The following is a 70,510-nucleotide window of genomic DNA, read 5'->3' on the forward strand; positions in this document are numbered from 1 at the left end:
GCAAGGAGAGCTCCTCGCTGGACGATCTCCGCGTCAACCACACCCTCAACAACCTGGTGGAGCTGATCCTGCGGGACGAGGGGCAGCGCCGGAGCCGCGGAGCCGCGCTGTGCCCGGCGCACCTGGAGGAGCCCAAGTTTTTCTGCCTGGAGGACAAGGAGCTGGCGTGCTTCGCCTGCCAGAACTCCAAGCAGCACGAGGGGCACAAGATGAGGCCGGTGCGGGAAGCGGCGGCGGATTTCAGGGTGAGGGGGATGCGGGAGGGATGGGAGAGGCGTCCCTGGGAAATTTGGGATGAGGCGCTTCCCTGCGGGGCTGTCTGCAGCCTTTTAATTAAATTGATTATTCCCGGCGGTTTGGGGCCCGGCATTCCCTCGGCTCCTTGATCCCGGCTCGGAGCCGGTCGTGCCGGTTGTTCCACGGTTTTTGGGAATTTTTGGGTGTTGCACAATTCCAGCAGAAAGGAGGGATGGGAATTAGGGAGGCAGCTGTGGCTGCGGGGGGAGGAGGAGGAGGAGATGGGATGCGGCCAGGAGCTGGGAATGCTGCCAGGACGCGCTGGAAAACAGCCGGAGCCGCCCTGACTCATCCCGCTGGATTTCAAACGCGGCGGGAAAAGCCGGGGACAGGAATAATGGGAGTGGAATGGGGGATGGGAATAATGGGGATGGGAATGGGAATAATGGGAATGGGAATAATGGGAATGGAATGGGGGGTGGGAATAATGGGAATGGGGATGGGAATAGGGATGGGAATAATGGGAATGGGAATAATGGGAATGGGAATAATGGGAATGGGAATAATGGGAATGGAATGGGGAATGGGAATAATGGGAAAGGGGATGGGAATAGGAATGGGAATGGGATTGGGATTGGGAAGGGGAATGGGAAGGGGAATGGGAACAGGAATGGGAACATGAAATGGAATGGGAATAGGAACAGGAATGGGAACAGGAATGGGAATAATGGGATTGGGAATGGGAATAATGGGATTTGGAATAATGGGAATCAGAATAGTGGGAATGGGAACTGGATTTGGAATAGAAATGGGAATAATGGGAATGGGAATAATGGGGATGGGGACGAGGATTGGGATGGGAACGGGAAGGGAGATGGGAATGGGAATGGGATTGAGAATAATGGGAATGGGATTGGGAATAATGGGATTGGGAATAATGAGATTGGGAATGGGAACAGGAATGGGAATGGGAATGGGGATAGGAACAGGAATGGGAATGGGAATGGGGCTGCCCATGGCACCGGGACAGGCAGAGATGGGATATCCCTATAAAAACAGGGAGGAGCATTCCCTGTGGAGCAAAGCTCCTCTTCCTCCCAGCTCAGAGGCGGCACAACTCCACCCATCCCGCTCTGGGGGTGGTTTATCCACATGGGAAAATCCCGGGAATTGGGGGATGCAGAGGGTGTCTCCTCCCCGCAGGCCAAACTGGCGAACATGGAGTCTTCCCTGCGGGAAAAGGCCAAGGATTTCGGGACCGTGCGGCGCTCCTACGAATCCATCTCCCGGCACAACGAGGTGTGTGCCCCCTCCCGGAGCTGGGATTGATCCTGATCCCGATCCTGATCCCAATCCTAGTCCTGATCTTGATCCCGATCCTGGTCCCAATCTTGATCCCGATACTGATCCCAACCCCGATCTCAATCCCGATCCCAATCCTGATCCTGATCCCGATCCCGATCACAGTCCTGATCCCAATCTTGATCCTGATCTTGGTCCCGATCCTGATCCCGATACTGATCCTGATCCAAACCCTGATCTCAATCCTGATCCCAATCCTGATCCCGATCCTAGTCCCGATCTTGATCCCAATCCTGATCCAAACCCTGATCTCAATCCTGATTCCAATCCTGATCCTGATCCTGATCCCAACCCTGATCTCAATCCCAATCTCAATCCTGAGCTCAATCCCAATCCCAATCCTGATCCTGATCCCGATCCCAATCACAGTCCTGATCCCAATCTTGATCCTGATCCTGGTCCCAATCTTGATCCTGATCCCAATCCTGATCCCAGTCCTGATCCCGACCCCAATCCCGATCCCAATCCTGATCCCAATTCCAATTCCAATCCTGATCCTGGTCCTGATCCTGGTCCTGATCCCAATCCTGATCCTGATCCCAATCCTGATCCCAATCCTGATCCTGATCCTGATCCTGGTCCTGATCCTGGTCCCAATCCCAATCCCGATCCTGATCCCAATCTTGATCCTGATCCTGGTTCCAATCCTGATCCCGATCCTGGTCCCGATCCTGTGCAATCCTGCCCCCAGTCCTGGGGTGGAGCCCTGATCCCATCCCGGGAGAGGAGAGCAGTGGGGATTTGGGAAGTGGGAATAGGAATTTGGGAAGAGCAGCATGATCCCAGTGATCCTAGGGAATCCCTGGATGCTGGAGCTGCTTGGAGAGCTGCAGGAAAGGAAAGTCCAGGGAATCTGGGCGTTCCAGAGGTGTGGGATTGATCCCGATCCAAATTCTGCACATGCACTGGAGTGAAGCCCTGATCTCATCCTGGGAAAAAAGAGCGGTGGGGATTTGGGAATCAGGAACAGGAATCTGGGAAGGGCAATGTGATCCCAGGGAATTTCTGAGCATTGGAGCTGCTTTGGGAGCTCCAGCAAAGGCAAATCCAGGGAATTTGGGTGCTCCAGAGGTGGGATTGATCCTGACCCAGATTGGGAATGCAGAATGAAGCCCTGATCCCACACCTGGAAAGAAGAGTGATGGGGATTTGGGAAGCAGGGACAGGAATTTGGGAAGGACAGCACGATCCCAAGGAATTCCTGAGTGCTGGAGCTGCTTGGAGAGCTCCAGGGAAGCCAAATCCAGGGAATTTGGGTGCTCCAGGTGTGGGATTGATCCCGACCCATATTGGGCATGCAGAGCGAAGCCCTGATCCCATCCCTGGAAAAGGAGAGCGATGGAGATATGGGAAGCAGGGACAGGAATTTTGGGAGGCCAGTGGGAAATCCCTGGGATTTCTGACTGCTGGAGCTGCTTGGAGAGCTCCAGGAAAGGAAAGTCCAGGGAATTCAGGTGCTCCAGAGGTGTGGGATTGATCCCGACCCAGATTGGGAATGCAGCTGGAGTGAAGCCCTGATCCCATCCTGGGAAAAAAGAGCGGTGGGGGTTTGAGAAGTGGGAATGGGAATTTGGGAAAGACAACGTGATCCCAGTGATCCTAGGGAATCCCTGGATGCTGAAGCTGTTAGGAGAGCTTCAGGAAAAGAAAGTCCAGGGAATCTGGGCTCTCCAGAGGTGTGGGATTGATCCCGATCCAAATTCTGCACATGCACTGGGAATGCTCAGGGAATTCCTGAGCATTGGAGCTGCTTGGGGAGCTCCAGGAAAGACAAATCCAGGGAATTTGGGCGCTCCAGATGTGGGATTGATCCCGACCCAGATTGGGAATGCAGCTGGAGTGAAGCCCTGATCCCATCCTGGGAAAAAAGAGCGGTGGGGATTTGAGAAGTGGGATTGGGAATTTGGGAAACACAGCATGATCCCACTGAATCCCTGGGCTCTGGAGCTGCCTGGAATCAGACCCCAGGGAACTGGGGCGCTCTGGAGGGAGGCGTGGGCATTCCCAGCTGGAGCCGGGTGCTGCCATTCCCAGGCGGAATCGGCGCGGCTGGAGCGGCAGGTGAAGTGGGAATTCGAGAAGCTGCACAAATTCCTGCGGGACGAGGAGCAGGCGGTGCTGGAGCAGCTCTGGGAGGAGGCGCGGCGGAAGCGGGATCTGATCCAGGGCAAGATGGAGCAGCTGGCCGAGGAGAGCCAGGCCCTGCTCAACGAGGCCGGGCAGCTCCAGGCCGATCTCAAGGAGGACGACTACACGTTCCTGATGGTAATTCCCGCCGGGATTCCCGGATCCCGCCGGGATTCCCGCATCCCGCCCCCGCTGCGTGGTCAGCTGGATGCTAGGATTCCCGTGGCAGCTGGGATCTGATTCCTGGTTTTCTCCTCTCTTTTCTTTTCCAGACCCACAAGAACCGCAAGAGGAGGTAAGTCCTGATCCCATTGTATCCGTGGGAATCTGGGAACGAGGTCCCTGCTCCAAGGAAATTCCAGTTCCGAGTCCAGGAGGTTCTGGATGTCACCTGGGTGCTACAAGCAGGATGGGGTGGGGACACAAATGGGAATTTCAGTTTTTGTGGGAATCATTAAATCCCAGATTTTGTGGGAATTGTGGGAGAACAAGCCTGGGGGATGTCGGGTGGTGTCGGGAAGTTCCTGCTGAACCACGGGATGTCGGGAGCTTCATCCCAATCCTTTCTCCGGGGTCAATCCCTGCGTTAGGATCGCCTGCACGGCCGAGGAGCCGGAAGCTGTTCCCTCGGGAATGCTCCTGGATGTGGCCAAGTACCTGGGATCGCTCCAGTACAACGTGTGGAAGAAAATGCTGGACACCATCACGGCAGGTGAGGAACTGGGAATGTCCGGATCGGGGTTTTCCAGGGGGTGGGAAGATGGGAAATGTGGAGATGGGATTGGGGATTGGAGAGCTCCCAGGGAGGTGGCCCAAAAGGGAAACTTGGGAATGTCATCCAGGGGTGATGTGGGTTAGGGATAAATCCATGGATTGGGGTGGATGGAGAGATGGAATGATAGGGATGGATGGATAGATGGATGGATGACAGATGGATGATGGATGGATGGATGATGATGGATGATGGATGGATGGATAGAAGGATTCATGGATGGATCCATAGAGGTATGGATCCACGGATAGGGGTGGACAGATGGATGGATCCGTGGATGGATGGAGGGATGCATGAATCCATGGATGGATCGAATGATGGATCCACGGATGGAGGGATAGATGGATCCATGTATGGATGGATTCATGGATAGGGGTGGATGGATGGATGAATGGATCCATGGAGGGAGGGGCAGATGGATGGATCCATTGAATGATCCATGAAGGGACGGACAGATGGATCCATGGATGGATGGATGGAGGGATGAATTCATGGAATGAGGGACAGATGGATGGATCCATGAATGGATGGAGGAATGGATCCATGATGCATGAATCCATGGATGGACAGACGGATGGATCCGTGGATAGAGGAGCGGATGGATGGATGGATGGATGGATGGATGGATGGATGGATGGAGGGACAGACGAATGGATCCATGGGTGAATTCATGGGTGGATCCATGGAGGGGTGCACAGATGGATGGATGGATGGATTGATGGATCCATGGATAGGGATGGATGGATGGATGGATGGATGGATGGGTCCTTGGAAGGATCCATGGAGGGGTAGATCCATGGATAAGGGTGGATGCATGGATGGATGGATGGATGGATGGATAGATGAATGGAACCACGAATGGATGGAGGGATAGATGGATCCATGGATGGATGGATGGATGGGTGGATCCATGGATGAATGAATGGATTGATCCATGGATGGAGGGAGGGATAGATGGACAAATCCATGGAAGAATCCATGGATGAATCCATGGCTGGATCCATGGAAAGCTTCCCGGAGGGATGGACGGATCCCTGCCGAGCTGCCAACACCCCACAAACCATTCCCTGTTCCCCACCAGTCCCTTTCAGCCTGGACCCCAACTCGGCCGCCGGCTGGCTCTCGGTGTCCGAGGACCTTTCCAGCGTCTCCAACCACGGCTACAAACTCTCCGTGGAAAACCCGGAGCGCTTCACCTCCGCCCCCTGCATCCTGGGATCCCGCGGCTTCTCCGAAGGCTTCCACACCTGGGAGGTGGATCTGGGCGGGCTCACCAACTGGAGGGTGGGCGTCTCCCGGCCCCACAGAGGCTCCGACTGGACTTTCCACCACGATTCCCGCTCCGGATTCTGGTACATCTACCACCTTTCGGGCAAGGACGAGTGCCGGGCGTCCAACACCGTGCGCTCGGAAGCGGCGCCGGGAAACCTCCGGCGGGTCCGGGTGGAGCTGGACTGCACCGAGGGGGAATTGTCCTTCTACGACGCCGACCACCGCAGCCACATCTACACATTCCACGAGAAGTTCGGAGGAGTCGTCTTCCCCTATTTCTACGTGGGAGGGCCCCAGGGAGGAGCCAAGGCCAAGACGCTCCGGATTTGCCCGCTCCGTGTCCGTATCCACGAGGATATCCCGTCCTAGGGGGTCTCCTGCCTCCTGGTGAGGGTTTTCCCAGGAAAAATTAAAAAAAAAAAAAAGCAGGGTTAAAAATAATGTTTGTTCGTAATGCCTCAGGTTTTTATCGTTAATAAATATTAATAAAGTCTCGCTGTGCGGTTCTGTTCCCAAATCCCGAATTTTCCTCTCTGTCGCGGATCCTTTGGGAAGAAGGGATTTATTTCACTGCCGGATAAGGAATTCAACCGTTTTGGGGATTTTCCTGCAGTTTTTTCAGGGATCCAGGAATCCCTGCTGTGAACAGCGATATCCTTATCCCGGCTCTTGGAATGCAAAAATCCCGTGGGATTTGGCCTCCACATGGAAAACCATCAATGGGAACATCCCTGGGGATGTCCCACCTCTTCCACCCTTTTTTTCCTCATGGCTTTATCCCTCTGAGGGACTTTTCTCAGAGTTCCCAGCTCTGGGAATCTGGTGAAGATGTGTTGGGAAATGGAGGAAGTTTGGAGTTTTTATCCAGAGTTGATCCCGCAAAGTATTTTTCCCAAATCCAGGTGAGTCCTTGGGGTTTCAGGTGATTCCATGGGGAAAGGGAAGGGGCCTGGGCGGCTCATCCTGCCCTTCTCCTGCCCTTTTCCTGCTCTTTTCCTGCCCTTTCCTTGCCTTTTTCCTGTCATTTCCCTGTCCTTTCCCTGCCTTTTTACTGCTCTTTTCCTGCTTTTTTCCTGTATTTTTCCTGCCTTTATCTGCCCTTTTCCTGCCTTTCCCTGTCCTTTCCCTGTTCTTTTCCCAGCCCTTTCCCTGCCCCTTTCCCTGCGTTTCCCCTGCCCTTTTTCTGTCCCTTTCCTACCTTTTTCCTGCTCTTTTCCTGCTTTTTTACTGTATTTTTCCTGCCCTTTTCCCGCTTTTCCCTGTCCTTTCCCTGCCTTTCCCCTGCCCTTCTCATGTCTTTTTCCCAGCCCTTTTCCTGCCCTTTTCCTGCCTTTTTCTTGCCTTTTCCTGTCCATTTCCTGCCATTTTCCCATCCTTTCCCCATCCTTTTCCCGTCTTTTTCCTGCCCTTTTCCTGCCTTTTTCTTGCCTTTTCCCGCCCTTTTCCCATCATTTCCCCATCCATTTCCCATCCTTTTCCCGCCTTTTTCCCATCCTTTCCCCGTCCTTTTTCCTGCCATTTTCCTGCCCCTTTTCCTGCTTTTTTCCTGCCCAGATTCCGACGGGAGCGGGTGGTTTCCATGATTTCCCACCATTTGCTGGGGAAACTCCTTGGGAACAGGAGCCGGAGGAGGGAGAACAAAAGGGAGACCCCGGAGCTGGGGGGGGAGAGGGGCCCACCCTGGATCCTCCCACAGTGTATCCTGGATATGGGAGAGGAGGAAAAGCAGCGGGAGCATCCCAGATCCCTGCATCCCATCCCTGTATCCCAGATCCCTGCATCCCATCCCATCCCATCCCATCCCATCCCATCCCATCCCATCCCATCCCATCCCATCCCATCCCTGTATCCCATCCCATCCCATCCCATCCCATCCCATCCCTGTATCCCATCCCATCCCATCCCATGTTCTCCCATCCCATATTCCACCCCAATCCTGCTCCATCCCACCCCAATCCGAATCCCGCTCCAGTCCACTCTAATTCCAATCCTAACCCTGCATTCCCATCCAAACCACAATCCCAATCCAGTCTCACCCCAGTCCTGTATTCCCACCCCACTCCAATCCCGCTCCATCCCATCCCAACCCCAATCCCAATCCCAGTCCTGCATTCCCATCCTATTATCCCGTCTCATCCCACCCCATCCCAATCCCAATCCCAATGCCAATCCCAATCCAAATCCCAATCCTGCATTCCCATCCTTTTATCCCATCTCATCCCACCACATCCCAATCCCAATCCTGCATTCCTAATCCCAACTTCAAACCCATCCCATACCATCCCAATCCTACATTCCCATTATCCCATCCCATCCCTGTATCCCATCCCTGTATCCCATCCCATATCCCAACAATTCCCATTCCCACATAATCCTGTCTCTTCCCAGAATTTTGGCCATCCCAGTTCCACCTCAGGCACATTTGGGATGCATTTGGGAATTCCAGGCCTGGAGCTTTTCCCGTTTCTCCCGGGAATGTTGGGGGATAAAAATGGGGGAACCTCTGGTGGGGGTCGAGGGGATCCTCTGCATCCCTTCCATCCCAAAACCTGGAATTCCTCCTGGAAAAAATCATATTGTTGCTTGGAAAGGTCTTGATGATTTTTTTCATTATTTTTGTTTTTACATTTGTTTTTATTTTGATTTATTTTACTTTTAGATATTAATTTCTGCTTTTTAGTTATTTTTATTTCTTTGTGAATCAAAAATTTTTAATTAATTTTTGTTTTTCTTCAGTAGAAATTTATTTCAACTTTAATTGTAATCTAATTTTATTTCTAAAATTGTCAAATTAATTTTTACTTATATTGACTATAATTTTCACTTTTATTTGAAAACTTTTTTTCCACTTCTTTATTTTTGTTTTTAAGATTTTGATTTTAGCTTTTATTTTTAATTTTTGTTTATTCATATTTTTGCACTTTTAAAATGTTTTTCTTAATTTTAAAATGGTATTAATTTATGTTTAAATAAATTATTTCTCTTTTTATATTTCATTTATATGTTATTTCATATTTTATATCGATTCAGTCATAACTATTTATTTACCATAATTTTAAAAAATTTATTTCGAATTTATTTTGTATTTTTGGGGATGTTGTACCGATTTTTATAATTGTTTTATGAAATTTTTGGGGGGGTTCTGTTTATATTTATTTTGCATTTCTTCTCTATTTTTAAATTTTATTTTATATTTATTTTGACATTTATTTTAAATTTATTATATATTTATTTTTGCATTTCTTAAAAAAATTTATTTTAAATTTATTTTATATTTATTTTTGCATTTATTTTAAATCTATTTATAGATTTATTTATAAATTTACTTATAAATTTATTTATAAATGTATTTATTTTGAATCTATAAATATATATATAAATATATCAATTAATTTCAAATATAGAAATAAATTTATTTAAATTCATAAATATTGATTTATTTCAGCATTCATTTCAAATTAATATCACATTTATTTTTCTTTATTTTTCTTTATTTTTCTTTATTTTTCTTTATTTTTTCCACATTTCTCCCACCCTATTTTTCCCATTCTCATCACGATTTCCAACAAAAATCCCACCGCTCATTCCCCATTTTTCCCACAATTCCCGCCCCATTCCCGGGACCCCCCTGGACCCTCCCAGGATTTGGGGCGGGGCCTCCATCGACAGCGGCTTCCCATTGGCTGCCTCTCCTCCATGATGTCATTTCTGACCAATCAGCGCTCGACACCGCGCCCATGCCCCGCCCCTCCCCTCCCTCCTGGTACCCGGAGCATCCCAAGGATTTGGGGGATGCGGGAGACGCCCAGGAAGCTTCTCCGGGATTCCCGGGAGCCGCCGGCACTCCCAGGGATGGGAATCATGGAGAGGGAATGGCTTTGATGGGAAGGAGCGTCAATCCCATCCCATCCCATTCCAACCGCGATGCTTCCCGCTGTCCCAGGCTGCCCTTGCCTTTCCTTGGACGCTCCCAGGGATTCTCTGGGAATTGCAGCCCAGCCAGGAATTCCTTCCCAAGATCCCAGCCCAAGCTCCCCTTTCCCAGTGGGAGCCATTCCCTGGCTCCTGCCCCTCCAGCCCTTTCCCAAATCCCAGCTCTCCTTTCCCTCTGCAAAAGGCTCCGAGGATTCCCTGGATCCTTCCCTGATCCAGCTGCACATTCCCGGCTCTCCCAGCCTGGCATTGGATCCATCTGGGAAGGAATTTTGGGATCCAGGGGCTTTGCTGGGAATTTGGGACTCCAGGAAGAGTCTCCCTTCCCTTTTCCATCCCTGAATTCCTTAAAAGTCCCTCAGGATGGATCCTGAGTGTCCTGGATCCCAGAATCCAGGAATGGTTGGGTGGGATCCATGGACTTTCAATCCCATCCCATTCCAATCCCACAATTCCAGGTTGCTCCAGGATTTCCTTGGGCACTGCCAGGGATCCAGGGATTCTCTGGGAATTGCAGCCCAGCCAGGAATTCCTTCCCAAGATCCCAGCCCAAGCTCCCCTTTCCCAGTGGGAGCCATTCCCTGGCTCCTGCCCCTCCAGCCCTTTCCCAAATCCCAGCTCTCCTTTCCCTCTGCAAAAGGCTCCGACACGGAGCCACCTCCAGGTGTGACCCTCCCTGAGCCATTCCCAGCTCCGGGATTTGATCCAGGGGGACAGGGAGGGGGTGGGATCCCGGGAAGGGCCTGGATTCCGGGAATCTCAAAGGAGCCGCCGGTGCCAGGCACGGCCGGGACGCCCCCGAGCCACTGAAGGGCTCTTTGTCCCCAGCACGGCCACTGGGATTTGACCCTTTCCAGGCCTTTGTCCCTCTGGAATGTGCTCCAATCCCTGCTGTGGGAATCCCAAATCCTGCCCTTCCCAGCAGGGAAAGGATCCTGGGAAAATCCCTTGGGGATTTCAGCAGGATGAGCTCCAGGTGTCCGTCCCTGGAATCAGTGGACTGTGGAATGGTTTGGCTGGGAATGGTCCCTAAATCCCATCCCATTATCCCATCCCTTTGTCCTGTCCCATCCCTGTACCCCATCCCTGTATCCCATCCCTGTATCCCATCCCTGTATCCCATCCCTGTATCCCATCCCATTATCCCATCCCATCCCTGTATCCCATCCCATCCCATCCCATTATCCCATCCCATCCCATCCCATCCCATCCCATCCCATCCCATCCCATCCCATCCCATCCCATCCCATCCCATCCCATCCCATCCCATCCCCGATTCCCCCAAACCCCATCCAACCTGGAATCCAACATTCCAGATCCAGAATATTCACTTCACCCCCAATTCCCTCCCGTCCTTCCCGATGTCCTGCCCCCCAAACCCGCCCTAAATCCCTTTCCCAGAGGGATCCACGTTCCCAAAACCCTCCGGCGCTCCGTGCCTAACGGAGAAATCCGGATCCTAAAAATACCGGGATGATTCCCAGAGGTGCCGGTCACGTGACCGGCGGAAAATAGGCCGGGATGAGGCCGGATTTGGGGAAGGAGAGCCGGAATTTGGGAAGGACTCGGCATTCCGGAGCTGCCCTTTCCCGCCCGGATTCCCTGGAGTTCTCTGCTCGTCCCCAAAATAGTTCCGGGATCTGGGGCTCGGCCTCTCCGTGCTCCCGTGGCCCGGATTTGGGACGGAGGAGGGAGAATTTGGGAATGGGAATGGGTCAGGACGGGACTGGGACGGGTCCCAGTGGCGTTGGGGGGTGGAGGGGACACCCCGATGTCCTCTAGGGTGGAGGGGACACCCCATTGTCCCCAAATCTTGGAGATGTCACCCCAAATCTTGGATACGTCACCCCATTGTCCCCAAATCTTGGAGATGTCACCCCATTGTCCCCACAGGATGGAGGGGACACCCCATTGTCCCCAAATCTTGGATACATCATCCCATTGTCCCCAAATCTGGAAGATGTCACCCCTTTTCCCCTAAGGATGGAAGGGAAACCCCATTGTGACCCCATATTTGGGAAGACACCCCGTTATCTTGGAAATGTCACCCCATTGTCCCTCAGGATGGAGGGGACACCCCATTGTCCCCAAATCTTGGAGATATCACCCCATTGTCCCTCGGGATGAAGGGGACACCCCATTGTGACCCCATATTTAGGAGGACACCCCATTATCTTGGAGATGTCACCCCATTGTCCCCAAATCTTGGAGGTGTCACCCCTTTTCCCCTAAGGATGGAAGGGACACCCCATTGTGACCCCATATTTGGGAGGACACCCCGTTATCTTGGAGGTGTCACCGCATTGTCCTCAAATCTTGGATACATCACCCCATTGTCCCCCTGGATGGAGGGGACATCCCACTGCCCCCAAATTTTGGGACACCCCGATATCCCCCCATACTGGTGTCACCACATTGTCCCCCCAAACAGATGTCACCCCACTGCCCCCAAATTTATGGGACACCCCATTGTCCCCCGAATCGATGTCACCCCATTGTCCCCCGCGATGGAAGGGACATCCCACTGCCCCCAAATCTGGGGGACACCCTGATGTCCCCTTATATCGATGTCACCTCATTGTCCCCCCAGACAATTGTCACCCCACTGCCCCCAAATTTAGGGAACACCCCATTGTCCCCCGTATCGATGTCACCCCACCGCACCCCAAATTTAAGGGACACCCCATTGTCCCCCCTATTGATGTCACCCCATTGTCCCCCACCCCGGAGATGTCACCCTACTGCTCCCCAAATTTATGGGACACCCCATTGTCCCCCGTATCGATGTCACCCCACGGCCCCCCGGATTTTGGGGGACACCCCGATGTCCCCGCCATGTGACAAGAAGGGCCCAGAGACACTCCGCCCCCCTTGCGACACCCCAAACCCCTCCGTGTCCCTTTGTCACTCCGTCCCGCTCTGGATCCATCCTTCCATTCCCAAAATCCCCCTTTTTTCCCCCAAATCCCCCTTTTTTTTTAAATTTAATCCCTTGATTTTTCCACCCATCTTTTTTTTTATTTTTTTTTCGCCATTCCTTTTTTTTTTTCCCCATTTTTTTTTTCCTTTCCCTGCTCCAACCCCAAAATAGCTGCGGGCTGTGACGTCACCGGGCGGGGCCCTCATTCGCACGGGCTCTCCACCAATCAGCGAGCCGGGCGATGATGTCATGGGGGGCGCTGGGGACCCCCCGCCCGGGATATTCCAAAGCCGCGTTAAAGGAGCCGGGAGAGCGCCAGGAGCAGCGCGACCACCGCCGAGGGGTGAGTCTGGGAGGCTCCGCTGGAATTTCGGGAATTTTCTGGGAATTTTGGGGGGTCCCGATCACGGCCGGGAAGGTTTGGGTGGATTTGGGGCGGGGGGTTGACGTATCACAATGGGGTTTTTAGGGGGGGAAAGGTTTTGGGGATTTTTGGGGTGGGGTCCCCCCCCCCTGGTTTTGTTGCCCCCCCAGGTTTTTGGGGTGCTCGTTCCGCTCTTCCCGAGGCGTTTTCCAGCCGCCGGGAATTCGCCTTTATTTGCTGCTGGAGATCCCCCCCATCCTCATCCTCATCCTCATCCTCATCCTCATCCTCATCCTCATCCTCATCCTCGGCCGCCGCCCCCAATTTGGGTTGGGGGGACGGGGGTGGAATCAGCGTTCTAGGGGTCTCCGCACCCCCAGAATTCCTGAGGGATCCTCACCCCCAGCATTCCCAGAATTCCCAGAATTTTCTGCAAAACCCCCCCCCCAAAAATCCTTGGGGGAAACAACCCCCGTTTTTTCTGTATTTTTCGGGACCCCCATTCCTGGAGGTGGGGACCCCAATTCCAGCATCCCTGGGGGACCTGAGATCCCAAAATCCCGGGATTCTGCACCCTCAAAATCCTCGGGGCGGACCCGAACCCCCCCAAAATCCAGGATTCTGCATCCTGGGGCAGACCCCATCCCCTCAAAATCCTGGAATTCTGCACCCCCAGCATTCCTGAGGGATCCGCACCCTCCGAAATCCCGGGATTCTACACCCTAAAAACCCTCGGAGGACCCGAACCCCCAAAAAATTCCAGGGATTCTGCACCCTGAAAATCCTCTGGGCAGACCCCATCCCCTAAAAAACCTGGAATTCTGCACCCCCAGCATTCCTGAGGGATTCTCACCCCCCGAAATTCCGGGATTCTGCACCCTAAAAACCCGAACCCCCCAAAATCCCGGGATTTCGCCCCCCCCCCCCAGCATCCTCGGAATCCCACATTCCCGGGGCGGACCCGCTCCCTCCGCATTCCTGGGATCCTCCCGAATTTTTGGGAGACCCTCACCCTGTCCTCCTGGGAGGATCCTCAGCATTCCCGGGATTTTGCATCCCCCCCGCGCCTCTCTGGGGACCTCTCGGCCCCACCCAGAGCCCCCCAAAATGTGGGAGCAGCACCCGAATTCCTGCCGGTGGCAGCAGCCGCTGGAATTTTTATTCCAGGGAGAGGGAAGAGCGAGGGGGAGGGAGGGAGGGAGAAGGCGCTGCCATCCCGCTTTTCCCCCCCCCTCTGGAGCCTCCCAAGATTCCCGGGAATGGGGAGCCCCCCCCAAACCCTTTCCCATTCCCCCACCCATCGCTGGGGGCTTTTTCCAGGGAAAAAAACAAAAAAAAAGATGGGAGGGTCTTTGCCTTGGAATTCCGTGCGGGAAAAGGGGTCGCAGCCCCCTTTGGCGGGGGGGTGGATTGGGATCCTCTCCCTGCCACGTGGGGCCGGATGGGAATGGGATTGTGTGGCTGGGAATGGTGGAGTGGTCAGGAATGGGATTGTGTGTTCAGGAATGGGATTGTGTGTTCAGGAATGGGATTTCCAGCCTGGGAATGGGATCGTATGGTCAGGAATAGGATCATTTGGTCAGGAGTGGGATTGTGTGGCTGGGAATGGTGGAGTGGTCAGGAATGGGATTGTGTGGTCAGGAATGGGATTTCCAGCCTGGGAATGGGATCATTTGGTCAGGAGTGGGATTGTGTGCCTGGGAATGGGATCCGTGGCTGGGAATGGGATTGTGTGGCTGGGAATGGGGCGGAGTGGTCGGGAATGGGATTTCCAGCCTGGGAATGGGATCACTTGGAATGGGATTGTTTGGCTGGAAATGGGGCGGAGTGTTTAGGAATGGGATCACCTGGCTGAGAATGGGATCGTGTAGTCAGGAATGGAATCGTGTGGCCAGGAATGGGATTTTGTCACTGGGAATGGGATTGTCTGGCTGGGAATGGGATCATATAGTCGGGAATGGGATGGCATGGTCAGGAATGGGATCGTCTGTCTGGGAATGGGATCACGTGGTCAGGAATGGGACTGGGTGGTCGGGAATGGGATCACCTGGCTGGGAATGGGATCATATAGTCGGGAATGGGATTGTGTGGTTAGGAATGGGATTGTCTGTCTGGGAACGGGATCATTCCACCCACGCTGGAATTTTGGGGTGACAGCAGCAGGTCCCCGGCCACGGCCAGCTCCCATTGGGAACGGGGCAGGGAGGGAATTCCCTCCTCCAAACACCTGGAAAAGTGAATCCATCCAGGCAGGAACGGGGCTGGACCACTCCCCTCCCACCCAGCCGTATACATAGGGATGGATCCCATTTTCCAGCCGTATCCACAGGGATGGATCCCATTTTCCACGTGTATTCACATGGATGGATCCCATTTTCCAGCCGTATCCATAGGGATGGATCCCATTTTCCACATGTATTCACATGGATGGATCCCATTTTCCAGTCATATCCGTAGGGATGGATCCCATTTTCCACCCATAGGGATGGATCCCATTTTCCACCCGTAGGGATGGATCCCATTTTCCAGCCTTAGGGATTGATCCCATTTTCCAGCTGTAGGGATTGATCCCATTTTCCAGCCGTATCATAGGGATGGATCCCATTTTCCCATTTTCCAGCCGTATCCATAGGGACTGATCCCATTTTCCCATTTTCCAGCCGTATCCATAGGGATGGATCCCATTTTCCCATTTTCCATCCGTTCCCGCTCTGGTGGGCGATTCCCACGTTTTATCCTGCGGGAACGCCACGTGAGCTCCGGGGAATGGAATTCCGGCAGATTTTCCCAGGGAAAAGCAGGAATTCGGGGTGGGAATGCCGGCGGCAGGAGCCAGGGAATCGCTTCCAGCCGGGTTATCCGTGCTCCAAGAATCCCTCGGAGCAGCCCCGCCACGGCAGCACCTGGAAAACCGTGATCCCAGCTGGAAATTCCCACATTTTTCTCCCCGTTCCCACCGCCAGCAGCCCCTGGAAGCTGCGGCCGGGGGATTTTTGGGATTCCCGGGGCAGATCCCAGCAGGACTGGGGGATGAGGGCTGGGATTTCCCGGGATGGGTGGGGCGTGGCGCAGCCCTGGAATGCTCGTTCCATAGGGAGCTGCAGGGGTTTAAGGGGGGGTTTAAAGGAGGATTTGGGATTATTCCTGGATTTTCATCCCAAAATCCTGCCTCGTTCCAGCTTTGGGAAGGGCGTTTCCACAGGGAATGCCACTCAAAACCGCCGGGAATGGGGAGCAGTTGGGATTATCCCGGTTTTCATGATTCCCAATTCCCGTTCCGAGCCCTGGGGGTGGGTAGGGTGCTCCCATTTCCATGGAAACCCTGGGAAAGATCCCAGTGGGATGCGGGAGAGGATCCTGGGGCATCAGGAATGGGGGAGCTGAGGACTGGGAATCTCGGGGCACGAGTGGGGGGGATTGGAGAGGGAATTTGGGAGGGTCCAGGTGTGTCCAGGTGTGGCTCTCGTCACGTGTCCTCACACGTGTGGGCTGGGAATACCGAGCTGGGAAGGGCTGTGTGCGCCAGGAACATCCCACGGGATGTGTCCGTCATCCCAATATCCCATTATCCCAGCGCATTCCCATCCCATTCCATGGATCCCATCCCGTTCCATCCCAGTTTCCCATCCCGTTATCCCATTGTGTTATCCCATCTCGTTATCCCATCCCAACCCATCCCATTCCATGGATCGCAATATCCCATCCCATTTCCCCATTTTCCCATTTTCTCATTTTCCCATTTTCCCATCCCATTATCCCGTTCCAAACCATCCCATTCCATGGATCCCATCCCGTTCCATCCCAATATCCCATCCCATTTTCCCATTATCCCGTTTTCCCATTATCCTGTTTTCCCGTTATCCCATCCTGTTATCCCATCCCAATATCCCATCCCATTTTCCCATTATCCCCTTTTCCCATTATCCCATCCCATGCCATCCCATGCCATGCCATCCCATCCCATCCCATCCCATCCCATTTCCCAATAGATCCCATCCCATCCCATCCCATCCCATCCCATCCCATCCCATCCCATCCCATTATCCCATCCCATGCATCCCATCCCTTCCCATTTTCCCATTTTCCCATTTTCCCATTCCCAGGACCCCTCCACTGACCCGATCCCTTCCTTCCCTCCGCAGGCCCCAGGATCGCTCTTCCTGCAGAATTCCAAGGATTTCCTCGCCATGACTCTGGCCGGTACGGCGCCCCCACCCCATCCCAAACTGGGGCGGGTCCCATCCCGGGGTGTCCCTGGAATTATCCCGGTGGAGACAAACTGGGATCGACATCCCGGCACAATCCCGAGTCCGTCCCGTTTTCCCTTTGCACATCTGGATCCCAGCTCATCCAACATCTGGGACTGGCCACCATCCCGATCCCAAACCTTCCCTGGAATGTGGGAATCCCCCTATCCCTGTGATCCTAATCCCAAACCTTCCCTGGAATGTGGGAATCCCCCTATCCCTGTGATCCTGATCCTAAACCTTTCCCTGGAATGTGGAAATCCCCCCCTATCCATATGATCCCAATCCTGAATTTTCCCTGAAATGGGGAAATCCCTCCATCTCTGTAATCCCAATCCCAAACCTTTCCCTGAAATGGGGAAATCCCTCCATCTCTGTGATCCCAATCCCAAACCTTCCCTGGAATGTGGAATTCCACCCATCTCTGTGATCCCGATCCCGAACTTTCCCAGGAATGTGGAAATCCCCCAATCCCTGTGATCCAAATCCCGAATGTTCCCAGGAATGTGGAAATCCACCTGTCCCTGTGATCCTGATCCCAAACCTTCCCTGGCACATGGAACAGCTGTCCCATTGCTTTTTCCCAATCCCATTGTTTCCCTGGCACATGGAGCCTTGAATCCCTCTGAACCCAATCCCAAACTTTCCCTTACATGTGGAGCCCCTCCACCCTTCTGATCCCAATCCCACATTTCTCCTGGCACATGGAAATCCCTCTGTCCCTCTAATCCTGATCCCAAACTTCCCTGGTACATGGAACAATCTCCTCATCCCTCTGACCCCAATCCCAAATTTTCCTGGCTCCTGGATCCTCCCCATTCCTCTGATCCCAATTCTGCCCTTTCTCCTGGCACATGGAAATCCCTCATCCCTCTGACCCCAATCCCAAGCTTTTCCTGGAACATGGAGCCCCTCATCCCTCTGATCCCGATCCCACCCTTTCCTTGGAACTTGGGACCCCCTCCATCCCTTTTCCTCGATCCAAATCCTTTTCCCAGCACTTGGGACCCCCTCCATCCCTTTTCCTTGATCCCACCCCTTCCCTGGCACTTGGGACCCCCTCCATCCCTTTTCCTTGATCCAAATCCTTTTCCTGGCACTTGGGACCCCCTCCATCCCTTTTGCTGGATCCCAACCCTTTTCCCAGCACATGGGACCCCCTCCATCCCTTTTCCTTGATCCCACCCTTTCCCTGGCACTTGGGACCCCCTCCATCCCTTTTCTTCAATCCCAACCCTTTTCCCAGCACTTGGGACCCCCTCCATCCCTTTTCTTCAATCCCAACCCTTTTCCCAGCATTTGGGACCCCCTCCATCCCTTTTCCTCAATCCCAACCCTTTTCCCAGCACTTGGGACCCCCTCCATCCCTTTTCCTCAATCCCAACCCTTTTCCCAGCACTTGGGACCCCCTCCATCCCTTTTCCTTGATCCAAATCCTTTTCCCAGCACTCGGGACCCCCTCCATCCCTTTTCCTCGATCCCACCCTTTTCCCGGCACGCGGAGCCCCCTCTGATCCCGATCCCGGCGTCTCTTCCCAGCCTACAAGGAGAAGATGAAGGAGCTGCCCCTCGTCTCCCTGTTCTGCTCCTGTTTCCTGTCGGATCCCCTCAACAAGCCGACCTACGCCTACGAAGGTGGGACCCCCTTCCCGATCCCGCCAAAGCTCCCGGAATTCCGGGATTCCTTGGGGGGAGCTCCAAATCCCCCCTTGGTATGAGTGGGGTCACCCTTGAACTGAGCTCTGGAATTTTCTAGGAATTCAGCAGGAAGTGGGGTTGGGAACTGGTTGGGCAAACCCGGCTCCCTCAGCTCTCCCAAATATTCCCAGCTCGGCTCCATGGATGGGTTGGGATCCAGAGGAGCTCTGGGATCCCTTCATTCCCTCATCCCAGAGCGTGGGTTCCGTGTTTTCCAGCGGAGGCCATGGAAAAGGATGTCCAGCCCAAGGGGGATCTACACTGGAAAAGGGATCGTGTTCCCATTCCCAATTCCCAAAACAGGAAGAGAGGGAGATTCCCATCCCTCAGTTCTCCCAGATATTCCCAGCTCATCCCTATGGATGGGTTGGGATCCAGTAGGGCTTCATTCCTTCATCCCAGAATTCAAGCTCTGTGTTTTTCACAGCTTCATTCCCTCATACCAGTATTTAAGTTCCATGATTTTTAGCTCCAGGTGATTCATCCCAATCCATGTCCAGTGACCATGGAAGAGCCTTGGAGGCTCCTCCAAGTTATTCCTGGGGTCTACACCAGAAAAGGCATTGTGTTCCCATTCCCAGTTCCCAAAGCAGGGACACATGGAGAAATGGGGACATTCCCAACCCTTCAGCTTTCCCAAATATTCCCAGCTCAGCCCCACGGATGGGTTGGGATCCAGACTTCATTCCTTCATCCCGGAATTCAAACTCCATGTTCTTTATGACTTCGTTTCTTCCAAGAGTCTTGGGATGCTCCTCCAGGTTATTCCAGGGGAATGTGCACTGGAAAAGGGATCGTGTTCCCATTCCCAATTCCCAACCCTTCCCATGGAGAGATGGGGACACTCCCAACCCTTCAGCTCAGCCCCACGGATGGAAATCCTGGAATTTCTACCCCACCCCCCCCCCAATCCCTGAACCCCAGGGATGCATTTGGACAAAACTCAGGGACGCCGGGAAAGGCAGAACGCCACGGCGGGGGTGTGGAATCCCGGAGGCGGGAATTCCCAGCCGCTCATTCCGCTTTTCCCGGCGCAGACACGGTGGATCTGACCTGGTGCGTGATCTCCGACATGGAGGTGATCGAGCTCAACAAGCGCACCTCGGGCCAGTCCTTCGAGGTCATCCTGAAGCCTCCGTCCTTCGACGGGATCCCGGAATTCAACGCGTCCCTGCCGCGGCGCCGCGACCCTTCCCTGGAGGAGATCCAGAAGAAGCTGGAAGCGGCGGAGGAGAGGAGGAAGGTGGGTGAATTCCCACCTTTCCCCCCCCTCTGAATTCCCACCCCCACCCCGGTTTTTTGGGTTTTTTTTGGGGTTGGGAAGAGGTGGCTTTATCCCGGGAATTTCCCTCCCGCGGTGTTCCCAGTACCAGGAGGCGGAGCTGCTGAAGCACCTGGCGGAAAAGCGGGAGCACGAGCGGGAAGTGATCCAGAAGGCCATCGAGGAGAACAACAACTTCATCAAGATGGCCAAGGAGAAGCTGGCGCAGAAGATGGAGTCCAACAAGGAGAACCGCGAGGCGCACCTGGCGGCCATGCTGGAGCGCCTCCAGGAGAAGGTGGGCGCCTGGGAAAAGGGGTTGGGATGAGTTTGGGATTTTCGGGATGCTGGCGGCTCTTGGGGTGGCACCCACGTCCCATCCAAGTGCAGCGTCCCACTGGGATGGGGGGGATCCTTCCCCGGGCGGATCCGGAGGTTTGGGAAAGGTCACAGGGTCGGGATCCGGGTCTTGTCCATGGATCCCGTGTCCTTTTTCCCCGCGTCCCACCAGGATGGGACACAGAATCCCAGGAATCGCAGAATCCTGGGATGGTTGGGTTGGAAGGGACCTGTAGGATCATCCAGCTCCACCCCCTGCACCTCCCACTATCCCAGATTCCTCCAGGCCCCATCCAACCTTTTCCTTGAACTATCCCAGATTTCTCCAGGCCCAATCCAACCTTTTCCTTGAACTATCCCAGATTTCTCCAAGCTCCATCCAACCTTTCCTTGGGCTATCCCAGATTTCTCCAGGCCCAATCCAACCTTTCCTTGGGCTATCCCAGATTTCTCCAGGCTCCATCCAACCTTTCCTTGGGCTATCCCAGATTTCTCCAGGCCCAATCCAACCTTTCCTTGGGCTATTCCAGATTTCTCCAGGCCCCATCCAACCTTTCCTTGGGCTATCCCAGATTTCTCCAGGCCCCATCCAACCTTTCCTTGGGCTATCCCAGATTTCTCCAAGCCCCATCCAACCTTTCCTTGGACACTCCCAGAGGCCACAGCTTCTCTGGGAATTCCATCCCATCCCCCCGTGCTTTTCCCACCTCCGGGCTGGCGGATCTCCCCCTGGTCCCTCCGCACGGATCCGGCAGCTCCCCAGCTCCGCGCTGGGAGCCGTTCCCACCCTTCCAGCCCTCTTCTTTCTCCCGAATCAGGTCTGTTCCCAACCTCCGCACGGAAAATCCCACCCTCACCACCTCCAGCTCCCTCCAAAACATCCGGAGCCCGCCCAGTGCCCTTCTCCGAGCGCCTCCGTTGGGGCAGAGGCGGAGAGCGCCAGATAATGCCGGAAAATCCCAGCTAATCCCAGCTCCATGGGGCTTCCCGGGACGGTTGACGTCTCCCTCGTAGCCAGAGGGCGAGGACAAAGTGTCCCCAAGTGCCACCAGCAGCCCTTAAGTGACCCCAGGGGAGGAGAGAGGACGCTGGTGACCCATCCGTGGCGTCCCCCCGGGATGAACCTCGTGCCTTCAGCCCCTCCGGCGCCGCTGTCCGTGGGGATCCCCGGAATCCTGGAACCCGGCTAACGCCTCTTCCCCTCCTCCTTCCCCCCCTTCCTCCTCCTCTTCCTCCTCCTCCTCCCCGATCCCGCAGGACAAACACGCGGAAGAAGTGAGGAAAAACAAGGAGCTCAAGGAAGAAGCCTCCAGGTAAAGAGGCGCTGCTGGGACTGACAGCTCCGGGGAGGTGCCGGAGGCTTCCGCAGCTCCAGGTCGGAATGGTGTGGGAATGGCGGACGTTCCTCTGCTTTCTTTGTTCGTGGATGTGGCGAGTCGAGGGGTGACGCCGTCGGAGTCGTCGTCGTCGTGCCGGGGGAGGGTGGGGAGGGAAGGGATGGAGGGCGGGATTTGGGATTCCCATCCCACCACCCCGGGTGGGTCCCGCCCGTCAGCCAGGTCCGGAGGGGTGAGGAGGTGGTGCCCGGGAGGAAATCCCGGGAACACGGAGCGGGCGGGGAGGGAATTGTGGGGAATGTGCGTCGTGTGTGACTTTAATTTGGTGCTGGGCAGGCGGGGCGGGCGGGAATCCCTCCGGAATCTTCTCCATCCAATCCCATCCCATCCCATCCCACCCGTGGGCATCTCTTGGTGTCCCTCCCTCCCTTGTTCCCGCCCGGATTTGGGATCTCTTCCCGGATCTGGCGGGTTTTTTTTGCCCTTCCAGCACCGTTTTGGGAAGGGGGAGAAGTTTCCCCTCCGTTGGAGGTGGTCAGGGAGTGAAATTCCCTTGCTCCAAAGGTTTTTTTTTCCGGCTGTTGGAGACGCCCATGGATCCTTCCCAATTGGAAAGCCCCATGAATTCCCAAAGAGGCTTTTTTTGTAAAAACCTCCCCCCCCAAAAAAAAAAATAATCCCGGTGGGAATTCTTGGATAAAATCCCCCTTTTCCGAGCTGGAAAACCATCGGCTCCCGGAGATGGAGCAGCAGGAGAAACCAGGGCGGGGGTGTGGAGACCACGATGGAAGGGAATGAGGGAAAATTTGGGAAAAAGGAGTTGGGATGGAGCCCTGTGGAAAGCAGGGAAAAATAACCACGGGAACCCCTTGGGGACAGCGGTGGCACCTCCTGGTGACACCAGGGAGGGTGGAAACCCCCCGGTATTCCAGATTTATTTTTTTTTTTTGGGAACTGCTGTGCCATTCCTGAGGGATCTTTGCCTCCAGGAAGGGCGGGAGAAGGAAGATTGGATTTTCCAAGGGGGGTGGGAATTCCCTTCCATTCCCAGTTGCCAGCTGGAAGCGTTTCCCAGTGGCAACACCAAAATTCCAACGCGGATGTGAACGAAGGGTTCGGTCTCCGCATTCCCGGCTCCGATCCGGGTCCGGAGGGAATCACGGCTCTTTCCCGGTGCCAGGAGATGCCCACCCTGATCCCGGAGCCCCGGGAGAATCCTGGGAAGGGGGGAAAAAATGGGATTGGGGTCGGATCGTGGCACGAGCTGTCCCTTTTTTTTGTACACAATGGATGTAAATAAAACTGCCTTGGCCTTTCCTTTGGTTTCCATGATCCCTGCGGTGCTTCCCGTGTGGTTTTTTTGGGATTGGGGCATCCTGGAGTCAGGGAAAAGAAGGGAGGGAGGGAATTAGGGTGGGAGGCTGGGCTGTTTTCCCACCCTTCCCTAAAAAGCTGGTAGGATTGGAAGATTTGGGTGTTCCAAGCTCATTCTATGAAGTTTTCCCGTCCCGTCCCAGACCTGGATTCCGATTCCATCCGTGTGCTGGGAGAGGAGAAAACTGGGAAAGAGCTGGATGAGGCCGGATGATCCATCAGGGAATCCATGGAATTGCCAATGGTAACACATCCGTTCCTCGGGGCTGGGAGGAGATCCCGGGAATTCCTGCTCCAGATCCAAGGAAGAAGGAATGGGGAAGTTCCTCTCCCGTCTTTCCTCCTCTGGAAATTTGGATCAAAATTCAGGAGCAGCATTCCAGAGGGTCCAAAGTGTCCATGGATCCATCCACACTTCCTGGAAAACCTGGAATGGTGGGAAGTGTCCTTGCCCATGGAGTGGGATGAACTTTGGGGTCCCTTCCCATCCAAACCATTCCATGATTCCAGGATCATCCATGGCCTGAGAAATCCTGAGGAACGAGGATTTGGGGAATCACTGTTCTCCCATTGATGCCTTTCCCTATCCCAAGGTGCTCAAGGATTTCTTTGGACACTGCCAGGGATCCAGGGATTCTCTGGGAATTGCAGCCCAGCCAGGAATTCCTTCCCAAATCCCATTTCCTCTTTTCCCAAGGAATTCCCTCCTTTCCTGGCTCTCCCAGCCTGACATTGGATCCATCCCCATCCTGACTCCTCTCCGGGAAGGAATTTTGGGATGCAGGGGCTTTGCTGGGAATTTGGGACTCCAGGAAGGGTTTCCCTTCCCTTTTCCAACCCCAAATTCCATAAAAATCCCCCAGGATGGATCCTGAGTGTCCTGAACCCCAGAATCCCAGAATGGTTTGGGATGGGATTAATGGATCTTACATCCCATCCCATTCCAATCCCACCATCCTGAGATGCTCCAGGATTTCCTTGGGCACTGCCAGGTCTCCAGGGATTCTCTGGGAATTGCAGCCCAGCCAGGAATTCCTTCCCAAGATCCCAGCCCAAACTCCCCTTTCCCAGTGGGAGCCATTCCCTGGCTCCTGCCCCTCCAGCCCTTTCCCAAATCCCAGCTCTCCTTTCCCTCTGCAAAAGGCTCCGAGGATTCCCTGGATCCTTCTGGAATCCAAGAGTTGGACAAAAGGGAGGAATTTGCACTTGGGATAAAAGCTGCGGGAAAGGAAGGTTGGAAGAATTCATTCCGGAGCAGCCGTGTGGAATTCCCAAGGTTTGGGAATCGCCGAGTTTAATAATGTGGGAAATCAGGTGGTGAATTAATATTAACTGCGATCATTAATTAATTAAGCTGTTGCTTATTAAGTGATTAATTAATCCCTTAGCGGGGTATTGATTATCCAGGAAGAATCATGGAATATTGGCCGGTGATCCAACGGGAATGTCACATCCAGGAGAGTCTTGGGAGCGCCTCGCACCCTTGGAAAACTTCCAAGGAAAACCGACAGCCAAAGGACATTGGTTTATTCTCTTGGAATTATTTATTTGTGGGATGATTGGAAGGCAACTTGTCCATGGATTGATCCATTAAAAAAAGACATTCCAGGGAAAAGAGAATCCGGAATATCTGAAATAATCCACAAGGAGAGCACCAAGCAGGATGGGAGTCAGGAAAACACGGAATAGGAAAAAGAGATCATTTAATTAAATATTGATTAAATTAAATTAAATATTCTTCACCAAACACAGGGAGGGCGGAGCCCAGTCCTGACTTCCAAATCCAGATCCCGGGAAAAGGCAAAACCAGGGAAAAAGGAGATTTTCTGGCTGAAACTACCCATGGAAAAATTAATTAGTGATCCAAATTAATAATTCGATTTAATAAAAGCAATTCCAATTATCCGGAGTAAGGCAGTGAAAAAAAAATGGATTTTGAATCCCGTCTGATCGTTCCTGATCCCTTCTTTAGGATGGATGGAAAATCCATCTGGAATTCTTTGCCGGAGAAAGGGCGGGAAAGTGAAAATGGAAGGAGAAACGGAAAACTTCCCCGGGTTTTTTTGCTTTGGAATCCTTTCATTTGGAATGTTTTTATTCCCAGAGGTTGATATCCAGGTGTGGAACACAATCCTTCCTCGATTTCCTGAGATTCCGTGTCTGGGAACGCACGTCGGATTTTACCTCGCAGCCGATTCCCTGCATCCCTGTGGTCATGGATCTTCGGGATTTTTGGGAATGGGATACAAATCCTCGGGAATAAAAGCCGCTCCGTCAAAATTCCGTGTGGAGAAATTCCGCCGGGATCGCTTCCATTGCTTCCCTTGGGAAATTCCATTGGTTTGGCGGCCACGGAGCTCCACATGGATCAGCTTGTAGCTGATTCCCATCATCCAGACAACTGGATTTAGCCTTGGGAATGCCCTTTCCAGGAATCACCTCTGCATTCCCAGGAGATCTCCCACGCTGGAGGACACGGATAATTCCCACAAAATCCAACAGTCCTTCCAGAATCCGTTTTCCTGCACGATTCCCAGTCCTCCCTCCATTCCCAGCGTTCCATGGAAATGGGGAATATCCCGGGATGCGTCAGGGGGAGAGGTGGGGCCGGAATGTGCGCGGCCGGATCATCATGACCACCTTCCGTAGGGAATAATAGTCCGTGTCCTTCCAGGAGTACCAGACGATCCCATCCGGGCCCAGCATCTTCCGGTTCTTAATGGAATATCGGCCGCCCTGGGAAGCAGAGGAAGGAGAAGGCTCAGGAGCAGGAAACACTCGGAATCATCTTTGGGATGGGATCATCGGAAAAACGATTTATTGGGAATACGGGAGCAGAGAATTTCAGGATAATGTGGCGGGAAAAAAAGCCCATAAATCCCAAAATTTTTCCTGAAGTCCCTCTGGAGCTGCATGGGAATTTCAGGCGGTTGAGTCAACCATTCCAGAGGTTTCCATGGCATTCCATGAGGAGTCTCTGGAAAAACTCTCCTTTTATCCCCACTCTGGAGAATGGGGAATGATCTTCCAGGGAATGAGGGATGGGATGAGGGAACAGCCTCCAGCTGTGCCAGGGGAGGTTTATGGGATATCAGGAATAATTCCAGCCTGGAAAATCCATCCAGCCCTGGCACAGTGGTGGAGGAATCCCCATTCCTGGATGGATTCAAATCCATGAGGATTTGGTGGGACACGGATCAGTGGCAGGACTGGAAATGCTGGGAATGGTTGGATTCAGCCTCGGAGAACTTTCCCAACCTAAACAATTCCACAATTCCAAAATCCTCGCTCCTCACATCCCCATCCCGCTTTTCCTTGATGTCCATCCCTCTGATCTCCCAGGGAGGAAAAAAAAATGCTCCGGTTGGGAAAAAAAATTCCCAAAAATTTCCCAAAAAAATTCCCCCAAAAATTCCACAAAAATTCCCCCAAAATTCCCAAAAAAATTCCCCAAAAAATCCCAAAAAATTCCCAAAAAATTCTCAAAAGTTCCAAAAGAATTTAAAAAAAATTTTTTAAAAATCCAAAAAAAATCCCAAAAAATTTCCTAAAAAAATCCCCCAAAAATTCCACAAAATTCCCCTAAAATTCTCAAAAATATTCCCACAAAATTACAAAGAAATTCTCAAAAAAAATCGCCAAAAAATTCCCAAAAAATTCCCAAAAAAACCCAAAAAAACCCCCAAAAAATCCCAAAAAAATTCCCCCAAAAAATCACCCAAAAATTCCAGAATATATACCAAAAATTCCCCCAAAAATCCCCAAAAAATTCCCAAAAATTCCCAAAAAAATTCCCGGTCTCAGTCCCACCTTGTAGTAAACGCCGTTGAGGTTGGAGAAGAAGCACTGGTGGTACCACCAGCCCCCGTGGGAAATCTCGGCGCAGATATTCCCGGAATCCGGGGTGCTGAAGCTCCTCTTGTCGTGGTACCAGGCGAAGGAATCCTCCACGGTGCCGCTGAACCCGTCCACGTGCAGCCGGTACAAGTTTTCCTCGTCCTCGATGCTGCGGGAATTAAAAAAAAAAAAAAAAAAAAAAATTGGAATTTCTCGTCGGGATTGCGGGAATTTTGTCCGGATTGTCCTTTCTGACTTTCAGGCGGGGCTGGGAATTCCTGCTGGGATTCATCACCTCGGAAAGTCAAGGATGAGGAGGATTTTTCCTCCTGTGTGGTCGGGGAGTTTGGAATTTCGGGATGACAGGGGTGGAACAAGACTGGGAAGCCACAACAAAGGAATGTGGGAACCTTGGGAAAATCCCAATGATTATCCCAGAGCTGTTCACTTTGTGGGGCATCTGACTGCTCCTGGAGATGGAAATTAGTGGAATTAAGGAATTTTGGAATGGTTTAGGTGGGAAGGGACCTTAAAGCTCATCCTGTTCCAGCCTGGTTGCTCTTGGGATGTGGCAGGGATGGGATGGGATGGGATGGGATGGGATGGGATGGGATGGGATGGGATGGGATGGGATGGGATGGGATGGGATGGGATGGGATGGGATGGGATGGGATGGGATGGGATGGGATGGGACTGAAGGTCCAAGAATCCCATCCAAACCATTCTGGGATCCTCTGGAGCTGCTGGGATGGCTCCAGGCTGGAATTCCCAGCAGACAAATCCCATGGGATGCAGCTCCAAAGAAAATCCCAAGTTCCAGGGAATCCTCGGAGCCTTTTGCAGAGGGAAAGGAGAGCTGGGATTTGGGAAAGGGCTGGAGGGGCAGGAGCCAGGGAATGGCTCCCACTGGGAAAGGGGAGCTTGGGCTGGGATCTTGGGAAGGAATTCTTGGCTGGGCTGGAATTCCCAGAGAATCCCTGGATCCCTGGACGTGCCCAAGGCCAGGCTCAAACATCCCGGGATCATGGAAGATGTCGCTGCCCATGGAATGGGATGAGGTTTAAGGCCCCTTCCCACCAGAAGCATTCCAGGATTTCTGGGAGAAACAGGGAAGGGGATCCTCTGGGACAATCCAGACACTCTGGAATAATCCAGGATGTGGCTGGTGCAGTTGGAAAAATGAAACACAGGAAGAGGGGAAGGGCTGGAGATTCCAAAGGATGACAGGAAATAAATGAGTGGAGAGGACAAAAATCCAAACCAGGGAAAATCCCTGGAGTCCCTTCCTGGGACAAATTCCTCAAAATCCCTGGATTTTTGACACACAGCTCAATAATTGGGGTAAAAAAAAAACAAACCAGGGAGAAGTCAGGGATTATCCACTGGATCCTACACCTCCTTTCTCCCATGGATTTGGAATTTGGGCACAGCTGGATGACGCTGCACATTCCCTAAATTACATCCAACTTAAATTTGGGATGAAATCCAGGCGGGAAGGGAAGGAGAGGCTGGGCCCAGCCTGGAAACCTCTCCAGACAGAATTCCCACTCCCAGGGTTTGAAATCCCGGGAATCATCCCACTTTTTACCTGAAGACCTGGTAGAAGGCGTGTTTGTGTTTGTTATTCCAGTCTTCCAGGTCGATCCGTAGGGAATAATCCCCTTGGCTCGTGATCCTGTGGATGTTGTCGTTCCCCAGCCAGAATTCCCCGTTGAGGTCCCCAAATCCTTCCTTGTACTCGATCCAGGTCCGGTTGAAATCCACGGATCCGTCCTGGCGCCTCTGGATGACGGTCCAGCCACCCCCTGCGGGGAGAGGATGGAAAAAGGGAATATCCAGGGAAAATCCGGAGAGTCCCAGACAGGGCCTTGAGGGAGGATCCATCAGCGAAAGGGGAATTCCAATCCCGGGAACTGTCCAGAGCTGGAGAGGGATTTGGGATCGAGGATGGAGGACACGGAGCCAGGGAATGGCTCCCACTGGGAAAGGGGAGCTTGGGCTGGGATCTTGGGAAGGAATTCCCAGCTGGGCTGCAATTCCCAGAGAATTCCTGGATCCCTGGGAATATCCAAGGAAAGTTTGGAGCAGCCTGGGATGGTGGGGTTGGAATGGGATGGGATTAAAGATCTACAAATACCAACCAAACCATTCTGGGATTCTGGGATCCAGGACACTCAGGATCCATCCCAATGGATTTTTATGGAATTGGGGAGTGGAAAAGGGAAGGGAGACCCTTCCTGGAGTCCCGAATTCCCAGTGAAGTCCCTGGATGCTGAAATTCCTTCCCGGAGAGGAGTCAGGATGGGGATGGATCCAATGCCAGGCTGGGAGAGCCGGGAATGTGCAGCTGGATCAGGGAAGGATCCAGGGAATCCTCGGAGCCTTTTGCAGAGGGAAAGGAGAGCTGGGATTTGGGAAAGGGCTGGAGGGGCAGGAGCCAGGGAATGGCTCCCACTGGGAAAGGGGAGCTTGGGCTGGGATCTTGGGAAGGAATTCCTGGCTGGGCTGGAATTCCCAGAGAATCCCTGGATCCCTGGGAATATCCAAGGAAATGTTGGAGCCACCTGGGATCATGGGAGATGTCGGGAGATTGCAACGGAATGGGATTTTCCCACCCAAACCATTCCAGGATTGAGAATTCCTTACGGTTGCTTTAAACCAAAATCCTGGAATATCCAGAGCTGGACAAGACCCACCAGGATCCTCTCACCAACACCGGGACACCCCAAAATTCCCACCCTGCTCCGAGATCATTCCCCAATCCGCTCATCGCCTCGGGAGCGTCTCCATTCCCTTGGGAATGGCGATCCAGCTCCGCCACGGGAGAATCCCCCGGGAATTCCGGACCTTCCGTGTCCATGTCGCACAGGACCTCGACGGGAAGGCCGCGGACCGAGGGCAGGACGCTGTAAATCCCGGATCTCCGCAGCCCGGTGTAGTAGACGGAGGCGCAATCCATGGGACAATTCCGGCCGTGTTTGATCCCTGGGGACGGGGACAGGGAGAGCCGCGGTTACAGCCTGGAGGGAAACGCGGTTTTCCCGAAAATCTGAAAAAGTTGGGGGAAAATTTAAAAAAAAAAAAAAATTCTTGGGTTTTTTGGAGGTTCTGGGGTTAAGTTTTTGGCAAAGAGCTGTTGGGAATTTTTTGTAGTTTTGCAGAGTTTAAAGGGGTTGGATTATTCCAGGGAAAATTCAAAATTGTTTCAAGGAGAAGCCGAAATTATTCCATAAGACCAAGAGCATGGGAGGGAAAAAAAAAGCCAAAACAAAAAATCCAAAAAGAAATTAAAACCAAACCAAAACAAACCAAAACGAAATCAAACCGAAATCAAACCAAAACCAAACCAAACAAAACAAACAAACAAACAAAAAACAAAAAAACCAAAAAACCAAAAAAAAAAAAAAAAAAACCCACCAAAAAACCCACAAAAAACTAAAAAACAAACAAACAAGCAAACAAACAAAAAAAAAAACCAAAACCAAACCCAAAAAAACAAAAAAAAACCACACAAAAAAAACCCCCAAAAAAACCCGAAAAACAAACAAAAACAAACAAGCAAAAAAAAAAAAAAAAACCCACACAAAACAAAACAAAAAAAACCACAAAACCCAAAAAACAAACAACAAAAAAGGCCCAAAATTCATTCACTAAAAATAATGGAATTTTTTGAAGAAGAAAAAATAGAACAATTTTACTAAAATTCTGTTTTTATGATGGGAATTTTGGAAGGAATACCACAAATGGAAAACTCGAAATTATTCCAGGGAAAACAACAAAAAACTGGCAAAAAAGGAAATTCCGAAGTAGTTCACTAAAAACAGAGAAATACAGAAATCCTGTTTTTGAAGTGGAACTGTTTTGCTGAAGCTTAAATGAATTTTTGAGGGAAAATCCCGAATTATTCCAGGGAAAACAACCAAGAACAAAGAAAAGAAAAGAAAAGAAAAGAAAAGAAAAGAAAAGAAAAGAAAAGAAAAGAAAAGAAAAGAAAAGAAAAGAAAAGAAAAGAAAAGAAAAGAAAAGAAAAGAAAAGAAAAGAAAAGAAAAGAAAAGAAAAGGGAATCCATTAAAAACAGAGGAATAACAAAAATTGCTGGATTTTGAAGGAAAAAAAAAAGAAATTTTTTAGGGTAAAACCCTCTAAATTTTCAAGGATTTTTTTTTTTATTTTTTGGAAAACATTCCCTGGATTACAGAAACCTCCCAACATCCACAGAGCTGGAAAAACTCTGGAAATCCCCACGGAAAAATGGGATTGAGCAGGATCTGAAAGCGCTTTGTTTTTTAGTTTTTTTCTTTCCTGCCGAATTCTCAATCCCATTCCCAAAGCCATGAATTTTTGAGGGAAATTCCCAAATTATTTTCAGGGAAAACAACCAAAAACCTGGCCAAAAAAAGAAAAAAGAATAAAGAAAAAGAAAAAGAAAAAGAAAAAGAAAAAGAAAAAGAAAAAGAAAAAGAAAAAGAAAAAGAAAAAGAAAAAGAAAAAGAAAAAGAAAAAGAAAAAGAAAAAGAAAAATTAATCCATTAAAAACCGTACAATAAGAAAAAAATGCCCAGATTTAGAAGCAGAAAAAAATGAAATTTTTGGGGTAAAACTCTCTAAATTTTCAAGGGTTATTTTTCGGATTTTTTGGAAAACATTCCCTGGATTACGGCAACTTCCAACATCCACAGAGCTGGAAAAGCTCCAGAAATCCCCACAGAAAGTCGGATTGAACAGGATCCAGATCTGCTTTTTTTTTTTTTTTCCCCAGCCACGTTCCCTATCCCATTCCCAAAGCCATGAATTTTTGAGGGAAATTCCCAAATTATTCCAGAGAAAATAACCAAAAACCTGGCCAAAAAAAAAAAAAAAAAAAAATTCATTAAAAACAGAGCAATAACAAAAAACTCCTGGATTTTGAAGTGGGGAAAAAATGAAATTTTCAGGGAAAACCCTCTAAATTTTCATGGATTTTTTTTTTTGATTTTTTGGAAAATATTCCTTGAATTACAGAAACCTCCCAACATCCGCAAAGCTGGAAAAGCTCTGGAAATCCCCACGGAAAAATGGGATTGAGCAGGATCTGAAAGCGCTTTGTTTTTTAGTTTTTTTCTTTCCTGCCGAAGTCTCAATCCCATTACAAAGCCATGAATTTTTGAGGGAAATTCCCAAATTATTTTCAGGGAAAACAACCAAAAACCTGGCAAAAAAAAAAAAAAAAAAAAAAAAAAAATCAATCCATTAAAAACAGAACAATAAGAAAAATATGGCTGGATTTAGAAGCAGAAAAAAAAGAAATTTTTCAGGGAAAACCCTCTAAATTTTCAAGGATTTTTTCGGATATTTGGAAAACATTCCCTGGATTACAGAAACGTGCCAACATCCGCAGAGCTGGAAAAGCTCTGGAAATCCCCATGGAAAGTGGGATTGAACAGGATCCAGATCTGCTATATATATATATATATATATATATATATATATATATATTTTTTTTTTTTTTTTTTTTTTTTTTCCCCAGCGCCATTCCCAAATTCCCGGCACCTGGGTGCTGCATCTCCCCCTGGACGCGGATGTCGGCGGGGTGCAGGCAGCCCCCGGGGTTCCTCCAGGCCCAGTCTGCCAGGGCCGAGATGTTGTTGATCTGGGCCTGGATGTCGTAGAGCAGCGTGGCCTGGATGTGCTGCAGCGTGCTGGATTCCCGGGAATGCTGCTCCAGCTCCTGCACCCGCTGCAGGAGGCTCTGGTTCTGCCCCGCCGCCTCCTCCTGCTGGCCAAAAAAAAAAAAAAATTAAATTAATAAATTATTTTAATGGAATAAATCAATATTTCTATTTATATATTATGTCTTTATTATATTATATTATATTATATTATATTATATTATGTTATATTTTATATATTATATTATATTTATTATATTATATTATATTATATTATATTATATTATATTATATTATATTATATTATATTATATTATATTATATTATACATATTATTATATTATTAAATAATATATTATATTATATATAATATATATTATTTTATTGTATTGCATTACATTACATTACATATTGCATTATATTATATTACGTTATATTACAGTATATATTACACTACATTATATTACATTACATTATATTAAATTATGTTATGTTATGTTATGTTATATTACGTTGCATTACATTATATATTATATATTCATTATATTACATACTATTACATTATTATATATAATATTATATATATTATTATATTACATTATATTACATTATATATTATATTATGTTATATTATATTACATTATATATTATATTATGTTATATTATATTACATTATATTATATTACATTATATTATATTACATTATATTACATTATATTACATTATATTACATTATATTATATTATATTATATTATATTATATTATATTACATTACATTATATATTACATATTATTATATTATTAAATAATATATAATATATTATATATATTATTTTATTGTATTGCATTACATTACATTACATTACATTATATATTATATTACGTTATATTACATTATATATTACATTACATTACATTTATATTATATTATATTATATTACATTATATTACATTATATTACATTATATTATATTATATTATATTATATTATATTATATTATATTATATTATATTATATTATATTATATTATATTATATTATATTATATTATATTATATTATATTACCTCCTCCAAATGTGGAGGAGATTCCATGGATAAAACGCAAGGATTTGGGATTGACTTTGAGGAAATTATCCCTGGAATGCTCCTCACCTGAGTTTCAAATATGCCAAAATTCAGGAGCTGGAAACTCCCACGGAAAAATTCCCAGGGACACGTTTACCTGGATCTCCATGACTTTGGGAATGGGATGGACCCACAGCCTTTCCAAGGAAAACTCGAAAGTCGAGGAGATTCCATGGATAGAACTTAAGGATTTGGGGTTGATATTGGGAAAATTATCCCTGGAATGCCCCTGATCCCAGTTCCGACCCTGCCAAATTCCAGGATCTGGAAGCACCCATAGAAAAAAATTCCCGGGGATATTTTTATCTGGGATTTCCAGGGTTTTTGGAATGGGATGGATCCAGAGCCCTTCCATAGGTAGAGGAGATTCCATGGATAAAACTCAAGGATTTGGGGTTGATATTGGGAAAATTATCCCTGGAATGCTCCTGATCCCAGTTCCAACCCTGCAAAATTCCAGGATCTGGAAACACCCATGGGAAAAATTCCCATGGATGCTTTTCCATGGATCTCCAGGGTTTTGGGAATGGGATGGATACAGAGCCCTTCCATAGGGATAAAAGTCAAGGATTTGGGATTGATATTAAAGAAATTATCCCTGGAATGTTCCTGATCTGAGTTCCGACCCTGCCGAATACCAGGAGCTGGAACCACCCATGGGAAAAAATTCCCAGGGCCATTTTTATCTGGGATTTCCAGGGTTTTGGGAATGGGATGGATCCAGAGCCCTTCCATAGGGATAAAACTCAAGGATTTGGGATTGATATTGAAGAAATTATCCCTGGAATGCTCCTGATCCCAGTTCCGACCCTGAAAAATTCCAGGATCTGGAACCACCCATGGAAAAAAATTCCCAGGGCCATTTTTACCTGGGATTTCCAGGGTTTTGGGAATGGGATGGATCCACAGACCTTCCAAAGGTGGAAGAAATTCCATGGATAAAACTCAAGGATTTGGGATTGATATTGGGAAAATTATCCCTCGAATGTTCCTGATCCGAGTTCCGACCCTGCCGAATTCCAGGATCTGGACACTCCCATGGAAAAAAATCCCCGTGGACGCCTTCACCTGCATCTCCAGCGCCTTGAGGCGGTGCCGGTGGTTCCGGAGCTCCTCCTGGAGCTCGGAGATCAGCTCCCGGAGCTCCAGGATCTGCTGCTTGCGCTCCTCGTTCTCGTGGAGCCAGTAGGAGACCTCGTCGGTGCAGCGGAACAGGTCGGGGCAGCGCTGCTCGTCCCCCTGCGGCAGCGTGGCCACGATCCGGCACTTCCCGTTGGGAAGCACCTGGTTGCTGTACTCCCCGCACTGGATCAGCCCCGGGCTCTCCCGGGGGTCCTCGTGCTCCCGGTATCCCGCGGGAAGCGATTTTTCCAGGGATCGGCGGCTCAGCGCGGCCACGAGGAGGAGGGAGAGCAGCGCGGCTTTGCCCGGGCGGAATTCCATGAGGGGTGATTCCCGGAGAAATGCGGGATCAGAGCATGCCGAGAGATCCCGGTCGCGGCAGGAAAAGGAGCTGATCCCGCGAAAATCCCATAAAATTCCAAGCTGGGATCAGTTGGGATCCTCCGTTCTTTTCCGGCTCCGTGCGCCGCAATTCCCTCACTCTGGAGCGGTTTGGAGGGATGAGGGATAAGGAATTTTTGGGAAGGGAATTCCGGAATTCCGCCCGCTCAGGATCAGGCGTGGGAAGGAGATGGTTCCTCCAGACTGGGTATCCCGGTATTCCGGCGCTTTCTGGGAAAGGGGATCACAGCAAGGAGATGGATGATGGAAAAGCTGGCTGGGAGCTGCTCCTGGAATTCCTGGCATTCCCAAGGATTCAGGACATGGATCAGACCCCTCCCATATTCCCTATCCCATTCAGGACATGGATTAGATCCCACTGAACTTCCCAATCCCATTCCAGCCATTCCCGAGAATTCCATAGATCAGACCCTTCCCACCATTCCCAATCCCATTCCAGCCATTCCCACGGACATCCATGGATTAGAACCCCCCCAAAATTTCAAATCCCATTCCAGCTATTCCCAAGGATTCAGGGTAGGGATTAGACCTCCTCCCCACAACATTCCCCATCCCATTCCAGCCATTGCAAGGAAAAAAGGACATGGATTGGAATCTCCCTCAACATTCCTGATCCCATTCCAATCGTTCCCAGGGACATCCATGGATTAGAACCCCCCCCACATTCCCAATCCCATTCCAGCCATTCCCAAGAATTCCATGGATCAAATCCTCCTCTCAAAATTCTGGATCCTATTCCAGCCATTCCCAGGCCCATCCATGGATTCGAACCCACCTAACACTCCCAGTCCCATTCCAGATATTCCCAAGAATTCCATGGACCAGAACCCTCCCAGCATTCCAAATCCCATTCCAGCCATTCCCAAAAATTCCACAGATCAGCCCCTGCCCTCAATATTCCCAATCCCATTCCAGCCATTCCCAAGAGTTCCATGGACCAGACCCCTCCCAGCATTCCCAATCCCATTCCAGCCATTCCCAGGGCCATCCCTGGATTTGGGGCTCTCCCCATATCCCTGTGTAGGATTTTCCCTCGGGATTTATAACTGCACATGGAATTATCCACGTGAGGATCCCTTTGGACACCCTGGAAGAGCCCGGATTGATCCCGGCCCGGGATCGGCGCTCCCACCGGGACTCAGATCCAGCGGGAATCAGGAGGGATCCCATCCGCGCGGGAAAAACACCCCCCTTGACCCCTTTGATCCCAAAAATCCCAAAAATCCCAAAAATCCAGCCTGTCCTTGGAGCCAGCCCGGGGTCTCTTCCCAAAAAAAAAAAAAAAAAAAAAAAAAAAAAAAAAAAAAAAAAAAGGAAGGATTCAAAGAAGGAAGGAAGGAAGGAAAAATTCCAGGAAGGAAGGAAGGATTCCAGGAAGGATTCCAGGAAGGAAGGAAGAAATTATTCCAGGAAGGATTGCAGGAAGGAAGGAAAGATTCCAGAAAGAAAGGATTCCAGGAAGGGAAGAAGGAAGGAAGGAAGGAAGGAAGGAAGGAAGGAAGGAAGGAAGGAAGGAAGGAAGGAAGGAAGGAAGGAAGGAAGGAAGGAAGGAAGGAAGGAAGGAAGGAAGGAAGGAAGGAAGGAAGGAAGGAAGGAAGGAAGGAAGGAAGGATTCCAAGAAGGATTCCGGGAAGGAAGGAAGAATTCCAGGAAGGACTTCAGGAAGGAAGGAAGGATTCCAGGAAAGATTCCAGGAAGGATTCCAGGAAGGATTCCAGGAAAGATTCCAGGAAGGATTCCAGGAATGATTCCAGGAAGGAAGGAAGGATTCCAGGAAGGATTCCAGGAATGATTCCAGGAAGGAACGTGAGCGATCCCAGAGCCGCTTCCCGGCATTCCCAACCTACCCGGGCCGATCCCTGGCAGCGCCCGGCGGCGGCGAGCGGCGGATCTTCCTGCCAGCCGCGGAATCCTGATTCCCGCTGATCCTCTCACGGCTCTAAAAATAGGGATGAGCGAGCCGGCGGCGGGAAGGAGGATCCAGGAGCCCGGCCTGACCTCTCAGCGCCCGGATTATTCCTCATCCCAAATCCCCCTCCCTCTGTTTTCCTGGGAAATGGGTTTTTTGGGGGTTTTTTTCTTTCCCCTTTATTTTATTTTTATGGGAAATCTTCCCGGTTTTTTTTTTTTTTTTTTTTTTTGGAGCGGGGAAATCGCTGTTGGGTTTAGTTCCTTACCCCGGGATTTTCTCCTGGATTTTCCGGTCCACGGGGCTCGTTAATTCCCAGTGAGTTAATTAATCAGCCGTCTGCGTGCTAATTAAATACCCAAATTATCAATTAATCCAGCAGTTAATGGGATATATTAGTTAAAAATGCTAATTAGACTCTAATTATTCCAGCTGTGGGAGTGGGATCTAAAACTAGGGAATTCCCTCCTGGAAAAATCCCTTGGTTGTGGGATTTTCCTGAGGCTGATTCCCGTGATTGCAATGGACCTGGAAACGCCTGGAAAACTGAATTTTTCTGGGATGGAACCTGGCGGCTTTTCCCAAATATCCACGATTAGATCCCCTCCCAGCATTCCCTATCCCATTCCAGCCATTCCCAGGAATTCCACGGGCATCAAGGAGGAAAAATCAGGAATGCTGACCCCTCGGAATGCCGAGAAAATGAATTCCACCTCTCAAATCCCTCTTTTTGGGGCCCCTCCCCCTTTCCCAGTGGGAATCCATTCCCTGTTTCCACTCCAGACCCAAAGCAGAGACGGATCCCGACATTCCCAAAATCCCCCCGGGAATTTGGGACTGGGAATGTCTGGAATTGGAAATTTGGGATCTCCCAGGGCTCCACTGTGGATTTTTCCCCCTGATTCCCTTCCCAGTGCTGGGATTGCTCCAGGCTCCGAGCGAGCCGGGAATTCCGCCGCTTCCCAGGGATTTTCTTGGAGCTGGGAGCACGGCGGGGAGCCGAGGGTTAATTGTCCCTGGTTAATGATCCCAAGGTCATTAAGAGCAGGGAAAGCTGATCCAGGCTGGCCATGGAATTCCTGGAATTCACCTCCGCAACTTCCGCAGCCCCGGGAGAATTTTCCCTCCTTCCCATGGAAATCTCTGCGGATCCCGGCGGGAATGGGGAGCTGCGGAATCCCCGGGAGAAATCCAGGCTGATCCCGGACCCCGGGACAAGGCGAGGATTCCTTTGGGGTCTCCTCGATCCTACGAACCCGCGACCCCACAGCCGGATTCCAGCTGGGACACGATCCCTGCTCCCGGCGGGAATTTCACCCCGGGAATTCTCCCCCTTTTCCCTGGATAAACCCGCGGGGGGAACCCCAGAAAGAGCCGGTTTGGGGTCGTGAGTGGGGAAACTGAGGCAGGAATGGGTGCAGGGTCTCCCCAAATCCTGTCCCCAAATCCTGATCCCCAAATCCTGTCCATCAAATTCCACCCCGAAATCCTGCCCCCAAAATCTTGCCCCCAAAATCCTGTCCACAAATCCCGTTCCCCCAAATCATCATCCCCAAATTCCTGCCCCCAAAATCCTGTCCCCAAATCCCATCCCCACAATTCTCTTCCCAAATTCCTGTCCCCAAAATCCTGCCCCCCGAATCCTGCTCCACAATCCTCCTCCCAAAATCCTGTCCCCCATTTCCTGTCCCCCAATCCCTGCCCCCCAAATCCTGAACCTCCAAATTCTTTCCCTCAAATCCTTCACCCCAAATTCCTGCACCCCAAATCCCAGCTCTCCAAATCCTGACCCCGAAATCCTGAACCCCAAAATCCCGTCTCCCAATCCTATCTCTCCAAATCCTGACCCCAAAACCGTGATCCCCAAAATCCTGACCCCAAATCCTGTCCCCAAAACCCTGATCCCCCAAAATCCTGACCCCAGATCCCACCTCCCCAAATCCTGACCCCAAAACCATGATCCCCAAAATCCTGACCCCAAATCCCACCTCCCCATATCCTGACCCCAAAACAGTGATCCCCCAAATCCATTCCCTCAAATCCCACCTTCCCAAATCCTGACCCCAAAACCGTGATCCCCAAAATCCTGACCCCCCAAATCCTTTCCCTCAAATCCCACCTCCCCAAATCCCCCTCCTCCAAACCCTCGTCCCCAGATCCTGACCCCAAATCTCGGACCCCAAACCCTTTCCATGGATTTTTATTTATTTTTCCCCCGTCTCGGGATCGCTCGGCAGCTCCTCCCAACCCAGCCCAGTCCTTTAGGGGGCACCAGGAGCTCGGGAATCGCATCCCTGGAGCTCCCAGAGGCAGGAATTCCTTCCGCACATCCCCCCCAGCCCTGCCCGGTGTCCCGGCATTCCAGGATTCCCTGTCCGGGCGGGATTGGCACCGGGAGATCCCTCCCGATCCCAGCGCGGGGCCGGGAAAAGGGCGAGGCTGGAAAATCGGGATGGCAGCGCTGGAGCGGGGACTGGGGGGAAATCAGGGGAAGGAATTGTTTTAGAGTGAAAAGTGGGATTTTGGGAAGGAATTCCCGGCCGGGAGGGTGAGTGGGGGCTGAGCTGGAATTCCCAGAGGATCCCTGGGAGTGTCCGTGGATGGGGTTGGAGCATCCCGGAGTCGTTGGTGTGTGGGGTTGGAATTGGACAGGATTAACGGCCCCTTCCCACCCAAACCATTCCAGGATTCCATGACATTCGCAAATCCCAGCTCTGTTTCCAGCTTTTGTCCCTCCAGGATGGAGTTTTCCCCTCCAGGATCTGCAGGATTCCCGGGAAAAGGGCGAGCTCCAAACCCCCCACGGGCTCTGTGCTCTCAGAGCTCTTTTCCAGCCTGGACAATTCCATGATTCCATGGGGATTTCCCGGCCTGAGGAGCAATTCTGATGGACAGAGCGGCCAAATCCCTTCAGATCCCTGGATTTTAACGGCATCCTCAGAGCTGTACTCGGATTCCTTTGGCACCGCTCAGAATTCCTCCTTTGCGCTCTTTTTTTTGGGACACAGCAGCCGGATCTCTCCACCCGCGTTTGAAGTCCCAGGCAGGTGATGGATGCCGGTGACGTCAGCAGGAAAAACCTGGAAAAAATCCCAAGGAAAAGCTCTCTTTGATTGCAGGGATGACGAGGCCGCTCCATTTTTTCCTTTCCAAGAGAAACAATTCCTTTTTTTCCCCCCCAGGATCAGAGATAAGGCAGGAATGAGCTATCGGCTCTGCAAATCCCAGCTGGAATCCGGCAAAGTCCTTGGATGTTCCTGGGATGAGCAGGAGGGATGGATCCCAAAATGAAGGGATGGGTTGGGAGGGAAGTGACCTTAAATCCCAAACAGTTCCAAGGGCAGGGACACTTCCCACTATCCCAGAATCTCATCCAACCTTTCCTTGGACACTGCCAGGGATTCAGGGATTCTCTGGGAATTCCAGCGCAGCCAGGAATTCCTTCCCAAGATCCCAGCCCAAGCTCCCCTTTCCCAGTGGGAGCCATTCCCTGGCTCCTGCCCCTCCAGCCCTTTCCCAAATCCCAGCTCTCCTTTCCCTCTGCAAAAGGCTCCGAGGATTCCCTGGATCCTTCCCTGATCCAGCTGCACATTCCCGGCTCTCCCAGCCTGGGGTTGGATTCATCCCCATCCCGACTCCTCTCTGGGAAGGACTTCTGGGATCCATGGGGCTTCACTGGGAATTTGGGACTCCAGGAAGTGTGTCCCTTCCCTTTTCCATCCCCAAATTCCATAAAAATCCCTCAGGATGAATCCTGAGTGTCCTGGATCCCAGAATCCCGGAATGGTTTGGGATGGGATCCATGGACCTTCAATCCCATCCCAGGGACACATCCCACGATCCCAGGGTGATCCTGGGACACTGCCAGGGATCCAGGGATTCTCTGGGAATTCCATCCCAAGATCCCACCCCAATCTCCCCTCGTTTATTCCCAGCCATGCCCCCGCTCTCTATTCCAGGAGATTTGCTTTGATTTTGGCCTGGGATGGAGGAGGGAGAACCCCCCTGGAAAACCATTCCAGGCTGTCCCCAGATGCTCCAGCCCAAATGTGCGGAATTACGGGAATTGCCGTGTCCTGCTTTCCCCTAATCCCTCTAATCCCTGTAATTACACCTTTGGGCTGATGGAACTCGCTGATGGCAATTTCCAGACCTTTCCCTGGCATTCCCGGCTCCAGCCCGCCCTCATTCCCGGCGGGATCTGGGATCCCAGTCCCTCCCAGTCCCTTCCTGAGGCTGGGATTGGGATTTTCCACACCCAGCTGTGGGGAACATCTGGGAGCCGCCCTCCCCCGTGCTTCCCGAGGGGGGAGGAATCATTAATTAAAGCTGCTCATTAATTTGTCCTCGATGTCGCAGATCCCCGGGGAAGGAGGAGCCTCATTCCTGCCCAGGATGGACCCAGGGAGGGGCAGAAATCCAAGGAACATCCCTGGGAGCACAGGGAATTCTGGGGTCCAACACCCTCTCACTGCTTTTATCACCATTTTTGTGCCTTTGTGAACTCTTACAAACACCTTGGTTAATCACTTTTATCATAATTTTACCTCTTTTTTTATCTCTTATCACTTCCCTTTCAGAACCCGTTTACTCCTCTTTTTATGCCTCTTTTACTCCTATTTTTACAATTTTTTTACATGCCTTTTACCCTCATTTCACACCTTTTCACTCCTCTTTTACGTCTCTTTTTCTCCTGTTTTACTCTCAGTTTGCACCTCTTTTATCATCATTTTATTTCCTTTTTCATCTCCTATCACCTCCCTTTCCGAATCCATTTGCTCCTCTTATCGCAGCTCTTTTACTCCTCTTTTTCCTCTCCTTTTGCTCCTCTTTTACCCTCAGTTCACACTTTTTTTACTCCTCTTTTTACACATCTTTTACTCCTCTTTTTACACCTTCTTACCCTCTTTTGCATGTCTTTTCCACCTCTTTTATCATAATTTTATTTCCTTTTTTCTCTCTTATCACCTCTCTTTCAGAACCCACTTATTCCTCTTTTTACGTCTCTTTTACTCCTCTTTTTACACCTCTTTTAATCCTCTTTTTACACCTCTTTTACTCCTCTTTTTACACCTTCTTACCCTCTTCTGCATGTCTTTTCCACCTCTTTTATCATAATTTTATTTCCTTTTTTCTCTCTTATCACCTCTCTTTCAGAACCCATTTATTCCTCTTTGTACACCTCTTTTACTCCTCTATTAACACCTCTTTCACTCCTCTTTTTACACCTTTTATTCCTCTTTTTACACCTCTTTTATTCCTCTTTTTGCACCTCTTTCATTCCTTTTTTCACCTTTTTACCCTCTTTTGCATGTCTTTTCCACCTCTTTTATCATAATTTTATTTCCTTTTTTCTCTCTTATCACCTCTCTTTCAGTACCCACTTATTCCTCTTTTACACCTTTTACTCCTCTTTTTACACCTCTTTTACTCCTCTATTAACACCTCTTTCACTCCTCTTTTTACACCACTTTCATTCCTCTTTTTACACCTCTTTTATTCCTCTTTTTACACCACTTTTACTCCTCTTTCTATCCCCCTTTTGCATTTTATTTCCCTTTTTCTCCCTCATCGCCCTCCTTTCACATCTCTGATCCCCCCTCTTTAAAATCACTTTTCCCCTCCTTTCCAACCACTTTTACCGTGGGGATTTCTTTGTCTCAGCTAGCCATAAAAACTAATAAAAAATTTAAAATTTGCTTTTTTTTTCGCTGTCTGCTGCAGACAACACGATCTGTGTGAAAATTTTGGGGGAGCAAGAGGAGTTTTTGATAATCACTCTGCACCTTCTTCTCTTCCTGCTTCATTCCTGGAAGCAGCCCTGGAGTTGCAGAATCCAATAATCGGCGCTAACAGAAAATTTGGGAATACAGGCATCATAAAGTCACTCCAAGACACACGGATTGGGAATGTTAAGATTATTTGGCATGGATTTGGAATGTTCCAGTTGGTGAAATGGATCAGGAATACTGGGATTGTTGACATGGATTGGGCATGCTGAATTTATTTGGCATGGATTGGGAACATTGAGGTTATTGACATGGATTGGGAATGTCGAGGTTATTGACATGGATCAAGAATGTTGAAGTTGGGTGATACGGATTGGGAATATCGGGGTTGGCGACATGGATCAGGAAAGTTTGCATTATTTATATGGATTGGGAATATTGAATTTTTTTGGCGTGGATTTGGAACATTGAGGTTATTTGACATGGATTGGGAATGTCGGGGTTGGAGACATGGATCAGGAATGTTGGCATTGTTGACATGGATTGGGAATGCTGAATTTATTTGGTATGGATTTGGAACATTGAGGTTATTTGACATGGATTGGGAATGTCGAGGTTATTTGACATGGATCAGGAATGTTCCAGTTGGTGACATGGATCAGGAATGTTGGCATTGTTGACATGGATTGGGAATATTGAATTGATTTGGCATGGATTGGGAATATTGAGGCTATTTGACATGGATTGGGAATGTCGAGGTTATTGACATGGATTGGGAATGTTGAAGTTGGGTGTATATGGATTGGGAATATCGGGGTTGCTGACAAGGATTGTTGGCATTATTGACATGGGTTGGGAATACTGAATTTATTTGACATGGATTGGGAATATTGAGGTTATTTGACGTGGATTCGGAATGTTCCGGTTGGTGAAATGGATCAGGAATGTTGGGATTGTTGACATGGATTGGGAATGCTGAATTTATTTGGCATGGATTGGGAACATTGAGGTTATTGACATGGATTGGGAATGTCGAGGTTATTGACATGGATCAAGAATGTTGAAGTTGGGTGATACGGATTGGGAATATCAGGGTTGGTGACATGGATCAGGAAAGTTTGCATTATTTATATGGATTGGGAATACTGAATTTTTTTTGCATGGATTTGGAACATTGAGGTTATTTGACATGGATTGGGAACGTCGATGTTATTTGACATGGATTGGGAATGTCGGGGTTGGCGACATGGATCAGGAATGTTGGCATTGTTGACATGGATTGGGAATGTTGAATTGATTTGGCATGGATTGGGAATATTGAGGCTATTTGACATGGATTGGGAATGTCAAGGTTATTGACATGGATTGGGAATGTTGAAGTTGGGTGTATATGGATTGGGAATATCGGGGTTGGTGACATGGATCAGGATTGTTGGCATTGTTGACATGGGTTGGGAATACTGAATTTATTTGAAATGGATTGGGAATATTGAGGTTATTTGGCATGGATTGGGAATGTTCTGGTTGGTGACATGGATCAGGAATGTTGGGATTGTTGACATGGATTGGGAATATTGAATTTATTTGGCATGGATTGGGAATGTTTGGGTTGGTGACATGGATCAGGAATGTTGGGATTGTTGAAATGGATTGGGAATGTTGAATTGATTTGACATGGATTGGGAATGTTTGGGTTGGTGACATGGATCAGGAATGTTGGGATTGTTGACATGGATTGGGAATGCTGAATTTATTTGGCATGGATTTGGAACATTGAGGTTGGGTGGTATGGATTTGGAATGTTGGGGTTGGTAAAATGGATTGGGAATTTTGAAATTGGGTGATATGGATTGGGAATGTCGGGGTTGGTGACATGGATCAGGAAAGTTTGCATTATTTATATGGATTGGGAATATTGAATTTTTTTGGCATGGATTTGGAACATTGAGGTTATTTGACATGGATTGGGAATGTTTGGGTTGGTGACATGGATCAGGAATGTTGGGATTGTTGACATGGATTGGGAATGCTGAATTTATTTGGCATGGATTGGGAACATTGAGGATATTGGCACGGATTGGGAATGTCGAGGTTATTGACATGGATCAAGAATGTTGAAGTTGGGTGATACAGATTGGGAATATCGGGGTTGGTGACATGGATCAGGAAAGTTTGCATTATTTATATGGATTGGGAATGTTGAATTGATTTGGCATGGATTGGGAATATTGAGGCTATTTGACATGGATTGGGAATGTCAAGGTTATTGACATGGATTGGGAATGTTGAAGTTGGGTGTATATGGATTGGGAATATCGGGGTTGGTGACATGGATCAGGATTGTTGGCATTATTGACATGGGTTGGGAATATTGAATTTATTTGACATGGATTGGGAATATTGAGGTTATTTGGCATGGATTGGGAATGTTCTGGTTGGTGACATGGATCAGGAATGTTGGGATTGTTGACATGGATTGGGAATGCTGAATTTATTTGGCATGGATTTGGAACATTGTGGTTGGGTGGTATGGATTGGGAATGTTGGGGTTGGTAAAATGGATTGGGAATTTTGAAATTGGGTGATATGGATTGGGAATGTCGGGGTTGGTGACATGGATCAGGAATGTTTGCATTATTGACAGGGATTGGGAATATTGAATTCATTTGACATGGATTGGAAATGTTGAGGTTGGTTACATGGATCGGGAATGCTGAGGTTATTGACATGGATTGGGAATGTTTGGTTGGTGACGTGGATTGGGAATGTTTGGATTATTGACATGGATTGGGAATGTTGAAGTTGGGTGTATATGGATTGGGAATATCAGGGTTGGTGACATGGATCAGGATTGTTGGCATTATTGACATGGGTTGGGAATATTGAATTTATTTGACATGGATTGGGAATATTGAGGTTATTTGGCATGGATTGGGAATGTTCTGGTTGGTGACATGGATCAGGAATGTTGGGATAGTTGACATGGATTGGGAATGTTGAATTGATTTGACATGGATTGGGAATGTTTGGGTTGGTGACAAGGATCAGGAATATTGGGATTGTTGACATGGATTGGGAATGCTGAATTTATTTGGCATGGATTTGGAACATTGAGGTTGGGTGGTATGGATTGGGAATGTTGGGGTTGGTAAAATGGATTGGGAATTTTGAAATTGGGTGTATATGGATTGGGAATGTCGGGGTTGGTGACATGGATCAGGAATGTTTGCATTATTGACAGGGATTGGGAATATTGAATTCATTTGACATGGATTGGAAATGTTGAGGTTGGTTACATGGATCGGGAATGCTGAGGTTATTGACATGGATTGGGAATGTTTGGTTGGTGACGTGGATTGGGAATGTTTGGATTATTGACATGGATTGGGAATGTTGAAGTTGGGTGTATATGGATTGGGAATATCGGGGGTGCTGACACGGATCAGGATTGTTGGCATTATTGACATGGGTTGGGAATATTGAATTTATTTGACATGGATTGGGAATGTTCTGGTTGGCGACATGGATCAGGAATGTTGGCATTGTTGACATGGATTGGGAATGCTGAATTTATTTGGCATGGATCGGGAATGTTGAGGTTATTGACATGGATTTGGAATGTTTTAATTATTGACATGGATTGGGAACGTTGAGGTTATTGACACGGATCGGGAATGTCGATGTTATTAGACATGGATTGGGAATGTCGATGTTATTAGACATGGATTTGGAATGTTTGGATTATTGACATGGATTGGGAATGTTGATGTTATTAGACATGGATCGGGAATGTTGAGGTTGGGTGACCTGGGCACCCCAATCCCAGTTTGTTTCCCTCTTTCCCAGCCCTGCTGATTTTCCCTCTGCTCCAGCTCCAAGGATTCCTGCTCCGGGTTAGGGGTGGCTCTGGAACATCCCAGGGACGCCGCCCTCACCCCGTGCCGAGGCTTTCCAGAGGGTTGGAATTGGATTTGCCTGTCCTGCTCCAAGGGCTGTGCATGCAGAGATCCAGCTCCCCAGCGGCTGGAATTGGATTAAGCTCCGGAATAAATCCTGTGAGTGCTTCCCTAATTCCTGACAGACTCCCTAGTGCCGTTATCTCCCGGGAAAAAGCTCCTTATCCATCACCTTGGGGAGCAGACAGCGGCACCGGACACCTGGGACGAGGAATCCGACACGAGTGGAAAATTGGGATTGGGGTGGGAAACGGGAAGGAGCCCTGGAGGTGAAATCCAAATTCACAGCAGGCACAGGAGGTGGTGGGAGCCCATCAGGAATGTCCGGGAGAGGGATCGGGAATGTCGACTCCCAGCCAGGAACTTCCACTTTGCACATTGGTTCTGGAAAGGTCCGGGTTGGATCGGATCCAGGCTCTGGATCCTGCCACTGCTCCAGCCTTTGGAACAGAAAACAGCCTGGAATTCCTCATTCCAACTGCTCTGCATGCTGGGGGCTGCGAATCCTGGAATGATTTGAGTGGGAAAGATCTTAAATCCCAAACAATTCCAATGCCTGCACCTCCCACTATCCCAGACGGTTCCAAACTTCCTTTGGACAATCTCAGGGATTCTCTGGGAATTGCAGCCCAGCCAGGAATTCCTTCCCAAGATCCCAGCCCAAGCTCCCCTTTCCCAGTGGGAGCCATTCCCTGGCTCCTGCCCCTCCATCCCTTTCCCAAATCCCAGCTCTCCTTTCCCTCTGCAAAAGGCTCCGAGGATTCCCTGGATCCTTCCCTGATCCAGCTGCACATTCCCGGCTCTCCCAGCCTGGCATTGGATCCATCCCCATCCCGACTCCGCTTCGGGAAAGAATTTTGGGAATTCCCTGGGAATTTGGGACTCCAGGAAGTGTCTCCCTTCCCTTTTCCATCTCCCAATTCCATAAAAATCCCTGGGGATGGATCCTGAGTGTCCTGGATCCCAGAATCCAGGAATGGTTTGGGACGGGATCCATGGACCTTCAATCCCATCCCATTCCAATCCCACCATCCCAGGGTGATCCAGGATTTCCTTGGACACCACCAGGGATCCAGGGATTCTCTGGGAGTTCCAGCCCAGCTGGGAATTCCTTCCCAAATCCCACTCCAATCTTCCCTTTCCCAGTGGGAAGCCATTCCCTGTGTCCCGTTCCTCCAGCCCTTGTTTCCCTTTCCAGCCCGTTGGCTCCATCCTGCTCCCACATCCCATCCCTCCCCCTCCTCCGGCTGGAAAAGGGATCTGCCGGATCAGGAGGAGGCTGGGAACAGGCAAAAGCTCCTCCTGCCCCAAAGCTGATACAAAAAGTGATGGATTTGTCCCTGCCTCCCAGAAATAGCAGGAAATGAGGAAAACATTCCTGGCTGAGATCCCATTGCCATCCCGGGCAGTGCCCAAGGCCAGGATGGACACAAAGTGTCCCTGCCCCTGGCAGGGGTGGGATGGGATAATGGGATGGGATAATGGGATGGGATAATGGGATGGGATGGGATAATGGGATAATGGGATGGGATAATGGGATGGGATAATGGGATGGGATTGAAGGTCCCTTCCCACCCAAACCATTCTGGGATTCCCAGAATCCGTGCACAGCAGGATGGGAGGGACGGGACAGTGATGTTTCAGGCCATCCCAGGATCCAAACCCACAGGAGCCAATCCCAGAGGTGATGGATCCAAATCCAGAGGCAGAGGATCCGAATCCAGAGGTGAAGAACCCAAATCCAGAGGTGGCAGATCCAAATCCAAAGGTGAAGGATCCAAATCCAGATTGAAGGATGCAAATCCAGAATGAAGGATCCAAATCCACATTGAAGGATCCAAATCCAGAATGAAGGATGCAAATCCAGATTGAAGGATCCAAATCCGGATTGAAGGATGCAAATCCAGATTGAAGGATGCAAATCCGGATTGAAGGATCCAAATCCGGATTGAAGGATGCAAATCCAGATTGAAGGAACCAAACCCGGATTGAAGGATGCAAATCCAGATTGAAGGATGCAAATCCAGAATGAAGGATCCAAATCCGGATTGAAGGATCCAAATCCGGATTGAAGGATGCAAATCCGGATTGAAGGATGCAAATCCAGATTGAAGGATGCAAATCCAGAATGAAGGATGCAAATCCAGAGCTTCAGACCCCAAATCCAGAGGTGATGGTTCCCAATCCAGAGCTCAGGACCCAAATCCAGAGGCAGAGGATCTGAATCCAAAGGTCAAAATCCAATCCAGATGTGGAGGACCCCAACCCGGAGCTGACGGATCTGGATCCAGAGGTGGAGAATCCCTGTGGGATGTCCGGCCGTGGCATCACTTCCCTGGCCCAGGTGAATTCCCAAACCACGCCGGGATCCGGAGGATCCTGGATTTTCCCTGCCCGTTTCCCACCCTCAGCTCCTCTCCCAGCACTGGGATCCAAACTTGGGGCTGATTTTGGTCCCATTTTCCCTCCCCCAGCCCCCTGGGCTGCTCCAAAATTCCCCCTTTTCCCAAGACACCCTTCCCCCAGGACCATTTTCCACAGGGTTCGTTTATCCCGGTGTCCAGCCCAGCCCAGTGGAGCTGTTTACGATCCCTAATTAAATTTCGGGAAGCGCCTGCAGCCGTCTCTGTTTTCCATCAGGCACCTGATGGGCCTCTCCTGGTCATTCCATGTCCTTGGATTTCCTGGAAAACAATCAAAGGCTGCCCTGGCCTCGGGCTGCTGCTGGTTCCAGGGATGCAGAGCTGCAGGATCAGGGGAGGGATGGGGGAAGCTGGGACAGAATCCCTGGGAATCGTGGAATGGTTTGGGTGGGAATCGTGGAATGGTTTGGGTGGGATTCGTGGAATGGTTTGGGTGGGAATCATGGAATAATTTGGGTGGGAATGATAGCATGATTTGGGTGGGAATCACGGAATATTTTGGGTGGGAATCGTGGAATGGTTTGGGTGGGAATCGTGGAATGGTTTGGGTGGGAATCATAGAATGGTTTGGGTGGGAATCATGGAATAATTTGGGTGGGAATCATGGAATGGTTTGGGTGGGAATCATGGAATAATTTGGGTGGGAATCATGGAATGGTTTGGGTGGGAATAATGGAATAATTTGGGTGGGAATCGTGGAATAATTTGGGTGGGAATAATGGAATAATTTGGGTGGGAATCGTGGAATAATTTGGGTGGGAATGATAGCATGATTTGGGTGGGAATCACGGAATAGTTTGGGTGGGAATCGTGGAATAGTTTGGGTGGGAAGGGACCTCAAATCCCATCCATCCCACCCCTTTCCATGGGCAGGGACACTTCCCAGTATCCCAGATTTTCCCACTTTTCTACCTGTGCATCTCCTGCAGGTGGGGGCAGGCTGATCCATCTGGGAATTGTTTTTTTTCCATGGATATTCCTCACCACTTTTCCCTGTATTTTCCACCTCTCCGGGTGGAGTGGAGGGGGTGGAAGTTGCTCCAAACCCCCGCTCAAGGATTTTGGAACAGGATTTTCCAAGGTGGAAATCAAGGAATTAAAAGGCAGGGATGGGTGGGATCTTGGGAAGGAATTCCAGGCTGGGCTGGAATTCCCAGAGAATCCCTGGATCCCTGGCAGTGTCCAAGGAAATCTTGGAGCACCCTGGGATAGCAGGATTGGAATGGGATGGGATTGAAGGTCCATGGATCCCATCCAAACCATTCCAGGATTCTGGGATCCAGGACACTCAGGATCCATCCCGAGGGATTTTTATGGAATTGGGGGATGGAAAAGGGAAGGGAGACCCTTTCTGGAGTCCCGAATTCCCAGTGAAGCCCCTAAATCCCGAAATTCCTTCCTGGAGAGGGGTCAGGATGGGGATGGATCCAATGCCAGGCTGGGAGAGCCGGGACTGGGATGGGATTGAAGGTCCCTTCCCACCCAACCCAGGCTGGAATTCCATGAAATCCCGAGGCCCTGAGGGGATTTTCAGGCTCCTGGTGCTTCCAACAGGTTCATCCCTCCTGGGAATGGATTTGGGGCTGGATCCATCCGGCTGGGACATGGGGAATGTGCTGATGGAGGCAGGAAACATCCCGGAGTGGGCTCGGCTCTGGAAGGATTTTTTGGAACACACATTTCAAGAGGGCCCTTCCCAGACCCTTAGGCACAAAAATCCCGAGGGTTGGGATGATCCCATGACAGCAGCCACAAGGACACCAGCGAGGTCCTTGTGGCATTCCCATCGATCCAGAGGAGCCTCACCCGTGCCCACAGCGCGGCTCCGAGGGCCGGGAGCCGGAAAACGTCAATATTGGAACGATCCCAACGGCAGCGCTGCCCTTCCCAAGGTCACCATCCCAAAAAAAAAAAAAACCACCCCCTGAACTCCTGGAGATCCGGGATCTGCCCCGTGCATCCCCATGGGATGGGAATTCCCGGATTCCCACTGCGGAGCACCAGGCCACATCCAGCCGTGGTGACAATCCCAGGATCCGGGCTGGGAAAATCCTGCTGGGGAATGTTTTGGATGCCGGGATCGGCTTTGGGAGAAGGCAGGAAAAGCAGGGAGGAAAATCCAAGGAAAAAAATCTCTCCCAGAGGCCTCGTCCTGGGGGATCAGCCACTCCCGCCTGGAGGAGGAGTACAGATGGAAATCTGGGAAAATCCAGCTGGGATAGTGGGAAATGTCCCTGTCCACGGCCTGGGATGGGACTGGAGGGGCTTTGAGGTCCCTTCCCACCCAAAATTCCAAGATTTCATCAGGGAAGAGCCTTGATAAAGCGGCTTGATCCAGGAAAAGGAGGGAGAGAGCCTGGAATTTCCCCCTGGAACCTCTCCAGGCTCATTCCCAGCAGGAATTCCTCACTTTGTCCATCTGCACGGGGTGGGGGCATCCCTAAGATTCGGCTGGAAGAGCCTTGGTCGGGAATCTCCCCGCAGCTGCTCCATCCCGGTAAAATTCCCTGGATTTGGTTGATGCCTGGGAGATTCCCACTGATCATTCCCATTCCCAGCCCTCCTCTGCTGCTCCTGGCAGGATCTGTAACCACGGGAGCCGCCACAAAGCCCTGGGAAGGGCAGGGAACACCGGGAACAGCTCCGGATCCCGATTTCCCGGCTGTGGATCCAGGCTGGTGCCGTTGGGTTGGCCTGGGGAGGCGGCAGATCCGGGAATGTGGGAGATCTGGGAATGTGGGAGATCCGGGAATGTGGGGGATCTGGGAATGTGGCAGATCCAGGAAAGTGGCGGATCCGGGAATGTGGGGGATCCAGGAATGTGGCAGATCCGGGAATGTGGCAGATCTGGGAATGTGGGGGATCCGGGAAAGTGGGGGATCCGGGAATGTGGCAGATCCAGGAATGTGGCAGATCCAGGAATGTGGCAGATCTGGGAATGTGGCAGATCTGGGAATGTGGAGGATCCAGGAAAGTGACAGATCCGGGAATGTGGGGGATCCGGGAATGTGGGAGATCTGGGAATGTGGGAGAACTGGGAATGTGGCAATCCAGGAATGTGGAGGATCCGGGAATGTGGAGGATCCAGGAAAGTGACAGATCCGGGAATGTGGCAGATCCAGGAAAGTGACGGATCCGGGAATGTGGGAGATCCAGGAACGTGGCAGATCCAGGAATGTGGAGGATCCAGGAATGTGGCAGATCCAGAAATGTGGCAGATCCAGGAACGTGGCAGATCCGGGAATGTGGCAGATCTGGGAATGTGGGAGATCCGGGAACGTGGCAGATCCAGGAATGTGGAATATCTGGGAATGTGGCAGATCCAGGAACGTGGCAAATCCAGGGTGGCAGATCCAGGAACGTTCCATTCCCTCCTTCCCTGTCATGGCTGATTTGTGCTGGAAATCAGATTTTCCCTGATTCCAGGGACAGTTCCCAGCTCCTTCCAGCCTCGGATTCCCGGGATGCTCCCGGATCCCAGCTCACCCGGGCCTGTGCCTTCCTTGCTTCCCATGATTTTCCAGCAAAATCCAACCTGCAGGAGCAGCTGGGAGGATCTGGAATTGTTTATGTGGAGGGAAGAGGCAGGGCCAGGCTGATCCTGCTGTTTCCAAAAGGAAAATCAGGAATGGGAAGAGATTCTCCCTGTGTCCTGGTGACGGGGAAAATTCCAGGCTCCAAATGCAGGAAAGGAGGGGAAAGTTCAGGAAAATCTTTCCAGAAGCAGGAACAAGGTCAGGGAAGGGACAGATCATCCAGGATTCCTGGGGGATGCAAATCCCAATTTTCCATCCTCCCTCACTCCCCAGATTCCCCTTGGAAGCAGAATTCCCAGCCCTGTGGGATTCCCAGGGAATCTGTGGCTGCCCCTGGATCCCTGGAAGTTTTCCAGGCCGGGTTTCCAGGGGCCTGGAGTAACCTGGGATGGTGGGAGGTGTCCCATGGGATGGGATTCTCCCTTCCCACCCAAACCATTCCTCAGAAATTTCCTTGGAGCAGAAGGAATTGCAAACAACCTCTTGTGGTTTTCCAGGCTCCAGGCAATTCCCAGACCTTGGTGGTTTGGGATCCATCTGAGGAAGTCTGGGATTCCAGGAAATCCCGGAGGGACAGAGGAGTGGCAAAGGGTTCCTGGGGGATCCATGGAATTCCAGGCTTGTCATGGAATTCGGGAACATCCCAAAGTGACCCTGACACCAGTTCCCGGACACCTGGATCCCAGTCTGGGATCATCCCCAAAATTCGGGATATTTGGTGATTCCCTGATTTTCCATTTCCACCCTTTGGTCTGGAAGTGATCCCTGGAGTGCTCCAGGTCCCAGCTGGAATGCAGGCAGGACCCTTGGGAATCCACAACCAGTTCCAGGTGCTGGAACCGAGGAAAGAGCAAAAAGAGCCTCGGGAAAACGGGAAAAATTCCCCAGTGGGTCCCGCTGGGAAATCCCAGCTCACCTTGGATTTGCTCGGAGCCACACGGATCCGGAGCCATTCCCTCATCCTGTGTTTCCAGGGGTTGTGGTCTGTGTTTTAACTGGGAGCTTTCCCTCTGGAAAATGGCTCTGCTTCCCTCAGAATCCTTGGATAATCCCGTTTTCCTTCATTCTTTCCCCCTATCTTAAGGAAAAAAAAAAAAAAATCCCAGAGCTGGCTCTGAATCCTCTCGTGATTCCCAGGCTCATCCCTGAGGAATTCCCACTCCCAGTTCTGGAATCACCTGGGCCACGTCCCCTCACCCTGCTTGGAACACAAATTCCAGGAGTGGCCCTGGATCCTGGTTTTTGGCTGGAATTCTCCGGCCCGTGCCCGCCGGACACGCGGAGTCCCTCTCATCCCCTTTTCCGGGCGTTTTCCCAGGGATCCTGTGTGATCCATCCCATCCCATGGATCCCATCCCAATCCCATCCCATGGGCAGGGACATCTCCCAAATTCCCAGATTGCTCCAGCCTGGCCTTGGATAATTCCAGGGATCCAGGGGCAGCCCAAAATTCCCTGGGAATTCCATCCCAGCCTTTCCCCACCCTCCCAGGGAAGGATTCCTCACCATTATCCCACCTCCAGATCCAATCCCGAGTCCTCCAGGGATTATTCCCAGGGTTGCTGCCCCCATCCCGAGCTGGCACCGGGATTGGCACCCCCTGGATCCGAGTCTGGAAGTGCCTCTCCCGCAGGGAACAACCATTCCAAGCCATGGAACAACCATTCCAAGCCCAGGAACAACCATTCCAAGCCCGGGAACAACCATTCCAAGCCCGGGAACAACCATTCCAAGCCCGGGAACAACCATTCCAAGCCCAGGAACAACCATTCCAAACCCAGGAATAACCATTCCAAGCCCAGGAATAACCATTCCAAACCCAGGAACAACCATTCCAAGCCATGGAACAACCATTCCAAACCCAGGAATAACCATTCCAAACCCAGGAACAACCATTCCAAGCCCAGGAATAACCATTCCAAACCCAGGAACAACCATTCCAAACCCAGGAACAACCATTCCAAACCCAGGAACAACCATTCCAAGCCATGGAACAACCATTCCAAGCCATGGAACAACCATTCCAAACCCAGGAACAACCATTCCAAGCCCAGGAACAACCATTCCAAGCCCAGGAACAACCATTCCAAGCCCAGGAATAACCATTCCAAGCCCATCCAGGATATTCCCGGCTCCATCCCACCCTGGGCCCGGGACTGGTGGAGTGGGGAGAGAAGATCCAGGCGGGATCAGGGTTGGGAATAAAGCAGGACATGCCTCCCTTAATTTCCCGGGATTTTGGGTCTCTTTCCTGGGTTTTCCCAGCCAATCCCTGCCCCAGCCAGACTGGCTCTGGCCATGGAGGACTTTTCCATTGGAATTCCACGAGGAAAGCTGGGAATGACCCCTGGGATGGGGGGATGGATTCTCCCGGGATGTTGTGCAGAGCACAGGGAATTCCCGGGAGGAATCACAGCTCCTGGGAAGGAGGAGAGCCCAGGTGGTGCTTCCAGAGGGCAGAATTCCAGCTCCACACCCCACAGCATCCAAGGAATTCCTCCGGGAAGAGGCTGAAATCCGGAGCAGCATCTCCAAGGATCCCCAGGGGTCAGCTCTGGTTGATCCCAGACTTGTCCATGGATTGTCCCTGGGATCAGCTCATCCCAAAACCGCAGGAAGGAGGAGAGGATCGAGGAGCCTGGAGCTGCTGCCAGGGCTGGGAGAGCCGGGAATGTGCAGCTGGATCAGGGAAGGATCCAGGGAATCCTCGGAGCCTTTTGCAGAGGGAAAGGAGAGCTGGGATTTGGGAAAGGGCTGGAGGGGCAGGAGCCAGGGAATGGCTCCCACTGGGAAAGGGGAGCTTGGGCTGGGATCTTGGGAAGGAATTCCTGGCTGGGCTGCGATTCCCAGAGAATCCCTGGGAGAGTCCAAGGGTGGATTTGGATCACCCTGGGATCACGGGATGGGATTTCAGGTCCCTTCCCGCCCGAACCTCTCCTTCGATCCTGAAATCCTCGCTGTGCCGGCTCTGGGAATTCTGCATCCGCACAGCCGGGGAAACCATCCCTCCCCCATCCCGGTCATCTCCTGGAGGCAGCGCTCTCCCTCCGAGGGCCGTGCCCTGAAAAACCGGGAAAAACGCCGGATTTTCCTTGTTTTGGCTGCGCAGCTCCTTATTTACATTGCTCCGGCTTCCTCCACATTCCTGGCTCCGTTTCTGTTTTTGGGACAGGGAGAGGATGTGCTGGAGATAAATCCCAACTCCCCCTTTCCTGGTGGCTCCCGATTTTCCGAGGCTCGGAGCCCAGCAGCTCCTAAAAATAGCAGAGGGGGAAGAGAATTCCCCGTGAGCCAGAGCTCCTGATGGGAAGGGAGGGAAAAACCCCTGGAAAAGGCAGGATTTTATATTTGCTCCTCCCAGCACCTCCGAATCCAAAATTCCTGCAGGAACAGGGCTGGGAATGTCCCGTGGGATCAGCAGGGATCACGAATGGATGTTGTAATGCAGGTTTTTCCCCAGGAATAAAAGGTTTTCCGGGCAAATTATTTTTAAATTTGGATTATCCCATTCCTCATCCATGGGGTCTCCTTATCCCCAGGAGCCTTGGGAAGATCCCGTTCCCATAAAAACTCCGGATCAGGGATCCCTGGGGTGGGTTTGCTCCGTCCTGGGATGTGGATATTTCCATGAGTGGATTCTGGAGTTGTCCAGACAGAGTTTGGGAAGTTCGGCTTCGCTTCCACTCCGGAGCTGTCCCTGTTCTCCAGGAAAATCCTGGAGCAGGAGGAATTTTGATCCCACTGAGCGCTGCTGTCGGGAAATTCCTTTTCCCCATTAATTCCAGGGATTATCCCCGAAAATCCAGGATCAGATTCACTTTACAGATGGAGAATCCAAGTTTCCTCTCAGCTGATTTTTGGGAGCACAGCACACCTGGAATTTCGGGGATGCTCCAGAACTTTGCTGCTGCTTTATCCACGTTATTCCAACATCTCGGAAGGGAGAAATCCAGGCCCTGAAGGATCCAGGGTGAGGATTCCTGGGATTTGCTGCCTCCAGCCCGGGGCTCCCCCAGACCCCTGGAAAAAAAAAAAAAAAAAAAAAAAAAAAAAGGGAAAATTAAATTAAAAAATAAATCCTGATCCCAGCCCTGCTCCCGTCTCCGGGGTCGGGATGGGAGCTCGGTGTTCCTGATGTGGGAATAACTTCCAGCGCTCCGAGGTATTTATAGCATCCAGCTCATGAGTTTTTAATTAAAATTCCATTTCCTTGTGCTCCAGATGGCACGGACAGCCAGCGCCGTGTTTTCCTTGGGTTTTGTCGGGATCACGCGGCTCCGGCCGGGATGGGGCTGTTTGGGAGGGTTTTTTTTTTTTTTTTTGGGGATGGGGGGAGGTTCCCGTGGCCTGGATTGGGATTCCCGGTTGGATTTGGGCGGCTGCTGCTGGCCCAGAAGTGTCAGATCCGTCCCCGGGGAAGGGAGGGCGGGAAGGGCTCCGCGTCAGGAAGGATCACATCAGGAAAAGCAAAACTGGGATGGCTGGAGCGGGAACAGCGGGAGCTGCGGGATGGATCCCTGAAATCCCTGAAATCCACCCCTGGAACCGGAACATTCCAATATCCCACCGGGAGGAGCGGCTGGGATAAGCAGGGATTTACAGGATCAGTATTCCCGGCTGGAATTTGGGGGATGTTTCCCATTCCTGCCCCATTCCCAGAGATCCCAGGAGCTTCCCAGCTCTCCAAAACCTGTGAAGTGACTCCAATAAAAAAAAAGGGATTTTCACAGTCCAGGAGAATTCCCAGATCCCGGAGCTGGCGCTGCTGGGATGGAGGAAAAGCGAATTCCTGGCTCAGGGGATTCCCGACTTTCAGAGCTGCTCCTGGTCTGGGATCCAGCATCCCAAGGATGTGGAGCTGGGGGAGAGAGGCCAGAGGAGATCCTGGAGCTGCTCGGAGAGCCGGGAATGTGCAGCTGGATCAGGGAAGGATCCAGGGAATCCTCGGAGCCTTTTGCAGAGGGAAAGGAGAGCTGGGATTTGGGAAAGGGCTGGAGGGGCAGGAGCCAGGGAATGGCTCCCACTGGGAAAGGGGAGCTTGGGCTGGGATCTTGGGAAGGAATTCCTGGCTGGGCTGCAATTCCAAGAGGATCCCTGGATCCCTGGGAATATCCAAGGAAAAGGTTTGGGGCAAATCATCCCTTCCCATTATCCCATTATCCCATCATCCCATTATCCCATCCCAAAGGCTCTCCCAACCCACCCAAGCTGTGTTTTCCAGAGGGAGGAGTCTCTCAGGAATTCCCTGGATATTCAGAAATGCAGGAGGGTCCCAGGCCGTGTCCTGTTCTGCCAGTGCCCATTCCCAGTGGGATATCCAGGCATTCCAAGATCCCTGTCCCGGGAGGAGGAATCCATGGGAACAGCTGCCTGGAGCCGCCTCCACGAGCTCCTTTCCTCTGGCCGATCCAAATCCTTGGATTGCAATTCCAGAACTCCCGCCCCAGCCCCCTCGCTCCAGTTCCCAGGATGGGCTGGGAGCTCATCCCAGAATCCTCACTCGCAGACGGGATAACAGGGAATTCCCAACGCTTCCCATTCCCGGCTTTCCGCGCCCAAAACCTCCCCAAGGGCGGCGGGGGAAAGAAAATTCCCGCGGGATCTTCCTGAGGAGGGGTCGGGGATGGACACGGAGCACCAGGAACCTGCAGGTCCCGATCCCGCGGGGCCGAGATCCATCCGGATCCCGCAAATCCAAAATTGAAGCTTTTTGGGAATGACTCGGCAGCGCCGGCGGAAGAGTGGGAGCGCGTTTGGCTTTTTAGGAGCAATTTCGGGCGGATTTTTTCTGGGTTTTTTTTTTTTTTGTCCTTTTAATTCCTTTTATTTTTGGCAGCGGGGAAGGAGCAAATGGGCCGGCTGGAGCCCGGATCCATTTGTGGTTTTCCAGAGGCAGCAGAGGCCGGAGCTCGGGAGTCTCCGGGGCCCGGGGAATGAGTCATGTCGGGAAAAGGGAGAGGGGACAGGGAAAGGGAGAGGGGTGGGGGAGAGGGAAATTGGGGTGGGGAGAGGGAAATTGGGGTGGGAGATGGGAGTGGGATGGGGGAGAGGGAAATTGGGATGGAGAGAGAGAAACAAACTGGGATGGGAGTGGGAAGTGGGGTGGGGGAGAGGGAAATTGGGATGGGGGACGGAAATTGGGATGGGGGGGAAGAGGGAAATTGGGGTGGGGAGAAGGAAATTGGGGTGGGGAGAGGGAAAGTGGGCAAACTGGGATGGGGGAAATGGGAATTGGGATGGAGGATGGAAACTGGGATGGGAGAGGGGAGAGGGAAATTGGGGTGGGGAGAGGGAAACTGGGATGAGGGAGAGGGAAATTGGGATGGGGAGAGGGAAATTGGGGTGGGGGAGACGGAAATTGGGATGGGGAGAGGGAAACAAACCGGGATGGGGGAAATGGGAATTGGGATGGGGGATGGAAACCGGGATGGGAGAGGGGAGTGGGGTGGGAGAGACGGGGACAAACTGGGATGGGGGAGATGGAAACTGTGATGGGGAATGGAAAAAAAACTGGGATGGGAGAGGGGACTGGGATGGGGAAAGGGAAACTGGGATAGAGGATATGGAAACTGGGATGGGGGGGTTGGAAACTGGGATGGGGGGATGGAAACAGGGACGGCAGAGGGGAGTGGGATGGGAGAGGTGGAGACAAACTGGGACGGAGGGTGCTCCAGGCCCGGCCTGCAGCGGGCGTGGGAGGATTCCCTGCTCCCCTGGGATGCTGGGATGGGATCCAGTGGGGGCGGGGATCCCTGTTCCGGAGCAGCACAGGAGCTGTGGGATCCCGCCGGGACTCAGCTCAGCAGGGACCAGCGTTTCTGGGAATAAAGACCGGCGGGATTCTTCCCAGCAGCCGGGATTCCTCTGCCTTTTCCCGGCTCCCGGGGACGCGGCAGCTGCTGCAACAGCTTGTGTTGGATCCGGCTGCTCGCGGCTTGGCTCGGGATGGAGCCGGGAAACGGGAACAGCCTGGCAGCCACGGCACCCCAGAACCGCATCCCAGCCCTCCCTGAAACCGGGAATCACATCCGAACAATCCCTGATCCCGGGAAACACATCCGAACCTTCCCTGAAACCGGGAATCACATCCGAACAATCCCTGATCCCGGGAAACACATCCGAACCTTCCCTGAAACCGGGAATCACATCCCAGGCATCCCTGAAACCGGGAATCACATCCCAGACATCCCTGAAACCGGGAATCACATCCCAACCATCCCTGAAACCGGGAATCACATCCCAACCATCCCTGATCCCGGGAAACACATCCGAACCTTCCCTGAAACCGGGAATCACATCCCAGCCATCCCTGATCCACAGAATCCTGGAAATCACATCCCAGCCCTCCCTGAAACCGGGAATCACATCCCAACCATCCCTGATCCACAGAATCCTGGAAATCACATCCCAGCCGTCCCTGAAACCGGGAATCACATCCCAGCCATCCCTGAAACCGGGAATCACATCCCAACCATGTCTGATCCACAGAATCCTGGGAATCACATCCCAACCATCCCAAGTGTACCCCATAACCCACACACCCCATAACCCACAAACCCCATAACCTCTCACCCAGTGACCCCAGTGACCCCAGTGACCCCAGTGACCCCAGTGACCCCAGTGACCCCGGTCCCTGTCCCTGTCCCTGTCCCTGTCCCTGTCCCTGTCCCACCCCATCCCACAGGGAATGCTCCCCGTCCTTCTCCCTGCAGGAATCCTCCCAAACATTGACCCAAACTTTTCCCTCAACTCTTGGGATTTCCCCGGTGCTTCCCTGTCCCTCTGCATCCACACAGCTCCAAAATATTCCCAGGAAAAGGGAGGGGGACACAACGGGAGCACGGCTGGCACCTCCCGGGATGGGGGAAGATCCCTGGGGAAGCTCCCACGGGAGTTCATGGAATATCCGTGGAATATCCAACCATTCCCACCCTCTGGAGCTCTCCTGGCCACTTCCCCAAACCCTTTTGGGACGGGATTGGGGTCACCCCTGTCCCGCAGCCTCCGCGGGGCTGGGAGGAGCTCTGGAGAGCTGCTGCCTTTGGAATTCCCTGGTTGGAATTCCCCGGGATCCGGCGGGACTCTGGAATTCCCTAGGGATGGTGTCAGGGCTGCTTTGAGGCGCCAGGACACGTGTGAGGGACAATTGTCCCTCGTCTCGGGTGACAGCAGCTGACAAAAACTGTCCCGGGGCCACGCGGGAGGGAAAACATTCCCGGCTCCCCCAGGGCTGGGAGAGCCGGGAATGTGCAGCTGGATCAGGGAAGGATCCAGGGAATCCTCGGAGCCTTTTGCAGAGGGAAAGGAGAGCTGGGATTTGGGGAAAGGGCTGGAGGGGCAGGAGCCAGGGAATGGCTCCCACTGGGAAAGGGGAGCTTGGGCTGGGATCTTGGGAAGGGATTCCTGGCTGGGCTGGAATTCCCAGAGAATCCCTGGATCCCTGGCAGTGTCCAAGGAAAGGTTGGAGCATCATGGGGTCATGGGAAGCGTCCCTGGAATGGGATTGAAGATCCATGAATCCCTGGATCCCTGAAAATGTCCGAGGAATGGTGGGATGGGATGGGATGGGATGGGATGGGATGGGATGGGATGGGATGGGATGGGATGGGATGGGATGGGATGGGATGGGATGGGATGGGATGGGATGGGATGCAGTGGGGTGCAGGCCCGGGGGTGGGTGCGGGTTGGGGCACAGGGCAGGGCTGGGATCTGGGATTTGGGAGCCGCTCCAGGGTTGGGATCTGGGATTTGGGAGCCGCTCCAGAGCTGGGATCTGGGATTTGGGAGCAGCTCCAGGGTTGGGATCTGGGCTCTGGGAGCCGCTCCAGGGCTGGGATCTGGGATTTGGGAGCCGCTCCAGGATTGGGATCTGGGCTCTGGGAGCAGCTCCAGGGTTGGGATCTGGGATTTGGGAGCAGCTCCAGGGCTGGGATCTGGGCTCTGGGAGCAGCTCCAGGGCTGGGATCTGGGATTTGGGAGCAGCTCCAGGGCTGGGATCTGGGATTTGGGAGCAGCTCCAGGGCTGGGATCTGGGATCTGGGAGCTGCTCCAGGGCTGGGATCTGGGATTTGGGAGCAGCTCCAGGGCTGGGATCTGGGCTTTGGGAGCAGCTCCAGGGCTGGGATCTGGGCTTTGGGAGCCGCTCCAGGGCTGGGATCTGGGCTCTGGGCTCCTTTCCCGGTACGGACGCCGCTCCCGGCCCTGGCTGCGCTCTGTGCCCCGGGCTCTGTCCCCGCCGCTGGGGACGCGGCCCCGCGCGACTCCCGCGTGTCGGGACGCGCATTCCGGGGTCCCCGGGGGCGCCGGTGCTGAAGGACAGCTCCGCCCCCTCCCCCTCCCTCCTCCCCCTCCCTCCTCCCCCTCCCTCCCCCCCATCCATCCCTCCCTCCCTCCTCCCGCTCCTCCGCCGGCCCCGCCGCCGCCGCGGCCGCCGCAGCCGCGCCTCGGCCGCCTCCCCCGGCCGCCCGCCGTGCCCGGGCGCTGCCGCCATGCCCCAGCCGGCCCCGCAGCCGCGCCCCGCAGCCGCCGCCGGCGCACCATGAAGCGGCAGAACGTGCGGACGCTGGCGCTCATCCTGTGCACCTTCACCTACCTGCTGGTGGGCGCCGCCGTGTTCGACGCGCTCGAGTCCGAGGCGGAGACGGCGGAGAAGCGGCGGCTGGAGGCCAAGAGCCAGGAGCTCAAGAGAAAGTACAACCTGAGCGCCGAGAGCTACCGCGAGCTCGAGCGGGTCGTGCTCAAGCTCAAGCCGCACAAGGCCGGCGTCCAGTGGAAATTCGCCGGCTCCTTCTACTTCGCCATCACCGTCATCACCACCATAGGTACCGGCTGCCCCCGCCCCGCCCGGCTCCCCGCGGGCAGCTCCCGGATCCGCTTTTTTTTCCCCCTTCTCACGCCAAGCGTGGGATCGGGGGATCCAGCCGGGAAGAGCCGGGAAACCCCCGCGTGTCCCCGAGGGAACGGGGCAAATCGGGAGCTCGGTTCTTTCGCCGCCTCCCCCCCCCCCCCCCCCGCCTCCGCCACTGCCGCCGCCCGTCCCGCTGGGATCGGGGAGAATCGGGAGCTCGGTTCCTCCAGAACCGGGAAAAACCCTCCAGGACCCCCCCGGCTCCATCCCTTGGGATCGGGGCGATCCCTCTGCCAGGACCCCCCTGGCTCCCATTGCTTGGGATCGGGGCGATCCCTCTGCCCGTGCCCCTCTGGCTTCCATTGCTTGGGATCGGGGCGAATTGGGAACTCGGTTCCTCTGGCACCGGGAAAAACCCGCCCGGACCCCCCTGGCTCCCATCCCTTGGGATCGGGGCGATCCTTCCCCGGCTCCTCCAGAACCGGGAAAATCCCTCCTGCACCTTCTGTCTCCCATCCCGGTGTTTTCGGGGCGATCCCTCTGCCCGAACCCCTCTGTCTCCCATTCCGATCCCTCTTACCGAACCCCCCCCTCTCCCATCCCTTGGGATCTGGGCGATCCTTCCCCTTCTGGGCTTCTCCAGAACTGGGAAAACCCTCCAGGACCCTCCTCCCTGTCTCCCATCCCGGTGTTTTAGGGGCGATCCGTCTGCCCGGAGCCTCTTCTCTCCCATTCTTTGGGATCGGGGCGATCCCTCTGCTCGGTTCCACCGGGAAAAACCTGCCCGGACCCCGCCGGCTCCCATCCCTTGGGATCGGGGTGATCCCTCTGCTCGGTTCCTCCAGAACCGGGAAAATCCTGCCCGGATTCCCGTCTCCCATCCCGATGTTTTCGGGGCGATCCCCCTGCCCGGATTCCCGTCTCCCATCCCGGTGTTTTCGGGGCGATCCCCCTGTCCGGACCCCCCTCTCTCCCATCCCCCGGGATTGGGGCGATTCCCCGGCCAAGCCCCCCCAAATCCCAATCCCGCCGCGCCCGGAGTTCCCCGCCCGACCCCCGGGATCCGGGAATTCTCCCGGAGCTTTGGGAGCTTTGGGATGTCGCTGTCACCCCCTGCCAGTGGCTCTGCTGCTCCGGACCCCCCTGTGGGACCCCCGGCCCGGGGGAGGGGACAGGGACGTGTCCCTATAGGGTCCCCAGCTCCATGGGGACAGGGATGTGTCCCCACCCTGCCAGGCTCTCCCAGGGGGTGTCACCGCTGTCCCCCACACTCAAGGATGTCCCCAGCCCCGACCCCACCCTGGGAAGTGTCACTGGGGGTGGCCTCTTTGGGACCTACGCTGCTGTCACCCGCACTGTCACCCTCCTGTCATCCCCTGTCACCCACATTGTCACCCCCCGTCACCCCTCTGGCCTTTGGGTCCCCTCCAGGGGTGGCCGGGGTCACCCAGTGTCCCCAACTGCCCCAAAAACTCAGCGCTCTGTGCGGGCCTGAGGGGTGGGGACAGCGAGGGGACAGTGAGGGGACAGCGAGGGGACACAGGGGACAGCAGGGGACAGCGCAGGGGACAGAGGGGACACAGGGGACAGCAGGGGACACAGGACCCTGGCCGCCATTCCATGGGCCCCACGGTCCCCAGGAGATGCTGGAGGGATGGGATGGGATAATGGGGTGGGATGATGGGATGGGATAATGGGGTGGGACAATGGGGTGGGGCAGGTTTGTGACAGATTTCGGGGTGTCCCTGCACTCCCACATGGATTTTGATGTTCCGGTGGATTCCCAGGACTGGGACACGGATATTGGGGCGCCTGTTTGTTCCCGGGGGTAAGATCCAGGTACTGGCGTGCTCGTTGATTCCCAGATTTGGGATATTGGGATGTTTCCCAGGCCCGGAATCCCGGTGTTGGGATGCAAAATAATTCCCGGAGCTGAAACACGAGCTTGAGGTGTCCGGTATTCCCTCAGTGTTCTTTATTCCAGGGCTGTTATCCCGGTGTTTGTTATTCCCAGAGCTGTTATTCCCGCCCTCAGGGTATTCCTTATTCCCAGAGCTCTTATCCCGACGTCAGGCTGTTATTCCCGGGGCTGTTATCCCGGTGTCAGGCTGTTATTCCCGGGGCTGTTATCCCGGTGTCAGGCTGTTATTCCCGGGGTTGTTATCCCGGTGTTTGTTATTCCCAGGGCTATTATCCCAGTGTCAGGCTGTTATTCCAGAGCTGTTATCCCGGTGTCTGCATTCCCAGATATTTTATCCCGGTGTTTGTTATTCCTAGAGTTGTTATCCCGGTGTCAGGCTGTTATTCCAGGGCTGTAATCCCAGTGTTTGTTATTCCCAGGGCTGTTGTTCCCACCCTCAGGGTGTTCCTTATTCCCAGAACTGTTATCCCGGTGTCAGGCTGTTATTCCAGAGCTCTTATCCCGGTGTCAGGCTGTTATTCCCGGGGCTGTTATCCCGCTGCCAGTGTCAGGCTGTTCGTTATTCCCAGGGCTGTTATTCCCGGTGTTTATTGTTCCCATTATCCCGGTGTCAGGGTGTTCGTTATTCCTGGAGTTGTTATCCCGGTGTTTGCTGTTTCCGGAGCTGTCATCCCACTGTTTATTATTCCCATTATCCCGGTGTTTGTCATTCCCATTATTCCCATTATCCCACTGTTTATTATTCCCATTATCCCACTATTTTGCAATCTCATTATCGTGTTATCCCGGTGTTTGTCATTCCTGTTATCCGGTGTTTATTATTCCCATGATCCCTGTATTTTTCAATCCCGTTATCCTGTTGTTTATCATTCCCATTATCCAACATTTGCCATTCCCATTATCCCGGTGTTATCCATTCCTGTTATCCCAGTGTTTGCCATTCCCGTTATCCCATTATCCAAACATTTGCCATTCCCTTTATCCTGGTGTATTCCATTCCCGTTATCCTGGTGTATTCCATTCCTGTTATGCCTGTGGTTTTCAATCCCGTTATCCTGTGTTTGTCATTCCCATTATCCAAGTATTTGTCATTCCCATTATCCCATTATCCCGCTGTTTCCCATTCCCATTATCCCCCTATTTCTCATTCCCAGTCCCGTTATCCCCCTATTTCCCATTCCCATTATCCCAGTTTTTACCATTCCCATTATCCCGGTGTTTCCCATTCCCGTTATCCCGGTGTTTCCCATTCCCGTTATCCCGGTGTTTCCCATTCCCGTTATCCTGCTATTTCCCATTCCCGTTATCCCAGTTTTTACCATCCCCGTTATCCCGGTGTTTCCCGTTCCCGTTATCCCAGTTTTTACCATTCCCATTATCCCGGTGTTTCCCATTCCCGTTATCCCGGTGTTTCCCATTCCCATTATCCCAGTGTTTCCCATTCCCCTTATCCCGGTGTTTCCCATTCCCGTTATCCCGGTGTTTCCCATTCCCGTTATCCCGGTGTTTCCCATTCCCATTATCCCGGTGTTTCCCATTCCCGTTATCCCGGTGTTTCCCATTCCCGTTATCCCGGTGTTTCCCATTCCCGTTATCCCGGTGTTTCCCATTATCCCGGTGTTTCCCATTCCCGTTATCCCAGTTTTTATCATTCCCCTTATCCCGGTGTTTCCCATTCCCGTTATCCCGGTGTTTCCCATTCCCATTATCCCGGTGTTTCCCATTCCCCTTATCCCGGTGTTTCCCATTCCCGTTATCCCGGTGTTTCCCATTCCCGTTTTGCCGGGAGCAGCTGGGAAAGCTCTGGAAGTGCGGCCGAGCCGCTGATGCTGGACGGGAGGGAGGGGCTGGGAATCTCCAGCGGGATCCAGCCCATCCCAAGGATCCTGGAATTCTGGAAAGGGACACGGACCCACTGGGATGGATCCCAAGGAGCCGTGACCGCGGGCAGGGATCGGGATCCCGCTCTGCCTCTCCCAGAATTCCCAATCCCGCAGCCAGGAGCTGGGAATGCTGGAGTGGGGCTGATCCAAACCCAACCGCCACATCCCAAAAAATTCCTGCTGCTCCCGGCTCTCCAAACCTTAAACTCTGGAGCCGGGAGCCGCTTTGGGACTGGGATGAGCATTCCCAGTATCCCAAATGCGTGTCCTGGCTGGGAATGGCCCCAAATATCTTTCCCTGAATCCAGCCCGGTTTTCCCGGAATTTTCTGGGATGTGGGAGAACACCAGATGTGCGGGAAGATGGATTTGCCCAAAATTCCATGATTTGGGCTGCCGGATATGGCAGCAAATCTGGGATGAAAGGAGACCCTTCCAAATCCAGGCCTGCCAGGGAAAAGGAGGAGAAAATCCCAGAATTTCCATGGAATTGGATTTTACAGGGCAGGAAAAAAAAGGGATTTTTCCAGGAATTCGCCACCCAGCTCTTGGCGGGACAGGGAAAAGCCAGGCTGGGATCGGGAAGCGGCTCCTGAGGAGGGGAGAAGGAAAATCCGGGATTCCGGATCCTGCTGGGAAAAGCTGGAATCCATTTGGGTTTTTTCCCCCCTTTATCCGTGAAAAAATTCGGGAGAGGAGCAGCTCCAAAGCTTTTCCCTCGGGAATTCCCGAGCAATTCCAGAGGGGAATGTCCCCAGGGGGGTGGCAGTGTCACCCACGCGTGTCCCTTGTCACCTCTGCCACTGTCCCGAGCCGGGGCGGGCTCTGGATGGCTTCCCAAAAAAAACTGATCCCAAAAAAACCCTATCCCAGAAAAAAAAAAAAAAAATCTCAAAAATCCCTAGCCCAAAAAAAAAACCCCGAGCCCAAAAAACACAATCCCAAAACTCCCCATAAAAAAAAAAAAAAAAGAACAACAACAAAAACAAAAAACCTCCAAAAAAAAAAATCAGGAAAAAAAACCAATCCCAAAAAAACCGATCCCCAAAAAAAACTCATCCCAAAAATCCCGAGCCCAAAAAACACAATCCCAAAAATCCCCATTAAAAAAAAAAAAAAAAAAAAAAAAAAAAAAACCTCCAAAAAAAGCAAAAAAAAAAAAAAAAAAAAAAATCAGGGAAAAAACCCGATCCCAAAAAAACCCATCCCAATAATCCCGAGCCCAAAAAAAATCCCCGAGCCCAAAAAACACAATCCCAAAACTCCCCAGAAAAAAAAAAAAACCCAAACAAAAACCAAACAAACAAACAAAAAAAATCCCCCAAAAAAACTAAAAAAAAAAAAAAAAAAAAAAAAAAAAAAAAAAAAAAAAAGCAAGCAAAAAAAAAAAACCCCAAACAAAACAAAAAAAGCCAACCAAAAAAAAAAAAAAAATCAGGAAAAAAACCCGATCCCCCAAAAAAAAAACCCATCCCAAAAACCCCGCGGCCGTGAGCAGAGAGGAGCAGGTGGCAAATGCCACCGCGGTGTCACCATCTGTCACCGCCCGCCCCCCGCCCGAGCCTCTGTCACGGGAGCGGCGCCCGCGGCGGCAGCGGGAGGACACCGGGCCCTCTGTCCCCGTTTGTCACCTCCTGCCCCCCCGTGTCACCTCCTGCCCCCTTTGGCCTCCCCCTGTCCCCATTTGTCACCCGCCTCCTCCTCCTTCTGTCCCCGCGGTGTCCCTGTCCCCTCCTGTCCCGCTTCGGTCCCCTCTGTCCCCCTGTCCCTTTCCTGTCCCTCTGTCCCCACAGTCCCCTCCTGTCACCCTCTGTCCCCTCCTGTCCCTTTCCTTTCTCCCCCATCACCCACTGCCCCCCTTGTCACCTTCCTGTCCCCGTTGTCCCCCCCATGACCCCCTGTCCCCCCTGTCCCCCCCTTCCTGTCCCGCGTGTCCCCTCAGTCCCCCTCAGTCCCTCCTGTCCCCCCCCAGGTGCCACCACCCCTGTCCCCACTGTCGCCTCTGTCCCCTTCCTGTCCCTTCTGTCCCCCTGTCTCTCCTGTCCCTCTGTCCCCACGGTCACCCCCTGTCCCCTCTGTCCCCCTTGTCCCCTTCCTGCCGCCACTGTCCCCCTGTCCCTCTCCTGTCCCCTTGTCCCCTCTGTCCCCCCAGGTGCCACCGCCCCTGTCCCCAGCCCGTGCCACCCCCGGGCCCTGGGATCGGGAAGGGTTTGGGGACAGCGCTGTCACCTCCGGCCGCGGTGCCACCACCGGCCTGGGGACGAGGCGCCGAATTCCCGGGATTTGGGAGGAGCAGAGCAGGAAAAACCCCGGGAATTGTTGGGAATCGCTGGGAATCGCTGGGAATTGTTGGGAATCATTGGGAATAGTTGGGAATCGCTGGGAATAGTTGGGAATTGCTGGGAATCACTGGGAATCACTGGGAATTGTTAGGAATTGTTTGGAATAGTTTGGAATAGTTGGGAATCGCTGGGAATCGCTGGGAATTGTTTGGAATAGTTAGGAATTGCTGGGAATTGTTGGGAATTGTTGGGAATTGCTGGGAATTGTTGGGAATTGTTGGGATAGTTGGGAATTGCTGGGAATTGCTGGGAATTGCTGGGAATTGTTGGGATCCCAAGCGTGGAGCTCTTTGGGGACGGCTCCCCCGCCCTCCATCCCCTCGGGACATTCCTGCTCCCATTCCACAATAAAAAACATTCCCGTGGCAATCACCGGTGGCTCCTTGGAACTGGGAATGGGATTTGGAATCAGCAGGGAAAGGGGGAAAACTCGGCCGCATTCCAGGGCTGGAATTCCTTCCCACCCCTCCAGACGTTCCTGTTTCCACAAAAAAAAAAAAAAAAAAACAAACCAAACATTTCCATGGAAATCTGTGGTGGCACCTCCCGAACCAACCACAGGCTCTGGAATTAACAGGGAAGGGGGAATATTCCCAGAATTCCTGTTCCCTCCTGGGTTTTCCCAGAGAAATCAACCCTGGCCATCCCGGGAATTGTTGGACAGCAGAGCCGGGAAATCAGGAAATCAGGAAATCGGGAAATCAGGAAATCGGGAAATCAGGAAATCGGAAAATCAGGAAATCGGGAAATTAGGAAATCGGGGTCGCTTCCCTCCCTTCCCTCCTTTCCCTGCTCCACGCTGGGATTCCAGGATGTTCCTCCTGGATGTTTTCCTGCCGGGAATGAGCAGGAAGGGGATGGATGAGGGCGTGGAGAATTCCCACTGGGATCAGAGTCGCTTCCCAGTGGGGTTTAGGGGTGACAATCCCAGCCCGGATCCGGGATCCGGAGCCTTTTCCAGGGAATCCAGGCAAGGCCGAGGCTGGGGAGGCCTCCTGGTTTTTCCCATGGGATTCAGCACAAGGATCGGGATCAGGGCCCCTCTGGATCCTCCCTCTCCCATCCCCCTCTCCCTCCCAGGCCATAAATTCCCGGCTTTTTTCCATCCAGGAGTGACACCAGCCATTAATTCCCGCTCCTGGCCTTTCCCAGCTGATTGCTCCTTAAATCCCAGCAAATCCCGACTGGCAGCAAGGAATGAAAGCCACGGGCCAGGGGGATCAGGGCCAGGAAAAACCATCCCAGATTTCTGGAGGTTTGGGAGTTTTCCCGATTTTTCCCAGACCAGGGCTGCTGGTGGATCGGGGTGGATCCAAGAGCCTGGAATGGGATTTTTGGGAAGGATGGAATCAGGGGATTCCCAGGGGAAAGGGACTGGATCCGTTCCTCATCCCTGTCCTGCATCCCCATTCCCATCTCACATTCCCACCCCACATCCCCATCCTGTATCCCAGATCCCCGTATCCACACCCTGCATCCCCATTCCTGCCCTGCATTCCCACCCTGTATCCACACCCCACATCCCCATCCCACATCTTCATCCCATAATTCCCATCCCATAATCTCAATCCCGCATCCCCATTCC

General features: G+C 51.9%; 4 protein-coding genes across 5 annotated transcripts in view; 3 read left to right on the forward strand and 1 right to left on the reverse strand.

Moving 5' to 3' along the window:
* Positions 1-5: 5 nt before the first annotated feature.
* TRIM35 (tripartite motif containing 35) lies at positions 6-6,265 on the forward strand (the record flags this gene model as incomplete). The annotated part of the gene is made up of 6 exons (XM_056515640.1): positions 6-245; positions 1,441-1,536; positions 3,634-3,864; positions 3,999-4,021; positions 4,317-4,438; positions 5,580-6,265. Coding segments are annotated over 6 exons (1,272 nt in total), but the record flags the coding sequence as incomplete, so codon positions are not given.
* A 6,617-nt stretch (positions 6,266-12,882) lies between these two features.
* Positions 12,883-23,200, forward strand: STMN4 (stathmin 4). 2 transcript variants are annotated; one of them, XM_056515635.1, is made up of 6 exons: positions 12,883-12,966; positions 17,130-17,187; positions 18,774-18,869; positions 19,970-20,175; positions 20,300-20,491; positions 21,351-23,200. In XM_056515635.1, exons 2-6 carry the CDS (start codon positions 17,175-17,177, stop codon positions 21,477-21,479), a joined length of 636 nt encoding a protein of 211 aa, XP_056371610.1. In that variant the 5' UTR covers positions 12,883-12,966; positions 17,130-17,174; the 3' UTR covers positions 21,480-23,200. The 2 variants fall into 2 exon arrangements, with proteins under 2 accessions (XP_056371610.1, XP_056371613.1); XM_056515638.1 differs by having other exon boundaries at positions 21,790-23,200.
* Positions 23,201-25,832: 2,632 nt separating this feature from the next.
* Positions 25,833-35,299, reverse strand: LOC130266326 (fibrinogen-like protein 1). Its single transcript, XM_056515631.1, has 6 exons — positions 34,925-35,299; positions 32,611-32,836; positions 29,928-30,065; positions 28,669-28,885; positions 27,054-27,249; positions 25,833-25,979 (listed from the first exon to the last, which is right to left on the reverse strand). The coding sequence occupies exons 1-6, from the start codon at positions 35,297-35,299 to the stop codon at positions 25,833-25,835; spliced, it is 1,299 nt and encodes a 432-aa protein (XP_056371606.1).
* Positions 35,300-62,365: 27,066 nt separating this feature from the next.
* LOC130266333 (potassium channel subfamily K member 3-like) overlaps positions 62,366-70,510 on the forward strand; it is a 19,470-nt gene continuing 11,325 nt past the window's right edge. The window contains exon 1 of the mRNA XM_056515639.1: positions 62,366-62,754. Within this exon, the coding sequence (XP_056371614.1) occupies positions 62,472-62,754 (283 nt within the window). The 5' untranslated portion in view covers positions 62,366-62,471. The remainder of the gene's footprint in view (positions 62,755-70,510) is intronic.

This window comes from Oenanthe melanoleuca, unplaced genomic scaffold (assembly GCF_029582105.1).
Source record: "Oenanthe melanoleuca isolate GR-GAL-2019-014 unplaced genomic scaffold, OMel1.0 S017, whole genome shotgun sequence".
NCBI classification, from domain to species: Eukaryota; Metazoa; Chordata; class Aves; order Passeriformes; family Muscicapidae; genus Oenanthe; species Oenanthe melanoleuca.

Bases quoted from the DNA above. Each gene is read 5' to 3' on its own strand.
- STMN4 (XM_056515635.1), top strand. The intron at 18,870-19,969 runs GTGGGACCCCCT...TTCCCGGCGCAG, and splicing joins GCCGACCTACGCCTACGAAG to ACACGGTGGATCTGACCTGG. The intron at 20,492-21,350 runs GTGGGCGCCTGG...CTCCCGAATCAG, and splicing joins TGGAGCGCCTCCAGGAGAAG to GTCTGTTCCCAACCTCCGCA.
- LOC130266326 (XM_056515631.1), bottom strand. From the start codon at position 35,299: ATGGAATTCCGCCCGGGCAAAGCCGCGCTGCTCTCCCTCCTCCTCGTG. The intron at 28,886-29,927 runs GTCCGGAATTCC...CTCTCCCCGCAG, and splicing joins GTGCGACATGGACACGGAAG to GGGGTGGCTGGACCGTCATC. The intron at 25,980-27,053 runs GTGGGACTGAGA...TCTGCTTCCCAG, and splicing joins TCAACGGCGTTTACTACAAG to GGCGGCCGATATTCCATTAA.